Source organism: Schistosoma haematobium, chromosome 1, assembly GCF_000699445.3.
Source record: "Schistosoma haematobium chromosome 1, whole genome shotgun sequence".
Taxonomy (NCBI): Eukaryota; Metazoa; Platyhelminthes; class Trematoda; order Strigeidida; family Schistosomatidae; genus Schistosoma; species Schistosoma haematobium.
In genome coordinates, this window is record NC_067196.1 from 35,106,803 (window position 1) to 35,178,891 (window position 72,089).

At 38.2% G+C, this 72,089-nt stretch overlaps 1 protein-coding gene across 1 annotated transcript; it reads right to left on the bottom strand.

The window, feature by feature from the left end:
• Positions 1–357: 357 nt before the first annotated feature.
• Positions 358–39,783, bottom strand: MS3_00008556 (uncharacterized protein). The gene is made up of 17 exons (XM_051216889.1): positions 39,708–39,783; positions 34,109–34,305; positions 32,535–33,394; positions 31,410–31,622; positions 25,090–25,227; positions 19,493–19,705; positions 18,243–18,446; positions 17,356–17,496; positions 17,009–17,158; positions 14,931–15,128; positions 14,529–14,801; positions 14,055–14,258; positions 5,101–5,298; positions 4,702–4,971; positions 4,228–4,431; positions 2,614–2,840; positions 358–2,323 (listed from the first exon to the last, which is right to left on the bottom strand). The coding sequence occupies exons 2-17, from the start codon at positions 34,122–34,124 to the stop codon at positions 1,594–1,596; spliced, it is 4,239 nt and encodes a 1,412-aa protein (XP_051073852.1). The 5' UTR covers positions 34,125–34,305; positions 39,708–39,783; the 3' UTR covers positions 358–1,593.
• Positions 39,784–72,089: the final 32,306 nt, after the last annotated feature.

The following is a 72,089-nucleotide window of genomic DNA, read 5'->3' on the forward strand; positions in this document are numbered from 1 at the left end:
TGGTAACAAATAACATATCTAAACAATTGTTGACCTAATTTCGCATGTATTTTGCAAAACATAATATACCTTTAACGATGCACAATAAAACTTAGTTAATTGATACGAATGACTTAAACAATTAACACAATAGAAATTCATTAAATTACATATAACGCTAAAAATCCCCCACCCCAACACTCCTCCATTCAATAATATTACGACTTAAGCGTTGCTTTATGATCAATAAATTTTACCAACCACACATAAGATACATGTACACAATTCATTATTCTATATTTATAAATACATAACCTCAATTTTGTTCTATGATGATTATTTTTCTTAAACTTAATTATAACTTAATTTGGATACCAGTAGTTTTTGTCATTAAAAAAAAATTTATTCTCCTTTAACACATACAAAAAGAGAAAATGATACACATTGTAAAATAAGTAAATAAAAAATACAGAGTAGACGAGTGAGAAGAGAGAGGGAATAATTGAAACACAAACCTAGAAGTGTTTGCATTAAAATATATCCACTAGAAATGGTACAGCTATAACCGCCACCACCACCACAACAACAACAATGATAAAAAGCAAACGAATAAATTTATTATTTTCATACAAAAGAACGATTCATTAAAAAATCCTAAGCAGAAAAAAAAGAAACTCTTTTCTCTTTATTCCGCCATCTCTCACTATTCATTGCCACAGTTACAATTTTCTCGTGGTTTTCTAAGAGAACAGAAGAAATACGCTGGGAGGGAGAAAACACAACAAAATAACAAATACTAAAGATGCAAAACAATTTTCACACTATAAACTGTACATAATAGAATTATAATTAATGATAACAGTACTAGTTAAAAAGCATAATAATCTTATAAACTGAAAAACATACATCTGATTTGTTTATGATAAAAAAGATTTTTTTACTTCTGAAAGATGTTAATGATGTGATAGTAAGGTTACAGAGATAAGATGGAATGAGTCACAAATAATTAAGTAGAGTGAGTGAGTGAATGAGTGAGCAGAGGAATACAAAGGCAAAGTGGTGAAAACTGAGTTTAAACTTAAAAAAAAAGTTTAGGAGTTAACGAAGTAAACATGAAAAATTTGCTGAGTATTTTTCTTTTAATATACATTCATTATTTTTAAAATTAATCCTACTCAGTAGTATATCTAACACAGAAAATATGTTTGTTTTTTTTTAAAAAAATAAGGTTAAATAAAAATTTTAATTAAAAAAAGCCTAGAAACAGTACACACAAAAATACATGAATGAATGCATAAATAAGTACTAATTACAAATATTCATATCGTCTTGATCCATTATCATTCGACTAATCATTGTAATTTATCTCATCACTAATCATCATCATCATGTTATTATTACGTAATAATAGAGAAAAAGTTTTGAAAGAGAAAGAATTAAGAAGAGATTAATATACACATTATCGTTATTACACAAATTTACAGATAGTTGACTACTTACAAAAACGATAACTATGTCTGATAAAATACTAATAATGTTTTTAAAACAAGAAAAAGGAAAGAGAAAATGAAGACATTCAACTATAACAATCACGTAATATAAATACAAATATATTTATGAAGTAGTAGATAGTTTTTTACTTGGACTAATATTTTGTTGTTCTTGAAAAAGCCATACTTCATGAACAGCTTTTTTATGTTTATCTAAACGTGATTCTGAAGCAAGTAACATTCCACATATATGACAACCATAACCTAAATTAGGCACTGATAATACAGTAGGCCAATACTGACTACGATTTGTATGATGATGATGATGATGATGATTAGTATTAGTAGTAGTATTTGTTGATTTTAATGTTAGTAAATGTTTTAATAATTTTTCAGTTGATTCAAATAATGGTGAATCATGTGAACAGCCTGGACAAGCGATAGATTGTGATAATAAGTTATTAGATAATTCATTTTTATGAATGAATGATTTATTATTATGATGAGACATTAAAGTTTGATGAACTTTTAAGCCAGTTCCAGATCGAAATTCTCGATTGCACTGTTCACAAATTACAGAAGTTTTAACTTGTGACATATTGTTCGTCGATAAAATAGATTTTTGTTTATTGGATCGATTTGGATGAGATGAACATCGTGCACGATGTATTTGAAGGTAACGCCAACACTTAAATCCAGAACGATTACACCAAGAACAAGTAAATAATGATGATGATTCATTGATTTTTAAATTACAATCAGATGCTGGGACAGTTGTTGCATTTGAGATGATAGATCTGACATCGTCAATTAAATTATCACTTAAAGATTGTGTAGACACCGATGATCGACGACTACTATAGGGTAGACAAAAAGGGTTAACAGAAAATTGTATTGACCATTTCAAATTTTACAAAATTGGCCTCTGATTACCGTTACAAAAACATTTTAATCATCTTGCTTTATTCACATTATAATCTGTTGGTTTAACAAAACTTTATATTTGCACATACAATCTTTTTATTGTTGTCGCTCGTATTATGCAAACTAGTATTATAATCTCTTCAATGCATCATCACGTTTATTCCTTGTTCATATGACCTCATAGAACTAATACCTCAACAAAAAATATATATAAGCTTACCATTTAGATATTTCTTCTTCGATACGTGGATGACGAAGTGAATATGGAGAAACTGATCTATTTTTTCTTCTATTTAACTTTGATATAATAGATGGAGTTTCTATATTCCGGATACTTTGATTAGATTGTAATGATAGTCTGCGACTTCGTAAACCAAGAGAATAAGTCTTTCCAGTTAGGATACATGAATTATTGGATGATGAATGAGTTTCAGATATTTGTTTCATCTGTATATTTTTTTTAATATAAAAATAAAAGATGTAGATGAATTAATGAATATATTTGATGATATAGTTACAAGAAACCGGTGACTTGTTAAGTAACACTTCCACAATAAATCGAGGAACGACGTTATGTTCAATGGAAATAGTTCTTTATTTCATGTAGTTGGAAAGTAAAATACAAAAATCACACTACCTATGATAGTTTACAATTTGAAAAAGAATTTCAAATTCCACTGATAGGCAACAATTTTGGACGACTCTGTGTGATATATTATAACAATGGCTTTATTTAATGCAAAAGATTTAGCTACAACAAAGAATTCTCAGAGCAAAACACTCAAGGTTGTAATGAATACCACCCGCCCTCTACTGGTAACCATATACTTGTGAATATTCAAATGAACAGATCAAAAACCTTTTAACTCCCCATCAAAATCTTTCATCATACAATATATTTAATGTATAAACTACAATGTGGTAGTCTGAAGTCTCTTTAAAGAACAAACAAGAAGGTAAAAATACTAACTCTACAATAGGATTGCAGAACTTTCAGAAGAATATATGAGTACATTCGATGGGACCGAATGGAAAACATTGTTTAAGATTAGCAGAATCTTTACTAAAGTAAAGAATGACTTATTATAATAACAACACGAACATGTGTATGAATAGGATAACGCTTATTTCAATAATTTGTGCTAGTAATCGCAATACTGTAAGTTCAAAAAATAAGGAAGGCAAGATAATTGAACAATTAACTACAAAAAAGCTAATCTATCACAAAATTATTTTCATCGATACACATCACAAGATTCAGCAAATAAATTAACACAATAATATCAGTATATAGAAAAAACGAAATAACTAAGTGAAAGAAAACATCAATCAAAAAGTAAAAAGAAGCTAAAATACATAAATCAAGTAAATCTCTTGACGGACAATCTTTGAAATCTGAGGCTTGTATCAGTTCACCCTCAGAATGACAAATGTCATGATCAAACTTCAAAAGCTCTTGATTAGGATGATTAGTGGATACACAACTTTGACGAATTTCAGATAACTCGGTAGTGATTTAGTCTGCCGAACAACACCTTACAACAAGACACAAATAAATGTACAAAATTTGGAAGACTTTAGACAATATATAAAACGATAGAAAAGGTACAGTAAATAAAAAACAAGTATCCTTATACGTAAATTTGACTGAAGCCTTGTCAAAAAACATAGCAAAAGATTGCGAATAGAATTTTTGTGACCAACAAATACTGAAAAAAAGACAAAATATTTACATGTTTGTTTAAATGGACGATCATCAAAATTCACAACAATAAATTAAATCATATAGTCAACTAAATATGAAACATTCAAACAATAATAACAACTACCTCACCTCACCAACTACCTGCCCGATATTCTCATTCTCAACAACTTTGGAATCCAATGTCACCGACTCTGAACATTCTTTCCATGTCAAATTCGATATCATCTCATTATCCATGCATCCACCACCATTCAAACACTCCCCTGATTTCCTTATACCAGAGTTATAATTCTCCACAGAGTCTCTTCTCTTACGAGTCCTAATCAGATCCACCTAAAAACATTCAACAATAAAAAAATTTTACCCTTACAAACAATTTAATCACGAACATATTCACAAAATACTCATGTTGAACATTCCAAAACACAAAACTCTTCGTCACTTACTACTTCCTCTCCTCCAAACTCCCTCCCTCACACACTCTCCCATACACTCACCACGATCAAACAACAATGCTACTACAACCATTTCATGATCATCACCGAACATGAACAACATCAAACTCATTCAATCTAACCACTCCTCACCTACCTACCTACTTACCTTGTGGTTCGATTGACGTGCATGACGTAAAAGTGACGTTCTATGGCGATAACTCAATGAACACATGTTACATTTGAAGGGAGTAGCAGTTAAATTTTCATTCGAAACATCATGTTCACTCGATGTTCCTGTTGTTGTTGTCGTCGTCGTCATTGTTGTTGTTGCTGTTGTTGTTGTTGTTGTTGGTGGTGGTGGTGGTGGTGGTGTTGTTGTTCCCTCTGATGTCTCCAGTCCACTCGTCGATGGAGACAACCGATTCTTCTGTTCATCCTACACAAGTGAGGGATAGTTAGAACGGAATAACAGCCGTCATTACAAAAAAACTTTACACACTTTTCATACTGTATCTATTTCCCTAATAAACAAACAAACACACACAAACTCAAAATAAGTACTTACTTCAGTGGGGTTGTCCTGATGACATCCAGTCGAAAACAGATGTTCATCGGTACAATCATGTTGTGAGTCTTCTGAATTTACTAAAGCAGTCACATTCTTGTCTAACGTAGAAAGACCACGAGGATCCAGTGATTTGTCACCTGAATTCATTGCAATTTCATTATTGTCTGTATCGCCATTTGAATGTCGGTGATCAACCTGAATATGTGTTGAATAGATTGTAAAAATTAAAATAAATTAAATTATCACAACCATAGATGATTAGTTTAGAAGTACGGAACATTTAGTGCCACATAACGGAGACAAATGTTCAACACCGTATTTGACTATTTTATTGATAAGTTGAAACATAATCAGTAGATTTAGGATGTATGTTAATTACGCTAGCCTGGAAGAATAAAAAAGGTGAAACTGAATTTTAAAAAATAAACTCACTACTGATTATTACTATGTTTTCACAAAATTTCAATATAAGAATGGAGTTCAAAATCAATAATTTTGGTATATTGGAAAATGGTCATCATTGGAAAAAAAAGGGGGTATTTGACATTGTTTATACGCAGAACAACCGTTTATTACTAGGCGTTTAATAAACATAGCGGAACCAAGAACATTTGACAAAAGCTAACGGTGTCTAATTATTTATTTATGATGTAGTGAACGAGAACTCAGGTGGGGAAGACCAATTTATTGTTTAATACAAAATTACAGAGTACGTTCGAAAAATATGAAAACCATACGTTAAATACATAATTTGCACATCTTCCATCAGTTGTCGTTTACATACTTCCTTATTCTTTCAATTCTCTTGTTATTACAATTAATTTCTGTTTCCCTTTCTGTTCATCTCAACTGGACCTTCTCAATCTTTTGTTGGCATGCATTCCACTTCCGATTGGTGCTACATACTAGTTATATCTGTCAATATAAGTAGCATACACCACAATGAAAGAATGCTTTTTGTAAGTAAAAAAGAATAAATCCATCACACAAAGTGAAGTGACAGTGCATCGCAGAAAACCAAAGTGGGGTCATATGAGAATAAAGAGACCAAGAATTAAAGTGTATAGATCAACGAAAGATATAATTACAGTTTACTGTTTATGATAAACTCAAAAAGAGTAACGTCACATAGAGTGGTACACATTATTGCTGTGAGTCATGTCTCACAAATCCCCAAATCACTTACTTCGAATCCATGTTAAAAGTTGTGTTACATCAATTATGCTTAATCTATTACGTTTATCATTAATTCATTATCATTATAATGTTGGCTAACTTTCTGTTTTCTTTAACAAGTGTAAGCTCCAGTACATAAAACTCCATATAGAAACCACAAGGACATGTATAATACGTGTTCACATCAGGAAAACTAGTGTTTATAAATGGCGTCACTGAATGAACGATGATTTCCGTTAAGAATAAACTCATGTTATGAAAATAGAGAAAATGATGAAATGTATGTAATAAAAAAGTAGGCCAGCTTAAATGCCCACTTACAAATCAACTTAACCTAATGGAGATTCTTGTAACTTCATGAACTTCGTGAACAGCATCCACCAGCTCTACAACTAACAATATGGTTAACAGTATTGGTCAATTGACATTTGACTTATTTGCAAACATCATCACGACGGTGTAGTTATGAAGACCAGTTTGAAACTGATTTCAACAACCAAAAAAAGGTTGGATTTCTGCTTTACTTTCATGTGAACTGGACCCAGCATAGCGCAACAAGTACAATAAACTCATAATGAAACCCATACAATTTCTACTTCTTGCACACACACAAAAATCAGTCAGTCAGTCAGTAACAACGTAGAACGTCGTACGTACGTAAATCAGTTCGAGTTGCCACACCACATTAGCACAGAGATTCAATGATCGACTCAAATCCCATAGTGATAGAGGTAATAAGAGTATAAGCGGTAATCGGGAAAATTAGTGTTTGGAGATGTTATTTAAAGAGTATAATACAGCGAAATAAATTTGGGAAGGGAAAAAAAGAGACAAGGAGGGATAAGATCAAAATTTGAGAGAACACAAATAGTGTATGCACCTGCACCATTGCAAACGATTTTGAGCCATGTCATTCAGGGTCTCTAAACATCGGTTGCTATCATCTCGCGGTCCCCAACCAGGTAGTCTACACCTACCAACATGACTCAGTCCACTTGTCAGTGACTTCATGGACTTGTGCCATGTTTTGGTCTGGCCGCCCCTAGCTTTCTTCCAACCTACTCCTATACCACTGAACATCGCACGTCGAGGCAGTCGGTCGTTGGGCATACGTAACACGTGTCCCAGCCATCCCAACTAATGAAGTTTCACTACGTCATCAGTTGATTTGCCATCCTTACCTAGTACCCGTTTCCTAACAACTGCATTACTTACTCGATAGTCCCAGGATATACGAGCAATATTTCGAAGACACCTATGATCAAATACTAGTAACCTACGAATATCCTCTACTCTTACCGGCCATGTTTCACTGCCATAAAGTAGGACGGAACGAACTGCTGTGCAGTAAACCCGTCCTTTCACAATTGATTGATCACTGGGTGGTGATCAATGTCATGCTTGTCTAGTCCTTATTAGTGCAGATCGAATGCTATCGATCATGTTGCAATGTGGCCACCAGTCTAGGTGACTCAACACTGCGGGCACTATATATTGAGATTTAGATGGTGGTTGGAGGTAGTCAACAGGAAACCCGTCCTTTGGTTGATAGACGGATATCTCGCCTACGCCATAAATGACGCAAGTTGGTAAAAGCTAGTCGAGCCTTCTGTATCCGTGCTGAGATTTCGTCACACACCAGACCACAAGGGCTGATGAGACTTCCAAGATAAGTGAAGCGATCGACAAGCTCAATTACTTCACTCCCTATCATTAGTTCGGGTGTCAATGCAACCCAATCCTGAAGCAACATTTTGCATTTCGAGCAGGAGAATCGCATCCCGAACATGCTTGCATTGTTGCTTAGAGTGGTCATAAGACTGCATTTTGTCAGCGTCTTCACCAAATAAAACTATGTCATCAGCATATTCTAAGTCAACAAGTGAACCTACCGGTAGAAGTTCAACCCCTGGAAATTTAGACGAGGAAAGTGTTATCTCTAAAAGTACGTCAACGACAAAGTTGAACAAAAATGGAGAGAGTGGACAGCCCTGACGAACACCAATCCTGATGACAGTTCGCCATAAGCTCTCACTCTACCAGTTGTGTTCGAGTAGAGAGCCTTTACAAGGTTAATGCACTTCTTTGGTACTCCTTTCAGTGACAAACACTGCCATAGAACCTTACGATCGACAGAGTCGAATGCTGCTTTAAGGTCGAGAAATACTACGATTCGCGGGCGTCTGAACGTGTGTCTGTGTTCTAGAACCTGACGTAGTGTGAATATGTGGTCTATACAACCACGTCCAGGTCGAAAACCAGCCTGATTTTCTCTAGTCTGCTCTTCACGAGCTTTAGTTGGGCGTCGAAGTATTATTGAAGCTAATATTTTAGACACTATATTAGTCAAACTGATTCCTCTGTGATTGTCACAAGAGGACTTTTGTCCTTTTTTATAGACTGGCACAATCAGTGATTGAGACCAGTGAGATGGGATTACATCCAGTTCCCAAATTCTACCTAAGACCTCAGTCAATCTCACTGCTAATACTGGGCCGCTATCCTTAAAAATCTCAGTGGTAAACCTGTCAGGGCCTACTGCTTTCCCACGCTTCAAATTTCCGACAGCTTTTTCAACTTCGTCAAGAGTCGGAGGACTTACATTAACTTGCCATTCAGGTTGACTGGAGATCGTTGGAAACCGAAGTGTGGCTGAAGGCCAGTTGAACTGATCCCTAAAGTGTTCTACCCATCGATCCAATCTCCTGGATTGAGAATGTATAATATGTCCATCTTTCTCTGAGAGTGTTTCGCTAACAGTCGGTTTCCTAATGCCGGTTTCCTTAACAAGTCTGAACAATTGTCTGCTATTACCTATTGCTGCTGTCTTTTCCATCTCTCTTGCTTTCGCTACCCACCACTGTTCACGATCATTGCGTAGACTTCTTGTCAGCTTGCGCTTAAGCTGACTCCGCTCTTCACTATGTTCAGAGTCAGGTGGAATGAGTTTCCGAGCATCTATCAGTGCGATAGATGCTGCTGAGATCCAGTGTTGCCCCCTAACCTTAGGGGTTACCGTACTAGCAGATATCACTGCTGTTTCCACAGCTTTTCGGATATCATTACATGCTGCATCGGGGTGGGCATCACATACATGGCTGCCTAACTGTTTTCCTAGTTGTTCCTGAAATATACTCTTAGCTTGACTATCGTTGAGTAGGCCCCTAGGAGGTTTCCTTGCAGCGTCTTTCCTACGTCCAGTAAGACGCAGACAGATACGCGCTCGCACTAGAGCATGATCTGAGTCTAAGCATGTGCTCCAGAATGAGCGACAGTCTTCTATCGAGCCCCTCCATCGGTGGCTGATAGCGATGTGATCTATTTGGGTCCAACGTTGGGACGAATTAGGGGGTCGCCATGTTAAAAGATGTTTTTCCTTATGCTTAAAGTTAGTATTCACAAGAAAAAGGCGGTTATCTCAGCATAGCTGCAACAGACGGTCGCCATTATCTGTTCTTTGAGCCAAGATGCTATAAGATCCACCCAGATGTCTTTCCCTATCGCCTAGTTTACCTACTTGAGCATTAAAGTCACCGGCCACTATTACTACATCAGAGCGCCTAGCTTTTCTGAGAAGGTCGGGAAGCTTTCTGTAAAATTCATCTTTTACATCGTCTGAGCTGCAGTCAGTGGGAGAGTAGGCAGAGACGACGAGTGTGCCTATATTTCCGAGACCTTATTGTTCCGTTTAGTCGGACAGCGCACAAACGACTGTCTACTGGGATCCACTCTAAGAAAGCTAGTTCTGCCCTAGGACTCAATGCTATACCTACGCCGGCGAGGCCACGGGAAGCAGAATCAGGGCTTCCAGATACACGAAGCGTAAATCGAGTCGGTTCTTTATTTTGGCATGGTGAGGTCAAATGAATGACGCTACTTGGATCCTGTATGCGCGTTTCGGAGACGCAGCACACATCGATGCCGCGGGATTCTAAGGTCTTAGCTAAGGAAGCCTGCTGTCCTATTTGGCACAGTGTTCGGACGTTAAAAGCTCCTACGTGTAGTTTAGAGCGTGGTTTCAGGAGACCAGGAATAGCGTTCCACGTACTCGAATCGTTTGCCCTAGCGGTGCGAGGTGATAAAGAGACGTGAGGAGGATTAGTCATGGAGATAAGAGAGGTATTAGGAGGTGTAGGAAGGATTTGAATGTGACCAACTTGGTCTCGTGTGCCGTTACGGGTATGAGGGCTGGTGTCACTTCCCGGCTGCCCACACCGTGGAAGGGTATTTCTTGAGGAACCTGAAAAGAAATCGGATTAGTGTTGGTCTTGACGACCTGGGAGCGTGACCGCAGAACCCAAGGGACAACTGCTTGAGGCCGGTCGCGCACGGCCTTTTCGTGGAAGGCTTTTAATGTGTTAGCTCCGTTCTTCAAAGGGTCTTACCGCCGGAGACGGAAATCCATGAGGTAAGGTGAGGTGTGACATTTTTAGGGTCGACCTTTTCTAACCCCGCCCCTCCTTGTGGGAAGGCAGCATCGCTGTTATGCTGGTTGTCCGATGGAAACACCTTACTGCTGTCACACCCTCTACAGTCAGCAGTACGACTTCGCCCTCAGACCTTGAGTTGCTGCTTTTAGTCTTACCGTTCTCCAATCGACCTGCCTGGCATGGTAGAATCTACAGGAACATATGTTCCAGCCAATATAGCTCGGTTGGGTCATCACGATAAGCAAGCCCGACCACCGCGTCAAGGTAGCAGCTTCGGTCAGGCCTACACAACTATGCTGAACAACGATTACTGGAGAACCGATGATACTGCTGCCTAAAGCTAGTAATGAAAGAGGATGATTTTACGATATGTTGAAGTATTATTGAGTTTGAACAACATGCCTTATATGTAACCTCTAATGTGCTAGGTTCATTGACGCAAGTAAGCGCTGGATACATTGTTTGAACCAAAACTATAAATTTACTAGCAATGATACAATAAGTTATCAGGTCACAAACATAATCATTTAAGTACACAGGCCAAAACTATAAATTTATTTGATCGGTTTTTTAAGCCAATATTTCAGACTCGTGTTTCATCCTATATAAATGTAGAATTTGTCCACAAAAGTCTTGAAACATATTGGTGGCATGCGTAAAGCTCCTGTATATTGCACATATATAGTAGCCAATTTTCGCCAACTACAGAGTATTATCAAGATGTTTCATCCGAAAAGACTTGTTTCTTACACTTACGATCAAGAAATTAACATCAAGCCCCAAAAACAACAACTACATTATCCAAATGTCAGTATCATTGCGTCCCACTCGAACTTGGCTGATCCAGTTTTTATAATTATAAAGCCGAACGAACTGATAGGTATTTGTTCCAACTTCATTACCAGTCTGATAGGACGACTTAAACAACGGCGCCGATTGACAATCATTTGTCCACTAGTCTAAATGGCAGTAGTTGCTTAGTGAAATTCAATGTAGCTAATGTTTAATAACATATAATGATTTGGAGAATTTAGTAACATCCTCTGGAATTAACTCCATTTTATCCAAATATTCTTGGCGGTCAAGTAGTACTACACCAGCTTCTTTGTCAGGTTTACTAAGGAATAAATCTTTATTTCTTTTCAGGAGTATTAGCTGCAGCCATGGATAAGTTAATGCACAGTGTAGTAAGAATAACCTATTAACTAAGAACCACTTGGATCAGCTAATACTCCTGAAAAGAAACAAGGATTTAATCCTTAGTAACCCTGACAAAGAAGCTGGTGTAGTACTACTTGACCGCCAAGAATATTTGGATAAAATGGAGTTAATTCCAGAGGATGTTACTAAATTCTCCAAACCTAAAGAAGTTGATAAAATATAATCATTTATTTCTACACCGATAGCTATCGGTTACAAACAAACATTATGGGTTAGTACAGTACAACAGGTTACTTTACCCTATTAGAAAATTCCTCAGAGGATTTTAACAGTTGATGAAAGCAATTTTAGCAGATACACCGAATGCTTCCACCTAAATCTATGATACCTTCATTGTCGCAAGTTCACCAGAAGAACTATGTACCCAAGATCAGTTTATTCCACAACATATGCAAACCCATAAATTACACGGATTAAAAATATGTCCACTCTGTTTATGCTTAATTAGATACCTAGGCTTTTGCCACCGATCTGAACCGAAGAACATTAAAGTCATGGAAAAATGAAGATATTTCAAAAAAATATCTTACGCTCGTTCTTGAGTCTATTTAGTAACTACTTTGTATTTTCAAAATTTATGAATAAATGCATTGTTAAACCAACATCTATTGGAACTGATCAACATATTGGTACAATGTTTTACAGAATTGAAAGCTATTTTGAAGTATATTGACAAAATACAATCCAAATGATCTCAACAATTGCTTAAAGTAATGCATTTATTTATGGTGTAGAGGCAGCGATCCTACTTAAACTCTGAAGTGACACAGAAAGGCAGCAACACACGCAAGCAGACCATAAACTTTAATGGAAATGATGAGCAGAAATCGGAGAAGCACTACCACTGTTTATCACACCAGAATGCTTTAACAAATTAATTTATGAGAAACACTTCACTTTGTTATCGAAGCGAAAACCACTCAGTGCAGTATTCAGGTTGAATTTCGAAAACTTGGTACATTTGGCCAAATATCTACACTAACATGGAACAGCCATTACGGAGCACGACTGAAAAGACAATATGTACCATAAACTCTGTTAGTTCCAAGAAAATTTCCAGTAGTAACTACCTTATAACAAACGAAGGCAGTTATTCCCAACGTCTCCGAAGACCGTGCAAACCACAGCTCCGACAATGCAGTGTAGAGCGCTCCGACTAGCAAAAGAATGAGAACGCTATATACAAAGGCAAGTGACTACGAGTTATGCACTAAATACAGTAAAATAGTTATTAGTTCTTCAAGATGATCCACAATAGCTATTTGAATAGCAGTTTCTTTACACCATATAACTAGGAATGACAAGTCGTAATGTTGCCAAAACAGCAAGAACAATCACTACTCCAATTTTATTCAGGACGTACATTTCTGGTATGGTATTTAGTGTGTACTATTCACACCCAAAGATAGATTCGATTACACTGATAATAATATCAAGACCGTTGGATGATTATTTCGCCCTCCTCTTCTGAAAACAGTTGTGTCCGGCAAGGAGACACAAGTTCACAATACGATTACTATCCAAATTCGATGTCGAAAAGTCGATAACCAGATTCATTCATCAGCAAAGTCCAGTGGATAAATCAAAAAATCCCTAGACGCATTTACACTGACACATTCTATTAGTCTCACCTAATTTATCAGAGTCATTTCAACCGACAAGAACACTCACCACAAGGGACTGTATACCAAATTAGACTTTGAGTTTACATACGGAACTACAAATCGGAAAACGAGAAATGAGGAGGTCAAATTGAAAGACAAACAAAAACATTTCACTTTAATACACGTTTTACTCACAAACCAGGAAGGCTTTCAAGATAAGCGATGAATATCGCATTAAGCATATTTACGACAATGATAGTTTCATTAAAAAACTTTGAAGAATAGAGAATATAAAATACATGAATTATGTTAGGTTTGTAAACATTTAACTATACCGAAAACAACATGAAGTATTATTTACGAAATTCAATACTTATAAAATTGCGAAATATGAGTAAACTCACAAAACAATTCACCACCTGATTGTTAAAATGGACGATCATCAAAATTCACAACAAAAAATTAAATCATATAGTCAACTAAATATGAAACATTCAAACAATAATAACAACTACCTCACCTCACCAACTACCTGCCCGATATTCTCATTCTCAACAACTTTGGAATCCAACGTCACCGACTCTGAACATTCTTTCCATGTCAAATTCGATATCATCTCATTATCCATGCATCCACCACCATTCAAACACTCCCCTGATTTCCTTATACCAGAGTTATAATTCTCCACAGAGTCTCTTCTCTTACGAGTCCTAATCAGATCCACCTAAAAACATTCAACAATAAAAAAATTTTACCCTTACAAACAATTTAATCACGAACATATTTACAAAATACTCATGTTGAACATTCCAAAACACAAAACTCTTCGTCACTTACTACTTCCTCTCCTCCAAACTCCCTCCCTCACACACTCTCCCATACACTCACCACGATCAAACAACAATGCTACTACAACCATTTCATGATCATCACCGAACATGAACAACATCAAACTCATTCAATCTAACCACTCCTCACCTACCTACCTACTTACCTTGTGGTTCGATTGACGTGCATGACGTAAAAGTGACGTTCTATGGCGATAACTCAATGAACACATGTTACATTTGAAGGGAGTAGCAGTTAAATTTTCATTCGAAACATCATGTTCACTCGATGTTCCTGTTGTTGTTGTCGTCGTCGTCATTGTTGTTGTTGCTGTTGTTGTTGTTGTTGTTGTTGTTGGTGGTGGTGGTGGTGGTGTTGTTGTTCCCTCTGATGTCTCCAGTCCACTCGTCGATGGAGACAACCGATTCTTCTGTTCATCCTACACAAGTGAGGGATAGTTAGAACGGAATAACAGCCGTCATTACAAAAAAACTTTACACACTTTTCATACTGTATCTATTTCCCTAATAAACAAACAAACACACACAAATTCAAAATAAGTACTTACTTCAGTGGGGTTGTCCTGATGACATCCAGTCGAAAACAGATGTTCATCGGTACAATCATGTTGTGAGTCTTCTGAATTTACTAAAGCAGTCACATTCTTGTCTAACGTAGCAAGACCACGAAAATTCAGTGATTTATCACCTGAATTCATTGCAATTTCATTATTGTCTGTATCGCCATTTGAATGTCGGTGATCAACCTGAATATGTGTTGAATAAATTGTAAAAACAGCATTCATTAAGTGGAATTTAAAGATAGCTTATAAATTTTTATTCTCAGAAATTATCATGGATTTAAGCAAATCCATATTTGAACGTTTCATTTTGGTTAAGTTGTTATAAAAAATGGTAAATACTCATGTTCATTATTTTTTTACGTTATTTCTAAAAATCGTTCCTTTCGAAGACTTATTTTAAAAGAGAATAACGAGTTTTTTTTATAGAAGATAAATAAATACCTTTACGAACGCAATCATTTCAGAAATGTAACACGGCTGACGATTTTGCAGAGAATACTGTTACTTAGATAACTTTTTTTGCTTTAAATTTTGATTATGTATATATGAATACAGAATTTCGATGGAAAGCCAAAACCGGGTTGAAGTACACGTCCTAGTTACTTTCTCTAAAATATACAGGAACATCCACCTCATTACATTTTACGTAACATCGATTCCTTTTACATGCCAGCAAAGAAATCAACAAACTTGTAGACTTAGTTTAGACAGTCCTAAAGTTGTATGTAAACTGTCTTTTGGTTTTAATGGGTAGTGAAACTGTTCAAATATATCTAAGAATTGTAGCCCCACTCCTATTTTGTGATTCATAGGTTTATGGTTTACCTCTTATTCACCAGACTTTAATGTGAAAAAAATATATTAATAATCTGATGAGATTATATGTTAAATTTAAAATTTGTTAACGATTTTAACGGTTGGATGAATAAAGTTTCTTATGAGCAGCGATTATAAGCACGAAGAATGTACATAATTTATAGTAGACTCGAAGAATTTCGCAGCCTACTATGACAAAGTGAAGGTACAGTGAATGTATTACAGAAGAAAATCACCTTAACTTTATACAATTGTCCATACTTCAAAAAGTTAGCATTAAATGAGTACATAACCTCAATACAGTTCTCTAACAATAAGTCAAAGTCTCACAACTGTATCGACAAGGTAATAGAATGATAAACCCGGGACTGTTATTTTTCTGCTTGTAACAACAGATCATAACAATAAAATAATTGACTTGGAGATGAATTCTCGTGAAAATCTCTTACCTTGTGGTTATATTTATGCCGCTGAAGTGATTTTCGGAACCGAAAAACTTTATGACAATGAGAACATTCGTGGCATGACTGAATAACAGTCGGGCTCGACACTGGAATTTGAACTTCATTTTAGTTACACAATTATCAACATTTTGATGATGAGATATTAGAGGGGAAGAGATCTTTTTATCAATCTTAGGTAATGAAAGGAACGGAAATACATGGGAAACACAACTTTAGTGAAGGATGCTGAGATACAATCATGAGCACTTTAATGCCAGGATGAGTTTGAAAAATTCCAGCACAAGTTACATATATAGTGATATTTAAAAATAACTGCAGTAAGTAGATAGGAGTTAAAAACATATCAAGCGTCCAGATTAAATGACATTGTAAATAATTGAATAAGCATATCTACTAAATAGTAAATCAAGATTAACCAATCTTGTATTATGTACTTCTTAGTGATGACTCAAATTTAGTGATTACGTTTATAAATAAAAACTTCATCCAACTCTGGAAAAAATTTACCACAGTCCAAATGGCATACTTTGAATAGTTCTGAAGGATAAGGTAAGTGGTGTAAGTTTCAAACTCAAATAGAGCATTGTCGCTTTTGAATTAGCATATTCGTCTAGCTCAGAAGTCCCACCTGCGAAGACGACCAATCACAAACAAGATTGTCAGCATGAACTGATTTTTGTATTTGAGAGAGGGAGAAATCTGTCCCATACATTTACCAATATTGAAGCATATAAATATATAAATACGATAGCAAAAAAGAGATAAACGGTCAAAACTGCATACCTTATTAAGCTCAGTATTCGAAATCCCACCCTTGAATAACTCTTTTCTTAAATCCTTCAACTGTGGTGTCACCTTGTGAGTAGGCGTAAACACAAAATGAAATTTGCGTTTATTTCTCCGTACAGCAGGCTTTGGTTTTGGGGTACTGCGCTGTAAAATAAAAAATAATATACCCTTCGTTTTCATTACGAATTATAACTGATCAAAAGAATCTATTGAGAGCAAAACGCCTATAAAATTTCAACGGATATTGAACAACGTTATTACACAAATTCCACAATCATAGACACACTAAATGATGATAAAGTAGGTTATGTACGTGGGTCATAGATATTCCAACGACTTACCGTACTTAGTGAAATCCTAGCCTTACAAGAGGCTATATGTCTAGAAAAGTTTGAACGATTATGGATCACACGATAGCAAAATGAACATGTATAAGGTCCACCGTAAGAGGGTCTGTAATTTTGCCAAATATCTTCATCGGACTATAATAAAGAGACATAGGTACTATAAAATAAAGTTATCAAGTATGAACCAGGTAAAAGCATTAAAAAGGCAAATAACTTTACCCCTAAGTCTAAAACAAAAGTCCTCCCCCTAAAACACATCTCTACATCAAAACAGAAACTTAAACGATAATTTCCTAAGAACGATTCTTTGATAAAAACTATCAAGAAGTTAGAACGATTTCAAAATGCCTATTGGTGAATGAGTATGGCAATACCACTGAGAAAATTACATGTAGGGGGTTAAATAAACTATATAAGGTACATATTTATCCGAGGGGATTAATGACAAAATCACGTTATTGAAAGCATATTAAGCGAGACATTCGAATTCGTGACATAGCGGGTGATGGAGAAATACTTAAAATTACTTTGCCATAATTAATCTGATTAAAAACAACTATACTTGGAAAAGGATAAATATGTTATACTAACTACTTAACATCAGTTGATTAAATATTCCCAGTTGATATCAGTCTGACAATAACCTGTCCACTAAAATTGTCGCCTCAATCTATTAATAGCATAATGACATATGCTATTCAATAATTTTCAAAAATAGAAGCAAACACCTATTTAGTGCCCAACTTCTAATAATATTTTTTGCATAATTCTAATTAGTGAGAAACACTTAGATAAATCTTGATTTCCAAATCTAACATTTTAACTCATACTAGAAATAATATATCGTCATAAGGGAAATAAAATGCACATTATAAACATACTTCATATGGTTCATTATTATTAGAAGATAAATTATTTTCTGAACGTTTTGTGACTAAGTGAGAATCAAATGTATTAGTAGTTAAGGTATTACGATCTGTTTTTAATGAATCATCAGAATTAATAAATGGATTAGTAGTGGTAGACAGAAAAGGAGTGATTGGATTTGATTTTGAGTCAACATCATGATTCATCTTTGGATTATTCTATAAATAAAAAACGGAAAATAGGTTTGAGAAAATAAATAAATGACATATTTGTTAAAAACAAATTCTACCAGATCAAAAATGTTTTCTTGAAAACCTTGATGGTTAAGACAAAATAACTAATAAGCACGATACCTAAGTAGTATGACTTGCCTCCACCTATCATCTGAAACCTTCTACACCTAATGTGAGGACGGTTAATCCAATGATCAACTAACTCCTGGCAATATAACTAATACACATCACAAAGAATGATGCATTAGATGTATATTAGTTACGAGCATCCTCTCCTAACGACATGGTACGGCTTAGGGTAAAAAGTTCACTCTTCCTCACCCGCTCTCATACCCCGACGTGTTTATAGCCTCTGCCAGAGAAGTTTTAGTCAGACCTCCACGCAGTGAGACTGTCTACTTTATGTCATATTTAGACAACTATCCCAATAGTAAAAACCATTTTTACATGATTGAAATTATTATTATTATATATATTATATTCTTATTATAACTCAACTACAAATAAGACTTTTTTCGTATCAATGTACAAATGATCATGTGTTTATAGTTCCCAACAAAGAAGCCTTTCTCAGTACCTGCACTAGGCGGCATCTTTTATGAGAAATAGAAAGCGAAAAGACAACGTTCGGCGATTAAGTCTAATTAATAGATACAGAAGATTTACCTAGAAGTTGAAAAACTATGATTGCAAAACGGTGGTGTATATGAGCTCTAGAATCCTGACGAAACGAATGGGGTATGAACTTATTTTTGGTTAACGACTGCCATGGGGATGCATCTGATGAAGTTGTCCGACTGCCTTGTGGACTAGATCTTGAAGCTAAAGGTTTGACGAATGTCTCTAACCGCGAGAAAACTAACTGCTTCACTTTGAGCTTCAGAGTAATATCTCAGTTCACATAGAAATTTTATGTGTAGCGCACATTATTTTTAGTGTTCAGTTATACCAAATTTTATGTGAGGTATATCAAGAATTCAACGAAATATAATACAATTTTTACTGAAAAGAAGAAGGGATAAAACACTAACTTGATATGAATTTTCAGGGGAGTTTTTATCCTTTTTTATAGTATTTTCTATTTCGTCTGAATGTCCGTTTTGAAGAGTCTGATTTGCTTGACAAATAACTCCATTACTTATTGATATCTCTTCATCGACATTATTAACTAGATTAGGGCTTCCCGATGAAATCGATGAAGACTCATACATTCGACCAATTTCGTGTAATTTTTTCTTTGTTAACTAAAGTTTCATTAGCGAAAAAAAGATAGGTCATATTTGCATGTTTTAAGAAATGGAAGAACAAGTTGTATATTGACAATCGAAATCAGACCATAAATCTGAAATGAACAAAATACCAATGCAACTTCAACACTGACTTAGACACACAGTTATTTCCTTTGCTTCCCTGACCCTAGGAATTTAGTTGTGTTTTTTTCAATTTTACAATTTATTTAGTGCATTAAAAATATATCATGAACCTAGAAACCATATGCCCTGTAACAACTTTTCTTTATTCGCTATCTAGATTGTAATAGGGTTCTAAACTTTGTTAGGTTAGCACTCTATTCTTACATTATTAAGTGCAGAACATACTACAGTAAAAATAAACTATAACAAGTGAAATCTCTGCAACCAATTTTCAAATCCCAACATATACTACGTAGATAAGCAATCGCAAACGAAAGTTTAACGTACAAAAAACTTTTTTTTCTATCTTAAAAGCAGATGTGATGGGTTTAAACTAATAAATAATCCAATCACTTGTTGAGTTGACTGTGAGAATTGAATTTAGAAATTCTGTGTTCTAAAAACACTAAACCACTACCAACAGGAAAAAAATAGCTTTATACATCGGAATCGAGTTAAAACATCAAACCAGTTATCTAAATGGATCAAATATAAAAAATGATAAGGAAAACACTTTAAAACATTACATAAAAGTTTAACAGTCCATATGGTTACACATTAAAACAAAAAAGAAAATCATAGTTTTAAGATATATAGAAAAATTTGAGTTCAAGGAGAACAGTGATAAAACATTTAAGATCTGAAGGAAGATAAAGTGTTAATTTATTTGTATTATAGTGATTGATTTTGAAAGATGACAAGCAATATTTTCAGTCACTGAATTATTTAGCATTCATGAAGATAGTGATGATACAACATAAACGAAAACCATCAGACGAAATTAGACCATTCGTTAGCAAAGCAAAACATTCAAAGAAAAGTTAAGTTAAGCTTAACAAAAACACTCAGTAGTTACCCCTACATTTTCTACTATTCATCAATGTAATGAATAAGGTGCTTCTTTAACAACCCTAGAACTACTAAGCACATGATATTATGTACCGCCCTACAGTAAAGACTGTTGAACAATAAGCTTGGTAAATGGTTCTTTGAAGAATAATTCATTTACGATTATAGTTACCTTATAAGCACAAATGTCTCGTAATAAAACAAAAAGGGAACGTTTTATAGGCTGACCATCACTAGTGATTACATCACATTATATATAACAACCCAAGAATACAAAGGCGGTGTCAAACAAAATCAATGTTACCAATGACAAAAGAAATTTCCACATATAAAAGCAGCTAATAAGATCTGTTTAGTTAGCCCCCAAATGCCCTGGTATGGCCGAGAGCGGGGTGGGCCCGCCCTCCCTCTCCAAATGCTCTAACATGGCCGCGCGTATACAGCACCTGTCAGGGAAGTCCTACTCACTGCCTTCTCGTGGCGGGGTGTTGTTCACGAAAATAAGAGGACGAAAAGCGAATGTCCGGCGCTTTAACCGGATCCCAAACCAATGGTGCACATGGGCTCCAGCATCCTGAGGGAACAAATGGCGTATGACCCAATCGTTGGTTACCGGCTACCATGGGACTGCATCTCCTCACAATGCTCTACTGCCTTGTGGGTCAAACCTTTAGGTCAAAGGCTCGGGGTGTGACCCCCTAAGAAAACCACCTGCTTCGGTCTGGGCACCCGGGTAGTGTCACAGCCCACATACAAATATGATGAAATGTCGATATTTGTGGAAAGTACTTGTCTTGCTTCGATTAACAATCAAACGATTCACATTATTATTTTTTTACGTCATTTATTCACTCCCTTTTATTCTCACTTTGTGTATCCTTATTTTTCCACTTATACAGCAGCTCGCCTATGGTGGAAACTCGGTTTTATCTAAACGTTCCCAAGTCACTGTCCGGTTGAAAATTGTATGCCACCACCAAATACGAATACTGAAGTAGTTTTTCTGAAACCACGTGCACCATTCAAACTGGTTGCCTTCAACGTTCGCACACTTATGCAGGTTGGACAACAGATAGGGCTGGCTATGTCTTTGGAAAGTCTTCATATCGATGTCTGCTGTCTATCCGAGACCCGTATTCAAGACTCTGGTGGAGTACTACAAATTCGCTCTACATCTGTCACTTCAAAAAGCTTGTTTTACGTGCGCTTATCCGGAGACCCTGTGGCATCTTCGTCTGGTCTTGCTGGCGTTGGTGTCGCACTAAGCGCTAGAGCTGAGGCAGCACTAGTCGATTGGATCCCCATTAACAGTCGGCTATGTGCTGTTAGATTAGAAAGTTCCATCAAAGTGAGAAGAAATCGGCGTGAGAAACGATGTCTTTTCATCATCTCCGCCTATGCCACGACAGATTGCAGCCCGGATGCAATCAAGGATGAGTTTTACCACCAGTTATCTGTTCTTCTCCAGAAAGTGCGTTCGACAGATATTGTAGTACTAGCCGGAGACTTAGATGCTCAGGTCGGGCGTCTAGGCACAGAAGAGAGTCGTTTAGGTGGCCGATGGGGACTCGTTGGTCGCAGGTCAGATAACGGGGATTGTCTACTGAAACTGTGCACAGACTAGCACTAACTTTTGGCACAGTCATCGCCGATGTGCCACCTGGCGTCCTCCCTCTACATCTCAAGCCTGGACTCAGATTGATCACATCGCGATCAGCTACCGCTGGAGTGGTTGTGTACAAGACTGCCGCTCCTTTTGGAGTACCTATCTGGACTCTGACCATGCCTTGATCTGCGCCAATCTTGCCTTACTTTTCAGTGGCCAACGAAGTGACCACCACCAAAGGATTGATGTTAGCAAGCTGGTTGCAACTTCTGTTGCAAGTAAGTATCGAACCGAGCTAGTTTCTAGGCTAGCTACCATTCCACCGAAAAGTATAGATGAGCATTGGCTGCAATTGCATGACGCCATGAAAATGGCGGGAACAGTCAGTTGTGGGTTCGCGAAACGTCCCACTTATAAGCACTAGGTTTCTCGTTGCTCCTTACAACTCAATGAAGCCCGTCGGTCTACTCCGCGTGACCGTGAGTTTGATCACAAACGAGGGCTGTTACGCAAGGAATTGGGCAAAGCTTGCGTAAGGACCGAGAAGCCTGGTGGTCGAAGCGTGCTAATGCGTTGGGAGTAGCAGCTGCATCTGGTAACTGCCGGCAGCTCTTTCAACACATCCGAGCCACTGGCAGGAAGAAGTCTGGTGTGGGCGAAACAATCTGTGAGGATGATGGGATGCCAATCACTAGCATCCATCGACGTCTTGGACGATGGGCAGAATTTTTCGAAGGGCAGTTCAACTGGCCTGCTGCTCCGTGAACATCGGTCAGGCTGTCCTGCCCTCCATGGCCTGTGACGACTGATCCATCAAATGAGGCGGAAGTCCGCAGGGAACTCTAACTCTCGAAGCGCTACAAATCACCAGGCCCAGATGACTTACCTCCGGCCCTTTTTAAAGATGGTGATGACTTTCTGACTAAGGAATTGACGACGTTGTTTACAAAGGTCTGGAAGCTAGAGAGCGTACCAACGTCATGGAATAAGTCGATAGTTGTCCCCATCTTTAAAAGGGTTCACGTCGTTTCTGTAACAACTATCGGGAGATAAGTCTACTTCCGATTGCGTCCAAGCTATTGGCTTCCGTTATACTTCATAGGTTGTTCAAAGCCCGAGAAACACTGACTCCCGAGGAGCAGGCTGGGTTTCGTTCTGGTCGAGGATGTATTGATCATATATTCACCCTCCGCCAAATGTTAGAACACCGCCATACTTATCAAAGCCCAACAATCGTAGTGTTTCTTGACATCAGGGCTGCCTTCGACTCGTTGGATAGGACTGTTCTCTGGGATTGTCTATTGAAAAAGGGTGTGCCTGAGAAGTTTATTAACATCCTAAAGGTCCTATATACAAACACCTCAAGCAGAGTGAGGGCATACAACCACCTTTCTCCATTGTTCCATTCAAACAGTAGGGTTAGACAGGGTTGCCCAATCTCACCATTCCTCTTCAACTTTGCCATCAATGACATTCTGGAAACAGCTCTGATGGATGTAAGTACTGGCGGTGTGGATCTCTTGCCTAGAGAAAGACTTCTCGACCTTGAGTATGCGGATGATATTGTCTTACTGTACGATAACGCCCAAGTCATCCAATCCGCACTTAATCAGTTGGCAATCAGTGTCCGTAGGTATGGTATGTGCTTTGCACATTCGAAGTGCAAAGTACTTCTACAAGACTGGCAGGATTCTAATCATGTACTCACCCTGGATGGTGAGCAGATAGAAGTAGTCGAGAAGTTCGTGTATCTAGGTAGCTGCATAAGTGCTGGTGGTGGTGTGAGTGATGAGATCGATTCACGTATAGTGAAAGCCAGAGCGGCTTATACCAATCTGGGCCACCTTTGGCGCCTTCGTGATGTTAGTCTGGCTGTATAAGGTCGGATCTACAACACGTCGGTGAGAGCAGTTCTGCTCCATGCCTGTGAAACCTGGCCTCCGAGTTGAGGACGTTAGACGACTCTGTGTTCGATCATCGCTGTCTCCGAAGGATTGCTGACATCCAGTGGCAACACCATGTTAGGAATGCAGAGGTTCGGCATCGTGTGTTCGGTCACAGAGACGATAATGCAATTGGTGTCACCATCTTGAAACACCGACTTCGGTGGCTTGGACATGTTCTCCGAATGTCGTCCCAGAGAATTCCACGTCGTGCACTATTTGCCGATTCTGAGACTGGTTGGAAAAAGCGGAGAGGTGGTCAGTGTATGACATGGTGTCAGGGTATGAAAGAAAGCTGCAAAGGGCTGGTTTGTGTTAGTCCTTCACGGCTCCCTGGTTGGGTTCCGAGAGATGGTGCAACATAGTGGCTAGAGACGTTATCAGATATGGTTCAGAATAGAAGCCAGTGGCGATCCTGCTGTAACCTTCTTTTACTTTCTTCATAAAAAATGGTTGTTTCTTCCTTAACTGAAAGATTTCTTCTGATTGTACCATACCGTTTCCCCCGGTATTACTATTGCACTACCTTACACCAATCTCTTCGTTATTGTTCTTTTTTACGCTCTTTACCTTTTTTTCTCTTCGAATACTCACTGTTTTGTGTGGCGAATATATATTTGGTGCCGCCTTGTACCAATATTTATATGTTCAAATAAAGAAATGATAATAATAAGTCAACAGGTTGAACAGTTCATACTACTTTGTCTCATATACTACCCATGACTAGAAAAGCAAAGCTTACGAACCTTATTCTTTAACAAAAATAAAGCATTGTAAGCAATGATAAAAATCAGTGATTTACTTCTGGTGATACTTACGTTTTTTGGAGCCAACCGACAAGCAATCATGTGCTTTAGTCGATATCGTTTTTCTGAGAATGGGCGCGTGCAGTACAAACATTGAAAAACGGACTTGTTAGCCAAATTACTTTGATTTTGAGTTGAGATAAGCTCCTCCTTTGTGGGTAGATAAGATGAAAGTGATAAATAATATTAATATAACTAAGTTTAAAACAAAACAAAGTGCACTTATTCAAAAACATAACCGACCGTATTCACCATTAGGGTTTGTCTATTGTGACGAACCAGTCGACCTATATTTGTTGAAACACTCGTTTGTTTTAGGTCCTACCGAGCCATGTAGGTTTGTTGAGAAGCAGTAAGATAAAAGGCAGCAATTTAAACTACTAGGGTGGAACAGCACTGTTGAGTGTATTGAGGTATGAGGGCGGTAAGGCATTTTCGTCAGTCAACATATAGAACGATGTCCCCTGGGTTACCAGATGGTCAAGTTCGCTACTAATTCAGTCCCTGAAGACGTATTCTTCCACAGTATAGGTAACTGAAAAGTGATGACCACCTACGTATCTCTAACAGAACCTGATATTACATTGTTAGCGATCAAATCCCGTTCCAGCTATCGACCCTTCTGTGTCTCTGGAAACCCTTCTGTTGATTACGGTTCAAACGACGCAGCAGATTAATCTTAGATGAAACCCCTTGGTCTTAGGAATGTTGGAAGCTGAAGTGAAGTAATCGTACCATATGATTCGATTGCTAGTTCTAGTGAACTGGCGATGTAGACATAGCACTAAGTACGAGGGCAGGACAGGCACTATAAGAATGGATACCCGTTAACAGTCGCATATGTGCTGTTTGGCTAGACGGCTCCGTAAAATTTCGAAAGGATAGGCGCACACGTCGTTGCCTTTCGTCGTTTCTGCCTACGCTCCCACCGACTGCAGCTCAGATGAAGTGAAAGATGAATTTTGCAGGAAGCTATCTGAACTTCTTCAGAAAGCTAAACGTCCAGACATAGTACTCGTAGCAGGTGACTTTAGTGTTCAAGTAGGTAGCTGAAACCAAACAGAAAGACATTTAGGTGGGTATTTTAGTATTCCGACACAGCGAACAGATGATAGTGATCGTCTGCTGCAACCGTGCTCAGACAATCGTTTATTTTTAGCAAACACTAATTTTAAGCATAAAGAGAAACATCGTCTCTAACATGGCGACCCCTGCATCAAACTAATGATAAACTCAAATAGACCATATTTCCATCAGTCATCGTTGGAGAGGGTCGGTAGAAGATTGCCGCTCATTCTGGAGTACCTGCTTGGACTCCGACCAAGCCCTAATACAGGCACGCAAAAAGCCACAGTAAAAAGACCCATTAGAACTGAATTGAGTAGCGAGAAAACCAAAAGTAGGTTCCAGGAACAACTGAGGTCACAATGAGGTAGTTCTGAAAACGAGGCTGACCCAGATGTTTTTTTGGAAAGATATACAAACAGCAATGACATCTGTTAGTGATTTAAACCAAGAGGTTACAAAGAACCAGTGGATTTCTTCTAAGTCTATTGCACTGACGGATTCTCGTAAATTCATCCCATCAGGCTCTGAACACGATGAAGAGCGAAAACGAATGAAATCTAGGTTAAGCAAAAATCTAACGAACGGCCGTGAGCATTTGTGGGCAACGAAAGTAAAAGAGATGGAAAAAACAGCGACTACAGGGAACACAAGACAACCCAACAGACTAATAAAGGAAACTGGAATTAATAAGTCAAGTGTAAGTCAGACTATTTCGGCAAAAGGCGACACTCTTATCTACTCCCAGTCTAGACGTTTAGAACGATGGGCGGAACATTCCAGAGAACAGTTCAGCTGGCCTTCAGCTACTCTACAACTACCCACAATTCCCAGACACCGTGAATGAAACATTGAAGTAGGTCCCCCAACTCTAGCTGAAGTTCAAAAGCCTATAGTTAGTCTGAAAAGAGGAGGGGTGGCTGGTCCAGATGGATTGGCGCCAGAGGTCTTTAAGGATGGTGGTCCAATTTTGGCGATTAGTTTGACTAATATTTTAGCCAAAATCTGGGAGTTGGAAGTATTTCCATCTGACTGGTCACAATCACTGATCGTCCCAATATATCACAGAGGGTCGAAATCATCATGAGACAACCATAGAGGGATTAGTTTAACTAATATAATGTCTAAAATACCAGCCTCGATAATTGTCGGACGCAACCTCAAGTGGTGTCCGTCTAGGCTGTCCACTTTATCCATTTTTGTTTAACTTCATCATAGACCTATTGATAGAAATAACATTCTCGTTGACTGAATTCTCGGATATTGATATCCTTCCAGGAGGTCCACTTATCGACTTAGAATACGCAGATGACATAGTCCTGTTTGGTGAAGACGTTGATAAAATGCAGTCTTCTGGTAGCACTAAGCAGAAAATGCCAGAATGTTTGGAATGCGCTTCTCTCCCTCGAAATGCAAGTTGTTGCTTCAGGACTGGTCTGCGTCAACACCTGAACTAAGGATAGGGAGTGAAGTATTCGAACATGTTGACAAATTCACTTATGTTGGAAGTCTGATCAGCCCTAATGGTTTGGTGTCTGACCAAATCTCAGCACGGATTCAAAAAGCTCGTTTGGCTTTTGCCAACTTACGTCACCTACGGAGAAGGCGAGATATCCGTCTATCAATAAAAGGACGAGTATACTGCACGGAAGTTCGTTCCGTTCTACTTCACGGCTGCAAAACATGGCCATTAAGAGTAGAAGGCACTCGTAAGCTACAAGTATCTGACCACAGATGCCTTAGAAATATTGCTGGCGTCTGCTGGGATCACCGGGTAAGTAATAGTGAGGTTAAACACAGGGTATTAGGGAATGATGGTAAATCAGTTGATGAGGTTGTGAATCTTCATCAACTGAGAAAGTTGGGCCGCGTGTTACGTATGCGTGAACACTGATTATCACGATGCGCAATGCTAACCAGTGTTCGGGATGGTTGGAAGAAAGTTAGGGGCGGCCAAACCAAAACGTGGCATCATTGCTTGAAGTCACTAACTTGTAGTCTGAGCCATGTTGGTAGATGCAGACTACTTGGTTGTGTTCGCGTGACTATTGTAACCAATTGTTGGAGACTCTGGGTGACATGGCTCAGAATCGATCACAATGGCGTCGGTGTATACACTCCCTGTCTTCCCTTAAACTAAGAGATTAAAATCGCTTCATATCTTTCTATCTACGTACTAAATCATTCTTCCTGTACTATATCCTTATATGCAATCTTTCTTTTATATATTACCACCTCTGAATTAACTACTTTTATGAATCCGGTGTCCATCTTGTTGTGTTAATGAACTATGGCAACTTGGACCGATGCATATGTGCCTGGTCCTACGTTGTAGCTGATTGACTGACGTAGCTGTCTGCTGTAACTATCTTCAGACAATCATTTACTTCTAGTAAGCACCAACTTAACATATACGGAGAGACAATACCTAACATGGTGATCCCAAAATTTGATTCAACGATGGACTCAAACAGACTATTACCACCGGCCACTGTTGGAGAAGCCTAAGAGAAGATTACCTCTTCCTTTCGATCACATGTTCAAACTTTCATCGTGAGTTATTGTGAGCACACATTCGAATGACTTCTTCTAGGTGGAGAAAAGCTACAACAATAATAGTTCGGCTCAACAATGCAAAAGTTGGGTTTATGTATGAGGAACCAGAGAAGCATTTATCACTTTTAAAAGTGATGTTCGCCCCGATGGGATATGACATGAAAGCTAAACAGTTGTACATCAGTGAACTAAACTAAAAGGTTCGAAAAGTAAATCAATTTCGATGGTGTCTACTGCGTTGGCACACGATGAGAAACTCATCTTAATAAGCTCCGAACAGGATCGAGAGTAAAGACAACTTAAATGTAGATTGATGGAGAGTTTATGTAATGATAGTGAGCAGTGGTGGGCAACGAAAGCGAAAGACACGGAAAAGACAAAAGGTAATTGTTAAAACAATACAGTTGTTCAGTAACCAATTGCAGAGATGTTTAATGATGGTGATTCAGTTTTAACACTTAAGTTAACTGAGAGAGATAAGCTGATGTTAGACGCACAGTACTAGCTAAGGATGGCAAAGCAATTGATAAGGTAATGAATCTTTATCAACTGGGGTGGTTGAGAAATGTTTTATTTATTTATTTATTTATTTTTTTATTTATTTATTTGAACACATGGATATTGGAAAAAGAGAGCGCCAATATATATGCGCCACACAAAACAATGAGAAATCGAAAGGAAAAAAAGGTAAGGAGCTCAAGAAAAAAGAGAGAACAATAACGAAGAGATTGGTGTAAGGTAGTGCAATAGTAATACCGGGGGAAACGGTATGGTACAATCAGAAGAAATCTTTCAGTTAAGGAAGAAACAACCATTTTTTATGAAGAAAGTAAAAGAAGGTTACAGCAGGATCGCCACTGGCTTCTATTCTGAACCATATCTGATAACGTCTCTAGCCACTATGTTGCACCATCTCTCGGAACCCAACCAGGGAGCCGTGAAGGACTAACACAAACCAGCCCTTTGCAGCTTTCTTTCATACCCTGACACCATGTCATACACTGACCACCTCTCCGCTTTTTCCAACCAGTCTCAGAATCGGCAAATAGTGCACGACGTGGAATTCTCTGGGACGACATTCGGAGAACATGTCCAAGCCACCGAAGTCGGTGTTTCAAGATGGTGACACCAATTGCATTATCGTCTCTGTGACCGAACACACGATGCCGAACCTCTGCATTCCTAACATGGTGTTGCCACTGGATGTCAGCAATCCTTCGGAGACAGCGATGATCGAACACAGAGTCGTCTAACGTCCTCAACTCGGAGGCCAGGTTTCACAGGCATGGAGCAGAACTGCTCTCACCGACGTGTTGTAGATCCGACCTTATACAGCCAGACTAACATCACGAAGGCGCCAAAGGTGGCCCAGATTGGTATAAGCCGCTATGGCTTATTATCGCCTACCTAAAGGAGCGATGTTTGACAGTGTAGGAATAGGATTGAAACTAGGGGCAGGTAAACGAGAACGTCCATGAGCTGTGTTGGTAGGTGCAGACAACTTGGTTAGGGTCAGGGGGATTTCCATAACGACTGGTCGTAGACATTGGGTAACACAGTGCAGAACTGGTCATAATGGTACATCTATGATCACTTCGTTTCCACTTAGACAAAGTTTTTTAAAAATTATCTCATACATTTCTATTCCACGAATTTATCCATTGTTCTCGAATGTTGCTGCTCATGCTTAAATCTTCTCCATAACCATTGGTACCGTTACTAATTCTATTAGTCTGGCATTTATTTTGATTTCATCTTGTGCTGATCTGGTGCGGTGACTTGAGAAGACCCATATTTGCGCCCGTTTCTACGTTAATGACTGGCTCAAAATCAATATGTGGATTATTTTCACGTATGTTTCTGTATATAAATGCACAGCTTCCCATAAAATAATACGAGGAATAGTACGGTTACTATAACAACCTATAACACATGTTTCAAATTTATTGTGAAATGGAGTACTGCGCCAAAGGTGCAGATAAGTGACCACTAAAAAGTTTAAAAAACATAAATCACCCGAAATAATAGTTCCGGCTTTACGTAAATTATAGGAGATAAATGGGTTTGTTTACTTGGTTATTAGGCCAATTTATGCTATGAACGTCAATAAAATGGCTTGGAGGTTAAAGATACTGTATGTGGTGAGAGGTGAAAACATTAATAATAATAATAATAATAATAATAATAATAATAATAATAATAATGATAATAATAATAATAATAATAATAATAATAATAATAACAATAATAACAATAATAATAATAATAATAAAAGAAGAAGAAGAAGAAGAACACAACCCCGTCCATCAGGTTCTTGGATGTGAGCTGTACTCTAAATGCAAACTCTAATGATAATATCCGGTTGCGCAAATCGGATTAGGTGGAGCGGGGTTCGAACCTGGTACGTAGTAGCCATATAACCCGCTGGGATCAATAATCAATAAATACTAAAATACATGTGACATTATCTAGAAAGGAATTCTATTTAGCTTCCGAGTTTAATTTATTTTACTCAAACGAAATTTGTGCTTTAACTACTAATCTAATTGGAATCCACAACTGCAGGTGAACAGTTGTATTCATTGATCAAGCACATGAACAAAACGCTTCAAAAATCTTAAAAACGATAGGTCTTCACTAACGAAATTTTCTTCATAATGGTCCAAAATACATAAATATATAATTTAATGTTTTTGAAACATTGTAAATACCTTTGGAAGTTTGGATGACTTTTTCAATCTTAAAGATGGTCGTTGTGTTGCCACATGAGTAATCGTGAGTGAATTGTTGGCCAATGAATGATTTTGCTGAGATGCAATACTTCCGCTGAGTTCTCTTAAGTTTAATTCATTAGATATATGATTATCATGATCACAGGCACCACATAGAGAGCGACATGACACCTTTTGACAATGTATTGAATTCTACAATTATAAAGGTCGGTAACAAATTTTTGAAATATATACCAAATACATAACATGAAAAATCCCCATAATACAAGGAATTTATAGTACGACTAACTATCCCGTTTAATTACGTGAGATCGTTCGCTACTTTTACTAAAATATAACATACTTCGGCCCCTAATTATTAAAAATGCATACAGAGATAATTCTGTGCTTTTCTCAAAGTGAATTATCGTTTTCTGGCAGGAGTATTGTCGGTTAAGATTAGATAATGTACCACGAACAAAGTTTCGTAGCGAAGAAAGATAAATATTATTTTATAATAAGACGGGGTTTAGTAAAGTCAAAATCATTGTTTTGTTCACCAAAGGAGCTAAATTGTTAGTTTTACGTTAAGAAAATGAGGCAAATATCACATGTTAGCTAAAAACAGCCAATAACTGAGACGTGAAACAATACATACTCTTAAAAATATATTAACATGATAATTGTTTCGCGGGTAAAGTGCTTAGTGCTTTCTCGTCATTTACTGAAAAGTGTTCTCTGTATTTTTGAGTGAAGCACGACCAGACATTTGTATAGTGTATAGAGATTACGACAGTTAGGTATAAAACAAATTGTGATATAAAACATAGATTATTTAAGCAACCTTTTTAAAATATTCACTTATTTGTGTAGTATGCAGTTGGTAAGTCATCAAATTAATAAGATACAGGACAAAAATTATTGTGAAGAGGTAGCATGTAACTTGACAGATTTCCAATTAGGATTTTTACGTTCCCTAGAGAACAAAATAACCCAGGTGAGGTAATTTGCCCAGCTAAAATTAAATTTTCTATCCCTGCCAGCTACTAGAAATGCCCATCCAGAAACTCCATCGTAGTGAAGTTTAAAAGCCCCTTACTAGGCTTTAATTTTTTAAAAACTTACACCGGTATCAAAATCAAAATCAGGCGATTGCACACCGTTGTGCAAATTTTCCTTTGCTATGCATGTAAAAGTGTCTTTTGTTCTGCGAATTCGAACTGAAGGTGACAACTTTCTTTTTTTACTGTTATGATTGCCAATGAGAATTTTTTTTTGGTTTTGCCTTTGAGAGTGTATGTCTAGCTGGTCTGAAGATACTTCGGAGTCATTGTAGGCAGTGGCAAAATGGGACGATCTTCGTTTTCTCGTTTCAGCACGGTTTTTAACTGGGATACTTGATAAAGTGAAATCAGGACTGCTGAAATCGGATGATTCGCCTCCCCTTGCAGGGACACTTTTACTGTGTTCTTCGGAAGACGAATAGCCACTATTAGTTAATAACTTGTCATGTTCTGTACTACACCGAAGAGGTGCTAACTTTACATTTCCAACAAAGTCGTTTGCTTTTATAGGAGATAAGCAAGGGGATGCACGACTATCACCTTCTTGTTTTGATTTAATTGGAGATCTTGAATCTGTCGTTTTTGTAACTAACGTTCGAGATAAATCATCAGTTTTTAACGACAGATTTCGAGGCTTTTTAGGTAGATTTATAAAACTGTCCCAGTCTAAAAGCGACCGTCTTGCTTTCTGTGGATATTCACTTGAACTGTGTAAATTTGAGTGGTTTGAATGTGAACCAGCTGAAGTAAACGTCATCTGTCTATCACTTGAGCTTTCTTTGGATTCATTAATATTTTTCTGACTTACAACAACGTCACATACATCTCCAACGGATGAATGCTTTATGCCAACCTTTTGGCAATCATATTCCTTGACTGTTTTATTCGAAGTCGAATTTAAATGAAGCACTCCACTTGAATCTGAAACATAACAAGTGACCTTTTTAAATATCTGGTTAACATTCGTAGACAGGAGAGTAAACTTTATCTATTGGATATGGAATAGGTTGTCAATTACCGAAAAAAAGCGTTTAATGTAATTTAGTTAACCTGGTAATCAGATATAACTTTTACATGACGAAACCATAATTATTTTTTGTAGACAGACAATACTAGCTTGTGGTTCAAGCGGAAATAGGGTGAAAACTAATGGTTCGGGGGTTACAAAATGATTAGAACTCCACAGTAATTTTGAGCACTGTTTCTAAATAACAGGATGCCGGTTCAAACCCTAATTCAATTATAGTAGTTTGGGCAGTCGGAAAGTAACAACATCATGGAGTGCTGCCTAAAGCTGAATAAACAAAACTGCTCTCAAAAATGAGAACTCCAAGCCGAAATTTCAGTTACGATGTAAAGAAACTGTTACTGTGTAATCACCACTAACACTACTAAATAAATTCAATAACATACAAGTAAGTCATATTCTTAAGAAATTAGTCGTGATAAATGTTAAAACTAATTCACAAAACCAGGTATTAGGATTATAAATATAAGCTTATCATAAATTGCTTCGAATCCTCACTAAAATAGGCCAAAAATAAGGGATTCAGTAAGATATTCATGAATCACGGACCCCGTATCGTTTGTGTAAATAAGCTAGAAAAAAACACCGAAGATAATTATGCTACGTACCTTCAGAGAACTTCATGATGTACTGCCCTAATTATTCTGTAGCTTTTGAAATCTGTTTTTGATCATATGTATCACAAGTAGAATTTGCTGGGATCCTCCTTCAGATGACAAAATTTGAAACAGAACCAACTTATTCATATTTTTAAAAATACATTTGTGTTTGTGTTTTCACTGGGAAGATTATCGGAGCAATTACACTGTATGCAGCAAAATAAAGACAGATGACTTTATAAAAAGTTGAAAGCAAAGAGAAAGACAAATGGCATATTAACAAAAGTAGCGACAAATTTGTGATAGAAGGGAAAAGAACTCGCACATAAAATAAGTCATTGAATATTCTCAAGAAATCAGACGACACAATGTTTTCTATTATAAAATATCAGAGATAAATAATCAAGTCCCATACTAGTCATGATCTTCCTTATCGTTCACATAAACTAGTCTCTATCAACCGCGTGTTATTTCGGTATGCTGGACAGGCTCATCAATTGTGACAACCTAAGCGAGTTTTATACGTGAGTGCTTGCAGTCTTAGAAGAAATTCCAGTAACCAAGAAGTCTTGGAGAAAGAAGTATGTGTCACTGAGTTACTTTATTCGTAATATGCGGGTAGTCAGTCAGTCAGCTACAACGTAGGACCAGGCACATATGCATCGGTCCAAGTTGCCATAGTTCATTAACACAACAAGATGGACACCGGATTCATAAAAGTAGTTAATTCAGAGGTGGTAATATATAAAAGAAAGATTGCATATAAGGATATAGTACAGGAAGAATGATTTAGTACGTAGATAGAAAGATATGAAGCGATTTTAATCTCTTAGTTTAAGGGAAGACAGGGAGTGTATACACCGACGCCATTGTGATCGATTCTGAGCCATGTCACCCAGAGTCTCCAACAATTGGTTACGATAGTCACGGGAACCCAACCAAGTAGTCTGCATCTACCAACATGGCTCAGACTACAAGTTAGTGACTTCAAGCACTGATGCCACGTTTTGGTTTGGCCGCCCCTAACTTTCTTCCAACCATCCCGAACACTGGTTAGCATTGCACGTCGTGGTAATCAGTGTTCACGCATACGTAACACAACCTCATCAACTGATTTACCATCATTTCTTAATTGGTTACTATATTCAATCTAATTGATTGTTCGAATTTTCTTTGTAGTCTACTGACTGATTTTGTTCACATAAATGCTACTTATGTTAACAACTCGTATCAATCGGACTACTGGTAAAAGGAATAAAATCTTTTAATTGTGTAGATCTCTTGTATTTACTTAAACTAACTCATACGTTGATCTAAATCAGGACTTGAGCAAAGATTATGTTGCGAAACAATAACTTTGTACTGATCTTTTTGAATAGTGGGTAGTTTTGATAAGATTTGCCCGTGTCCACTGACAAATTAATGTTAATATTCACTAATTGAAGACAAACAATGAGGCAGATTTTATCTAGAGACAGTTTATTTTTATTTGTACATTTAGTTAAATAAGAATAAATATTCACTCATTAGCAGAACACGATCTGATTGGCTTAACAAACATGGATCTACCATCCTGTCACTTAATTACACAAACTCGTGTAATCGTTTACTTATTCTGACATGACTCAGAAAAAGATGGACATATTATACATTGCCAATCCAGGAGAATGGATCGATGGGCAGAACACTTTAAGGATCAGTTCAACTGGCCTTCAGCCACACCTTGGTTTTCCATGATCTCCAGTCTGCCTGAACGGCAAGTTAATGTAAGTCCTCCGACTCTTGACGAAGTTGAAAAAGCTGTCGGAAATTTGAAGCGTGGGAAAGCAGTAGGCCCTGACAGGTTTACCACTGAGATTTTTAAGGATAGCGGCCCAGTATTAGCAGTGAGATTGACTGAGGTCTTAGGTAGAATTTGGGAACTGGATGTAATCCCATCTCACTGGTCTCAATCACTGATTGTGCCAGTCTATAAAAAAGGACAAAAGTCCTCTTGTGACAATCACAGAGGAATCAGTTTGACTAATATAGTGTCTAAAATATTAGCTTCAATAATACTTCGACGCCCAACTAAAGCTCGTGAAGAGCAGACTAGAGAAAATCAGGCTGGTTTTCGACCTGGACGTGGTTGTATAGACCACATATTCACACTACGTCAGGTTCTAGAACACAGACACACGTTCAGACGCCCGCGAATCGTAGTATTTCTCGACCTTAAAGCAGCATTCGACTCTGTCGATCGTAAGGTTCTATGGCAGTGTTTGTCACTGAAAGGAGTACCAAAGAAGTGCATTAACCTTGTAAAGGCTCTCTACTCGAACACAACTGGTAGAGTGAGAGCTTATGGCGAACTGTCATCAGGATTGGTGTTCGTCAGGGCTGTCCACTCTCTCCATTTTTGTTCAACTTTGTCGTTGACGTACTTTTAGAGATAACACTTTCCTCGTCTAAATTTCCAGGGGTTGAACTTCTACCGGTAGGTTCACTTGTTGACTTAGAATATGCTGATGACATAGTTTTATTTGGTGAAGACGCTGACAAAATGCAGTCTTATGACCACTCTAAGCAACAATGCAAGCATGTTCGGGATGCGATTCTCCTGCTCGAAATGCAAAATGTTGCTTCAGGATTGGGTTGCATTGACACCCGAACTAATGATAGGGAGTGAAGTAATTGAGCTTGTCGATCGCTTCACTTATCTTGGAAGTCTCATCAGCCCTTGTGGTCTGGTGTGTGACGAAATCTCAGCACGGATACAGAAGGCTCGACTAGCTTTTACCAACTTGCGTCATTTATGGCGTAGGCGAGATATCCGTCTATCAACCAAAGGACGGGTTTCCTGTTGACTACCTCCAACCACCATCTAAATCTCAATATATAGTGCCCGCAGTGTTGAGTCACCTAGACTGGTGGCCACATTGCAACATGATCGATAGCATTCGATCTGCACTAATAAGGACTAGACAAGCATGACATTGATCACCACCCAGTGATCAATCAATTGTGAAAGGACGGGTTTACTGCACAGCAGTTCGTTCCGTCCTACTTTATGGCAGTGAAACATGGCCGGTAAGAGTAGAGGATATTCGTAGGTTACTAGTATTTGATCATAGGTGTCTTCGAAATATTGCTCGTATATCCTGGGACTATCGAGTAAGTAATGCAGTTGTTAGGAAACGGGTACTAGGTAAGGATGGCAAATCAACTGATGACGTAGTGAAACTTCATTAGTTGGGATGGCTGGGACACGTGTTACGTATGCCCAACGACCGACTGCCTCGACGTGCGATGTTCAGTGGTATAGGAGTAGGTTGGAAGAAAGCTAGGGGCGGCCAGACCAAAACATGGCACAAGTCCATGAAGTCACTGACAAGTGGACTGAGTCATGTTGGTAGGTGTAGACTACCTGGTTGGGGACCGCGAGATGATAGCAACCGATGTTTAGAGACCCTGAATGGCATGGTTCAAAATCGTTTGCAATGGCGCAGGTGCATACACTTTGTGTTCTCTCAAATTTTGATCTTATCCCTCCTTGTCTCTTTTTTTCCCTTCCCAAATTTATTTCGCTGTATTATACTCTTTAAATAACATCTCCAAACACTAATTTTCCCGATTACCGCTTATACTCTTATTACCTCTATCACTATGGGATTTGAGTCGATCATTGAATCTCTGTGCTAATGTGGTGTGGCAACTCGAACTGATTTACGTACGTACGACGTTCTACGTTGTTACTGACTGACTGACTGTCTTCTACTTTTAATGGCCATGTTTCGCTGCCGAATGTGGTTACTTCGTTACCGGAAATATGGGGGTAAGACTATCTGTAAATATACTGTGTATTTTACGAAGACAGACCTTTAGGATCACAGGTTATAAAGTCGTTTACACGGGTATATACTTGCAATCAGTGTTAGCTATTCCACCCAATTCGGTCGACCGAAGGTTTAATGCTAGAAAAAATTGAAGCGAAATATAATGCATTATAGGTTAACAAGATGAAAATTCTTTCAAAAGAATTCATCGAAAAAGTTTACAGGTTACCCAACTTGAATGAAGAATGATAGGGTCTTTGATACTAAAGTGGTTACTCGCGGATGAGAACAATGATGTTTAGTCATAATATTCACACTCTACTCATGAAATAACTGCCTAACAGCTTCTATAGTTTAAATATGTTGGATCGATCTATCCAAACAACCTTATTTGAATGTATGGACGGCATGGTGGAGAAGATTTGTAGCTCAGGTGGATGATTTTGGTTGAGTTTTGTTCTCTGGGCTGGATGGTTTGGTCGTGGAGCTTTCATCGTTCTTCTGAACAAAAATCAAACCAATGGGAGACAAAACCAAAACAAAGAAGTAAACAATGACAAATTTAAGGTCAATAAGGACCAATCAACACCGAGGTGCACAGAACAAGCTGTGAAACACATATGGAGAAATTCGAACACTTCACTTCTATCTGAAGTTTGTGCTGATGATGTCGTTGAGAAGAACGATGAAAGCTCCACGACCAAACCATCCAGCTCAGAGAACAAAACTCCACCAAAAGTATGGACGGTATAAATAATGGCCAATAGGTGCATGACATCGTCAGTCGATACCAACCCTACTACTAGCGGCAAAAGATAGTTTTGTATCCTGACCAAACAAGTTGGTCCGAAAACAACGAATGGATGATTAAACAAGTAACCACTGGAAACGAATATCAGCAGATGTCATGAAACAAACGGATAACGACAATACTCACTAGTTTGTAATTAATGAAGTACTGTCCAGTTTAAGCCTGAAAATAGCTGTAAAAGGGGAAATTCAGTGCAGAATGCATGAAGACAGAGACTAGTGTCTACCGGATACCGTAATCACTTTTGTAAAGCCTTCCAAATAACAGGTGAAAACGTGTCATACTTTCCAACCGGTACCCTAGATGTAATCAGGAACATGCAGTTTCAACACCACTTTCCATAATTCATGGTCTTGGTCCCGCGCTTAACTGTAGGCTAAAGAATGATTTTGCTACAATATCATGTATACCAAACGATTTGTATGATTTAGTTGTGCCGTTCAAAATAGAGGCCATTAGATAAATCAAATATGGTAATAAGGCTTGTTTTCATCATAAAATCTTAAATTATTTAGACTACTTATCGTAAAACATGGCCCAGACACACTTAGACATTTTGAAGGAAGGCAAAGATCTTATTAGTACTCCAAACAAAGTATAATGCAATTAATAGACTCCCTCTATGTAGCTCTCAGATCCACTTGGTGTAGTGATGGCTCTATTGAATGAATCAATCGAAAGAGGTTATGCACAGACACAGAACTAATAGGTCCGACAAGTAAACACTTTACTTCTCTGAGTTACCCACTAAGTCATTAAAATAGCAATTTCGTAAGCACCATAGGGATATCAGTGAGATAAATATGAGTGAGGTTCTCTTTAACGCCCCAGAATCAGTTTCAGAAGTATACACGCTGAAGCGTTATAACGTCTCACGGAGAACAGCTATCCAAAAATGTAGGCTATAGTGAACAGTGCGTAGAATTACGAAGGAAATACGATTAGATTTTATTTAACACTACATTTTGTCCGGGTCACAAACCTTTTATTGCGTTCTCGAAACTAACTAACAGAGTAAAGACAAGGTCAAATTTCGCAAAATCCCCTTTACCGCGCACAACTACAAATTGAAATGGGACCACTGAAATGGGTTCAAATAAATCCCATTTGTAACTCATAGATTTTACAAACTAATATGTACCACTTTATCAAGCATCTTTCATTGCATGATACTAAATTATTTCCATGGGCCTCGTTTTCGGTTCTAAAGGGTCATTCTTTGGTTATGTAGAGCCAGTGAAATAACACGGCCCTTGCCAAATCATCCAGGATACAGGTCACTGAATATCAAACAGTTTACCAATCCTTTTCAACGTCAAGGACAACCAACACGCACTAGTTAATTACATGCCTTGTACTAGCCTATGCGGCAGTGGTCGCACTCTGTATCTTGTACCAGTGCCTACCGACACATCTCTGTATAATCGTTATTTCCTTTCTACAGTCATCAAAGTAGCCACACTAACTTCAACGTAGGCTGGATGGTCACACCATATCCGTCCAACTCGAGTAGGCCCCAATCAACGACTTAGGTCACCTACGTTGGTAATCTATAGTTGTCGAGCTCGAGCTTATATGAGTATAATGTTCCAAACGACGTCGCTAAATATGAAGGCATTTGCCTTCCTATCATGTCAACGGAACCTTTGTTCGACTTCAACTTTAATAACTTCAGTTAAAGTTGTGTCATTTTATTACGTTCATACCTAAAAAATCGACACTTTAAGGTTAGGGTTAATTTCACTTTATCTCAGGCTATGGAATGTCCTAGTGGGGTCCCCCAGGGCTCAGTACTAGGGCCTCTTCTCTTCTTGATCTACATAAATGATCTTCCTCAACAGGTAACGTCAGACTTATTACTTTTTGCCGACGACGTGAAACTTTGAGAGAGATACGCAACCAAGACGATACATAGGCACTTCAAGAGGATCTAACTCGACTTCAAAGTTGGGCAGACGATAACGGACTTACCTTTGACACTTCAAAGTGTAAAGTAGTCCATCTGCGACATGTTGCAGACTACAGTTATAACTTAGGAAACTCCTCTCTAGTAGTATCCCAAGTCGAAAAAGATTTAGGAGTCCTGGTGCCCCACGACTTAAAGTCTTACGCTAACTGTGACAAAAATGCCTTCCGAGCAAACCTTGCACTGGTAACGTTGAGGCGCATTTTTGGCCAGCTTGACGGAAGAACTTTCCACACAATCTTCAATAGTTTCATCCGTCCCCATTTAGAGTACGGAAACATAGTACTCCCCCTCACTCCAAAAGGACAAGGTCACTTTGGAGAGTATCCAACGGCGAGCCACGAAATCAGTTCGAGGACTCAAATCTAAGCCTTACGAAGAACGCCTCCGTTCACTAGACCTTTACCCATTAGAATAAAGGTGTCTTAGAGGTGATTTATTAATGGCTTATAGTATTCTTAACACTTCTGGACATCCTCTTAAACACCTACTTAAGCTTAGTTCGAATAATAACCTAAGAGGTAACACCCAGAAACTGGAAACATAACATAGCAAGACGGAATGTAGACACAACTTCTACTCCTTAAGAGTTGTCAAAAGCTGGAATTCGCTGCCGGCCGAGCTAGTCCAAGCGACTTGTCAGGAGTCCTTCAAGAGGCAACTTGACATGTTCTTAAGGACCAAGGACAGCATCACACTATGATTTACCAATTTCTTTTCCTCTTTTATTGTTAACATACCTAGGTTCCTGCCTGGAGGATTTGGTGATCCCCTGCTACTAGACACGGAAGCCTGTTAAGCGAAAGCTTCTTCTATTCCTTCCACAACCATTTGAACCATTTGAATCACTTAAATTATATATATTGTTACTACCACTTTGGTGGTTCAGCTTCGACAGAGATTAACAACATTGGTACTAGTTTTTCAATACCTCGTACATCCATATACACTAGTACTTTCTTGACATTTTGGTACACTGACACGGTTTCAGGTTGTCACGCCTATACAATGTTTGGTTTTGCTCACCAGTATAGTCAATCCCATTTGTATATGTGACAGTAAAGAATCGCCAGGGTAAACAATTCAGTGATTACAATTGATTGATCACTGGGTGGTGATCAATGTCATGCTTGTCTAGCCCTTATTAGTGCAGATCGAATGCTATCGATCATGTTGCAATGTGGCCACCAGTCTAGGTGACTCAACACTGCGGGCACTATATATTGAGATTTAGATGGTGGTTGGAGGTAGTCAACAGGTAACCCTGGACCCGGGTTTCGTGCTACTCGGCACTCGTCAGCGTCTCAATATATAGTTGTCCTTCATGAACATCTTCAGGGTTGACTAAACTTGGGATCTTCGATAACGATGATTTTGCGAACGAGGTCGCCGTCAACCCTTAATGGTGACCTTGACGTGACTTCGTAAACGATAAACTGTGAGTTGTAACATTATTTGTATACTTTTTACGCATGTCGACATTAATTCTCTATATTCGGGTGTTTTTCGCACATTTTACTTTTTAAGCCTCGTGACACGCTCGAACTTCCAAGGATTAAGACACGTACACCCCCACCTTGCGACTCATGCCATTCTGGTCTGACAATATCGAATCCAGGCTGTGCTATGCAAATGATAACTTCCATGAGCATAGAGTGACAGACCACGTCGTCGCAGCAGTGAAGCAATAACCGTGCGACTTAGACCAGAACGTTACACCGAATATGTTTGTGTTTTGATGCATCCGAACTTTACGAAACTTTGAAAAGGGGCATCCCTAAGTGTTGAGATCCAGCCCATTGACAAAGGTAACGTCATCTACTTCACAGTATCGAGTTGTAGCATAGCTTGACAATGGAAATGTTGCTGCCTGTGTGAAAGGCCACTAGTGGACGAAATTTTTCAAGAAAATATTATCTAGGCTCCCCCAAAAGGTACAAGCGTCTCATTTCAATGTAACGCCGTAACCAAACTGGCCTCATCTGATAGCTGGACACTTAGGATAACTAGAACCCCCGATCACAACAAGAAAAGGCTTCGGCTAACTCTAAACGAAAACTCAGATCTCTACAGTACTCTCAGTCGTTTCCTGAACACTCATCATGATCTCAGATGCTCCGAAACCTGGTACAACACCATAATCTACTCCTCGATATATACAAACAGAGGTTAGTAGACGACAATATTAATTTACTGGTTTTTGGAACTACCATACGTAATCCGATGACAAACCATTAAAGATGCCACAGACATTTGGAGTTTGAAAATGATTTAACCAGTAACACTTTCTTATGTGAATCTTACCCACCAAGTGAAATCAAAAGACAGAAGCGAAGATATATTTGATAGGCTATCAATATACCGAGGATCGACTGATCTGACCTGGCTAGCGATTGCAAGGGACGTTCAGCACGGCCTTCCACTTGTGATCTGGTGCGGACGAGTGACGGAGCGCCCTCAGCTAGGTGAGTCCATCAAAACTAACGTGGTCAGTATCCAATGTCGAAGACTTACAGAGTTATTTATTTTGGGGATTTATTTACCGCCACAGATCTCCCCCTCTAGTGGGATAGTGACGACCCTAAGACGTGGCCAGTCAGAAGTTTAAACCCAACGAGATTGTCGTTGGCAGACACTCTTCTGATAGCTTGCAAGGTTTAGCATTTTCCTGCCATGTAATACATATGGTAGAAATTAGTAATAAATTTTCGACTCATCATAAACTTCGTCGTACTTTTTCTTCATTCCAACCGTCCTGGAAAATAAACTAATATGTAAAAGCATGTCGAAATACACTCTTACGTGCGATAAAACACAAAGCGGGCTAAAAAGAGGAAAATAAATTCACGTGATAGCTTAAAAAAGGATTTTTACAAAATGATTTTTTGGTTTTTTCGAAATAAAATTATGAATATATAAGCATAATAAAATTGGTTTTTTTACTTATATATATTACAAAGGAAAATCGATATGATATAAAATGTCAACTAGTAGCTTACGTGCAATAATCGTTCAAAGATTTTGGAAATCTTAGTCTTCTTGTAGAACGCGTTGTTTTAAGTTATTTTCTGATACTGCCGAAGTATCCTCGTGCGCATTGGTTGTCGAGTGAGGTATTGTAAGTTCAGGAGCCGTGTCGTTCGATTGTACCGGGGGAGAATCGACGTGAATAGAATTTCCATCTAAATACGCTGCTTTTGAGGCGATCGATGCTGATGCTATCGTTGGTAACGTTCTTATCGATTATACAACACTTAGGTTCGCGTTGAAGTACTTTGAAGGGGCTTTCGTATGCTGATTCAAAAGGTCGTCGATATGAGTCTCGACGAACGAAGACGTGTGTACTATATTGTAAGTCAGGCTGAACGAAAACATCAGTTGATTGTGGTCGAGTGGAAACAGGTTTAACTGAACGCATTGCGTTTGCAAGCCTGCTCATGTGGGAGTTTAGATCCATGTTCACTGAAAAAGATGAAGAACCCACGAATTCTCCTGGAAGTCGAAGTGTCGCTCCATAAACGAGTTGGGCTACAGTATATCCAGTGTCAGCTTTCACTGCATTGCGAACACCTAGTAAGATGAGTGGAAGAATGTCAGCCCACTGAGAAATGTTTGCAGCTGATAGTGAAGCTTTTAGTTGTCGGTGAAAGCGTTCTAGAAACGCGTTTGCTTGGGGTGGTAGGCGATCATTCGGAAGCAAGTGATTCCTAATAGTGTGGTCAGACAACGGAAAGGTCCAGATTCCAACTGGCGTCCGTGATCTGTAGTGATGGTTGAAGGGCAGCCGAAGTTTGCTACCCATCGTTCGACAAAATCGTGGGCCACTGTTTCAGCAGTGATGTTCTTGATAGGTACTTCTTCTAGCCATCGAGCGAAACAGTCTACGTAGGTTAAGAGATAAGAGTATCCATTTGAATCTGATAAAGGTCCTATCAAATTCAGATAAACATGGTCGAAACGAACGTCGGGAGTTTTAAATGAACCTAAGGGACATTTGTTGTGTCTAATAACCTCGGATTTCTGGCAGCTTACACAGAAGCGTGCCCACTCCCTCACGTCTTTATTCATTCCAGGCCAGCAAAATCGTTCTGCTATGACTTTGATTGTTGCACGAACACCTGGATGAGAAAGTTTGTGTAACGTATTGAAAATGTTGCGTCGATAATGTTTCGGCACGATTGGGCGATCCCTACCTGTAAATGTGTCACAAAGTAAGGTTTCCTTACCTGTTCCCATCTGTTTGATGCGCAGTTTAAGTGTTGTTAAGAATAACTTGTGCTGAAGATCAGTGTCTTCTTTTTGACTCTGGGCGAGTTTAAAAGATCGATTCCTTGGCAATTGTTCAAGGAAGTTCTACGAGACAAGGCTCCCGCAACTACATTGTTTGCTCCAGAAATGTTTTGTATATCTGAAGCAAACTGCGAAATATAGTCCAGTTGACGAGACTCACGAGGTGAGTACCTATCTGAGGAAAAGGTTAAAGAGAAGGTAAGCGGTTTATGGTCAGTGAAAAGGATAAATTCACGGCCTTTGATATAGTGTTGAAAATGCCGTACAGCACAATACATAGCCAGGAGTTCCCTACAAAAAGCGCTATACCTCAATTCAGTGTCTAGCAACCGTCTAGAGAAAAACGTCAAAAGTTGCGAGGAGTGGTTAATCCATTGTTGTAAGATTCCTCCGATTGCTGAGTCGGATGCGCCTAGTGCGATACTAATGGGTGCTGATGTGCAGGCATTGTTGTTTGAGCGATAAGTTCCTTAACTGTGGAAAATGCTTTTCGCGCGAAATCGTCCGAATCAATGGATTTTGCATCTCCATGAAGTTGGTCAATTGGAGCTTATATAAGGGATGAGCAGTTTGGTATATACGTCTATAGAAACTTACAAAGCCGTTAAATGTGCGTAGTTGCTTAATGGTGGTCGGTTCTGGATAATCCAGAATGGCCGCCACCTCGCCTCTTAGAGGTCGGATGCCTTGCGCAACCATAGTGTGTCCTAGGAAATCTAAGGAGCTGGTTCCGACTTGGCATTTCTGAATATTTACAGTAATGCTATGCTTTTGAAGCCGTTCGAAAAGAAGACCCAGATGCTGGAGATGCGATACTCTGTCCAGACCTGCTATCAAGAAGTCATTAACATACGGATGAACGAAGTTGAGACCTTGATAAACGTCATCTATGAACATTTGGAATGATTGGGCAGCATTTTTTAGGCCGAACGCATACGCAAAAATTCGTAAACACCAAAAGGAGTAATGATAGCGGTTTTGGAATGTCGTCAGTGGCCATGGGAATTTGGTTATCGAGATAACCATCTGCTGGAAAAGTAAACCAAGAATGCGAACGATTTAAAATAAATGAAATTACAGCAGACCAATTTAAATGTTTTATTTCTATCTGTGGTTTAAATAATCCAGAAGATGCCGATATCCGTACCAGGGTTTAAGCACGTACTGACCAGGAACCGAATATGACCCTACAAATGGTCACAGCCAAGTGTCGGCCGTTGTTAAATCTCAAGAATCATAACGCTTTGGTGCAACAGAAGGCTGAAATTTCTGATTTCGGTTCAAAAATGCGATCAGGTCCTCTATATCGCTCAAGCAAAGCAAAACAAGCGCAAAGCAACCTTCAGTCAAACAGCAATCACCATGTTGGTTTTGCGGAGCATGGCTTTTCGTGAACTTATGTCCGTTCAATAAGCAAAAATGCCACCAATATTATCACATTGGTAATAAATGATAGGTATTGTCGATTGAAAGCTATACTCGTTCCTAAGCTATTCTGATAACCCGCAAGCTAGAACTACACAGCGACTTGAACACCAGAGAGAAGACGCAAAGTGTGAGAGAAATACTTTACTCCAAGGTTTGTTTTTGTACAGAAAATCATGGGTATTTATAGATGTTAGCGTTTGTTAAATCAACATCATATTTCAGCCAACCCGTTAGCGACATATTATGCTACTGACTAATAGTAGCACGCCACGTTGGACTTCTAGAATGCTCCATCGTGCTGTGATTGGCTAGGACTTTTCGGCTTCTTTTGGGCCTCTGGAGGCTCCGTTGAGGTTCTCCGAAAGCCGACTCAACAATAAAGATCACTGCTCGTCGAATAAGTGCAAGTCTAAATGTCGTAGTGGAAATGCGAAGCAACAACCGCATTGTCAAATTAAAAGCATGTTCGCAACTTTCAAAGTTGGATTTCAAAGTAAGCGGAAGTATGTAAACATATTAATGAATGAGAAACCTATACGTCTTCAATTGGATGCGCCTCTCGATGTTACATTGATTTCCAAGAACACGTGCCATAAGCTAGGGTGTCCACTTATCCGACCGACAGAACATGTTGCTCGAAATGCTTCAGGAGATATAGTGAAGCTAATAGGAGAAGTCACGTGCAACGTGCACTTCAACGGACATAAGTTTACCGATGTTTGTTATCCTACTAATCGGCACGATTTTGATCTATTAGGATTAGACTGCATTGAGAAGATTGTAACCTTGAACAAATTATTAAATTAGGCATGTTCTCACTATGCTTCCTCTGAGTCTATCCAAATTTCTGATGATATTTCTGAATCAAATGCCTCCGATGCATCATGCTCCCCTGATATTCATGAATTAAATGCTTCTGATGTAACATGTTCTCGTAATCTTTCTGAATCATATGCTTCCAATGTAATGTGTTCTCATAATGACTGTAAATCAAATACCTCCGATACAACGTGTCCTCACAATCATTCTCAATCAAATGCCTCAAACAAAATATGCTCTCGTAAGACTTCAGAATCTCATATATTTTATTCTAATGTTATGTCCTTACCAAAGTCTTCTGTTTCTTTCCAAAAACCGATGACATTTCCAAAAGAACCTTGGTCGTGCGTAAATATTGATTTTGCCGGCCCATTCCAGGGTACATATTTCCTCGTTTATGTGGATGCCTACTCAGAATGGCCGGAGATCCTCCCTATGCACCAAGTCACTTCTAAAGAAACTATAATTAAGTTACAGCAACTATTCTCCCGTTTTGGAGTCCCAGATGTTCTTGTGTCGGATAACTGCACTCAGTTTACTTCTTCCATTTTCCCAGATTTTTGCAACAGATTTGGAGTCAAACATGTTCGTCCACCTCCATATCATCCACAACCGAATGGTCAAGCCGAAAGGTATGTGGATTTCTTCAGAAGAGCTTTACTGAAGGCAAAATGGGAGGGAAAGATAAAATAAATTCTTGATGATTTTCTGTTGGCCCACAGAACAACTCCAAATCCACCAGCACCAAATCAAATGTCTCCAGCAGAAATTATGTTTGATAGAAAAGTTAAAACTGCTCTCGATGCTACAAAACCAAATCCAAATAACATAGGAAGAAGAAACCGAAAGATAGAAACCCAAATTAACCTCCATCATGGGGCGAAACGTAGAATCTTCCGAAATAATCAAAATGTATTCGTCCGTAATTTCCGATACTCACCTCTGCAACGGATCTGTGGACTCATGCTTGGGAGACGAGCAAATATAATGCATGTTGTGGAAGTTGAAGGTCAAAAGTGGATACTTCACGCTAAACACATACTAGAAAATGCTGGAAGTTCACAGAAAACCGAAAAACTTGGCTCAATGTGGAAAATACTCTTAGTTTTGATTTGGGAAGTTCAGCGACTCAGAAGACTGTGCATCCTGAACAAAATCCTATTAGGAGATCATTACGAAAAGGCAGAAGATCAGATATGCTGCAGGTGAACACAATTAGAAGAGCATATGTTTCTGAAAGGAGATATCAATCATGATATCTTAGGTATTAATTGTAACTACTGATTAACCATTTTTCTGTTTTTATTTATTACAGTTACCTGAATTGGTCACGCTTTACAAGGACCACAACGCCATCCAGTTTCGCTTATTTATGCACTCAGTTGAATGACAGTTATCACTTATTTTTTTCAAGGGGGAAGATGATGTGAACAGAGAAATAAGAAGCCTTGACAAATCACGGAAGCTGTTTTTCGTGACGTTATCTCAATTAACTCAAAGCTTGTAGAACCTTAACATTTATTTTTGTACCTAGTCTATTCTAAAGAACATAAGCCTTCGTATGATGCGTGACTCACAGTCATAGCCCCTTTTGTTCAAAGCTATTTTAATTTAAACGAATTATTTTGTACTCCATTTTTCTACGCTAATCCCCTGGTTTGGACATAATTGTATTTACCTAATTATTGTACGTTGTGGTCCGGTTAGTAAACTATTTATTCTGGAATAGATTGTGTAGTGTTCCAGTTGGCTTGTCTTCTCTCACTCTCGTGCTTTTCAGCCAATCCGGTGATAAAATATTTTTCTTCTCTCTACCCCACTTCGAACTCACGCATATTAGCCTCAAGGTTAAGCCGGTCAGCCTATCGCGTCAAGGTCTTAATGGAGATTAGACAAGTTATCCTCTGCACAAAAGTGGGTAGTGTTGAGGATGATGTCCTCAATATCTGACTCCAAATAATAATATCCCGTAACTGAGTATTTTAGGTAGGCTTAATCTCCTAGTAGAATTGCGAATTTACTCGAGATTATTAAAAAGCCTGAACACCAGTTATAGAGATAGTTTATTGATAATGAATAATAATAATCCACAAGCGTACAGTGAGCAAGCACACGATGAAACAGAGAGAGTGAGTGAGTCTGTTAAAAATCCATATATATTTGAGAGTTAATCGGGTGTGGATAGATTATCGATTATCTGAACATTGAGGCCAATAGGAAGATAGCTTAAGCGTTAATGTACAGACATACTTTCGATCATACACACCGAAATTAACATAGTGAATTGAGTCTGAGATACAATGACTAGATAAATGATACAGTAGTGAAATGGGCTTGCCACAGTAGACAGATCAAGGACGTAACAGTTATATGCTTTAACCAAATCGATTTTCGAAAAGACAGCTTTACCTTTCAAGGCAGCTGTCAAATCGTGAATGTGAGGCAACGAGTAACGATTGGGAACGGTTTTCGCATTCAATCGCCGATAGTCAACAGTTGGACGCCAATCGTTGCTGTCATTTTTAAGGACCATGTGCAACAGAGATGCCCATGGGCCGTTTAACGGTCGTATGATTCCTAGGTCTATCATGTGATCGAATTCGTTTTTGAACAGCCTTAGCTCTTAGGTAGCCTGTCGACGTGTTTTCGAGAATACAGGTGGTCCTGTGGTCGTGATGTGATGTGTAACATTGCTGGTCACACACGGCAATTCCTGCTGTGGTTTGTATATTTCAGAATACTTAACGAGTAGTTGTTGATAGAATGGGTCTATCATGTGTTCAATTGTGACTGGAGATAATCTGTAACCCGAAAAATAAGTCACGCAAACAGATGAATTAGTGTTTCTGCTTACTACCCTCTGTTTGCGCGCATCGATGAGTAGATTGTGGTGTTGTAGGAGGTCTATAGCAATGATTGGCATAGAAACATTCGCAACAACGAAGCTCCAGTGAATGGGTTTGCGTAAATCCACGTTAAGGTAAACGTACCTTTTATCGTATGTAGCGATAGGCTTTCCGTTTGCAGCCCGTAGGTTTAAAACCGATTCGTGAAGTCGATCGCTAGAATTCGTCGATTTTTGGAAAGAAACAGAAGACTTTGGTAAGGACATAACATTAGAATAAAATATATGAGATTCTGAAGTCTTACGAGAGCATATTTTGTTTGAGGCATTTGATTGAGAATGATTGTGAGGACACGTTGTATCGGAGGTATTTGATTTACAGTCATTATGAGAACACATTACATTGGAAGCATATGATTCAGAAAGATTACGAGAACATGTTACATCAGAAGCATTTAATTCATGAATATCAGGGAGCATGATGCATCGGAGGCATTTGATTCAGAAATATCATCAGAAATTTGGATAGACTCAGAGGAAGCATAGTGAGAACATGCCTAATTTAATAATTTGTTCAAGGTTACAATCTTCTCAATGCAGTCTAATCCTAATAGATCAAAATCGTGCCGATTAGTAGGATAACAAACATCGGTAAACTTATGTCCGTTGAAGTGCACGTTGCACGTGACTTCTCCTATTAGCTTCACTATATCTCCTGAAGCATTTCGAGCAACATGTTCTGTCGGTCGGATAAGTGGACACCCTAGCTTATGGCACGTGTTCTTGGAAATCAATGTAACATCGAGAGGCGCATCCAATTGAAGACGTATAGGTTTCTCATTCATTAATATGTTTACATACTTCCGCTTACTTTGAAATCCAACTTTGAAAGTTGCGAACATGCTTTTAATTTGACAATGCGGTTGTTGCTTCGCATTTCCACTACGACATTTAGACTTGCACTTATTCGACGAGCAGTGATCTTTATTGTTGAGTCGGCTTTCGGAGAACCTCAACGGAGCCTCCAGAGGCCCAAAAGAAGCCGAAAAGTCCTAGCCAATCACAGCACGATGGAGCATTCTAGAAGTCCAACGTGGCGTGCTACTATTAGTCAGTAGCATAATATGTCGCTAACGGGTTGGCTGAAATATGATGTTGATTTAACAAACGCTAACATCTATAAATACCCATGATTTTCTGTACAAAAACAAACCTTGGAGTAAAGTATTTCTCTCACACTTTGCGTCTTCTCTCTGGTGTTCAAGTCGCTGTGTAGTTCTAGCTTGCGGGTTATCAGAATAGCTTAGGAACGAATATAGAATTCAGTAGACAAGACTTATCAGTGGCGACGGGAAACTACAGTGAATATTTCGTTGGAGCAATTAGAAGCCTATATGGTGCGTCAAGAAAAACGGTTTGAAGCGTCCCAAATTGGAATCATGGAAACCCTGATGCAGAAATTCTGCCTGTCCCAGAGAAACCCTGCTTCTAGTGAATCATAAGTATCACATACTGATTCAGTCATTAACGCCATCCATGAATTTAATTTTGATAGTGTAGCAGATGTAACTTTCGAGTCGTGGTTTAGGAAGTATGAAGATTTGTTTTATATTGATCTTTGCAAACTGGATGACACTTCAAAAGTCAGAATACTTCTTAAAAAACTTGGGACTACGGAACATGAACGCTATAGCAACTTCATTCTTCCGAAGAATCCACGAGATTTTAGTTTTCACGAAACAGTTAGAACCCTTTCCCAAATCTTCGGAGAACAATCATCTCTATTTAATATCCTTTATCAGTGCTTAAAGTTAACGAAAGAACCAGGAGATGACTGGGTGAAACATGTAGGAACGGTGAGCCGAGAATGTGAGGGGTTCAAATTGTCGTCCATGTCTGAAGATCAGTTTAAATGCTTAGTATTTATCTGTAGCCTGCGCTCACCCGAGGATGCTGATATCCGAACCAGAATCCTAAGCAAACTCGAACACTGCTCTAATATGACCCTGCAGGAGGCAACTACCGAGTGCCAAAGGTTAGTGAACTTGAAGCATGATACCTCAATGGCAGAAAACGGTAACTGCTTCCATAACGTCAATTCAGTCAAGCGAAAAGTCTTTCAAGGTTCTAGTACGCATAATTATCGTAATAACAGCGACAAACCATCATCTCCATGCTGGGCATGTGGAGGCTGGCACTATAAAAGGTTCTGCCCGTATAAAGAACATTGTTGTAGCAGATGTCATCGGAAGGGACATAAAGAAAACTTCTGCAGCAAAAGAACCCATAAACGACATTCTTTAAAACCCTACTCGAAGAAATACAGATATAGTGCTCGAACTAACAAAATATTGGTATCATATAACCGAGCACAAATTCACCGCCAACGAAAGTATATTAACTTAAATATAAATAAAAAGCGCGCACGCCTGCAGCTCGACATTGCTTCTGATATCACACTTATTAGTCTAAGAACCTGGAATCTTATCGGAAAACCACAGGTGCTCCCAACAACCCAGTTAGCTCATAGTGCATCTGGAGGGAAATTAAATATTTTTGGAGAGATTTGTTGTACAGTTTCGAAAGGGAACGCAAAGACGAATGCAACTTTATTACCTCACAGAGAAACCAGTACTAGATTTACTTGGTCTAGACTTAATAGAAACACTGCAATTAGCAAATCACCCTACTAACCACATATACAGCGCAGTGAGAACCAATAAACCAGCGGAAAAAGATCTGAAGGGTGTTGTTTTAGAAAGACATAGTCAAGTGTTTAAAGAAGGATTGGGAGAATGCACGAAGGTCAAAGCATTGTTAACTCTAAAGCCTGCAGCTACTCCCGTTTTTCGACATAGAAGACCCGTACCATATGCTGCTCTCCCAGTGGTTGAACAAGAACTAGAACGACTTCAGAAACTAGGTGTCATTGAACCAGTGAATTTCTCAGAATGGGCCGCACCGATACTAGTAGTAAACAAGACTAATGATAGCGTTCGTTTATGTGCCGATTACTCAGCCGGGTTGAATGAAGCCTTAGAAACTCATCAGTATCCATTACCCTTACCTGAGGATCTTTTTGCTAAACTGAACGGAGGTAAGCTTTTTGCAAAGTTGGATTTATCCTAAGCTTATTTACAAATCCCTGTTGCTGAAGAGTCTAAAACTTTACTCACCATAAACACACACAAGGGTCTATTCCGGTATAATCGACTACTCTTCGGAGTCAAGACGGCCCCATCCATATTTCGGTAAATAATGGATACTATACTACAAGATGTTCCAGGTGCTGCAGCTTATCTAGATGATATAATAATTATGGGAGTAGATAGAATAGACTTAGAAAAGAAGCTCGACCAGGTGCTGACGCGAATAGCCGAATATGGACTTCGACTTCGTCCGGAGAAATGTGACTTCTGTATGCAAAAGGTACGCTACCTTGGGTTTATAATCGACAAAGATGGAAGAAGACCAGATCCGGAGAATACCCAGGCAGTGAAAACTATGCCCAGACCGACGGACGTCCCCACACTACGATCTTTTTTGGGACCAGTTAGTCATTATGGAGCTTTTATTCCGAACCTTCATCAATTACGCGCCCCTTGAATAACCTTCTGTCGAAGAATGTAAAATGGAATTGGTCTGCAACTTGCCAAGCTGCTTTCGATGAAATCAAGAAAGTACTAGTCTCGGATCTGCTGCTCAAACATTACGATCCATCTTTACCCATTGTAGTGGCATCAGACGCTTCAAACTACGGTATTGGAGCAATTATATCTCACATCATGTCAGATGGGTCTGAGAAGGCGATATCACATGCAGCTAGATCGTTAACGTCAGTAGAACGAGAAGAAAGCATTGTCGATTATCTTCGCTGTAAAGAAGTTTCACAAGATGATATTTGGACGTCAGTTCACACTACTAACTGACCACAAACCGTTACTAGCCATTTTTGGGTCAAGGAAAGGAATCCCTGTTCATACAGCTAACCGACTCCAACGATGGGTAACCACACTTCTGGGTTACGACTTCAAGATGAAGTATCAGTCTACTACCGCCTTCGGGGCAAGCTGACGCATTGTCAAGATTAATAGGCTCCCAATCAAAAACCCCAAAGGAGACTCTTGTAGCAAATATAAAAGCCGAGGAAGAAATTCATCGAGTATTGGATGACGCAATCAATGGACTCCCAGTAACCTTTGAAACTATCAAGAAGATCGCTGAAAGTGATAAGTTACTGAGCACAGTTAAATGCTATCTCTCGACCAAATCGCCAAACAATCGCCCTGACGGAGAACTTTTGCAATATTTTTGTCGACGGGACTCACTAATGGTTGTTGACTCGTGTATTATGTTGGGTGATCGGATTGTTATTCCGAAGCTATTACGTCACAAGGTTCTCAAGCAGTTTCACAGTGGTCATCCTGGAATCAATAAAATGAAATCGTTGGCTCGTAGTTATGCTTATTGGCCGTCGATGGAAAAAGATATCGAGAATAAATGCCGTAACTGTCCATCATGCATTCAAGCCGCGAAAAACCCTTTGAAATGCGAACCTCAGTATTGGCCTACGCCTGCCGGACCCTGGGTAAGACTTTGCGCAGACTTTGCTGGTCCAATCCAAGGGAAAATGTTTCTAATTATCGTAGATGCATTTACTAAATGGCCGGAAGTATATACCATGCCAAATTGCACAACATCAGAAACAATCCACAAGTTGTCTACCCTGTCTAGCTGTTTCGGAGTACCAGAGACCTTAGTAACGGATAACGGCTCGCAATTCGCCGCAGAATCGTTTAAGCATTTCTGTAGAGCAAACGGAATAAATCATCTTCGTTCTCCACCCTATCATCCACAATCAAATGGACAAGCAGAACGCTTTGTAGACACCTTCAAACGAGCATTACTGAAAGGGGGAGGCGAATGGACGACTGGGCAGGTGATCACAAAATTTTTAACATCCTACAGATCCACCCCGAACCCGAATGTTCCAGACGGCAAGTCTCCAGCGGAAACCATGTTCGGAAGGCGTATTCGAACCATCTTCAATGCCATGTTGCCATCCAAATTAGTGGATGAGCGCAGTCACAATCCAAGTATCCGGAACTTTAATGTTGGCGACAAAGTTTACATTAAATCCTACATCGGGAAGAACCGATGGGAGCCGGGAGAAGTTGTACAAAAATTGGGAAGCGTTCTGTACAGAGTTCGATGAACTTTTGGGACATGTATACGACACACAAATCAAATCCGTAAGGACAAAAGAACGATGCTGACTCGAAGTAACCGGCCGATTTTCCCGTTAGATTTAATCTTAGATGCACCAATGCCACAAATGCCCAAGAACACTGAAAAGAAGCCTTGGACAAGGAAGACGACAAGAATAATGGGACGCCGTCGCAACCCAGTTGTCAAACTACAAGTTGATCTTAGAAATATATCTTATTCGGGGAGGTGTTGAGTCGGCTTTCGGAGAACCTCAACGGAGCCTCCAGAGGCCCAAAAGAAGCCGAAAAGTCCTAGCCAATCACAGCACGATGGAGCATTCTAGAAGTCCAACGTGGCGTGCTACTATTAGTCAGTAGCATAATATGTCGCTAACGGGTTGGCTGAAATATGATGTTGATTTAACAAACGCTAACATCTATAAATACCCATGATTTTCTGTACAAAAACAAACCTTGGAGTAAAGTATTTCTCTCACACTTTGCGTCTTCTCTCTGGTGTTCAAGTCGCTGTGTAGTTCTAGCTTGCGGGTTATCAGAATAGCTTAGGAACGAGTATAGCTTTCAATCGACAAGACCTATCAGTATGACATAAACCTTGAATGTCATTCTGGGTCTTTTGAGGCTTTTCTTTTACTGAAAACCTCGGCATTAGATTTGGCGATTTCGAAGATGCGGTCGATAGATGCAGCCAGCTCGTTTAATGTGCTGTTTTGAAACGATAACAGACCAGCTTGCACCTGCTTAGGAAGTTTAGATAAGGAAAGTTGGATGAATAAGACAACATAGAAAGTTTTTTGGCCGATAACGTCTCTCGTTCTTTGCAGCAGAACTGTGTTGCATGTCGATATTATTAAGGAGTTGGTCCAACCTTTGTCTGTTGGTTAGATATCCGCGTTTCTGAATCATCACTATTGAACATACTAGGTGGTACGTACCTATTGCATTCGCGCGGTAATGCCTTAGCTACTGCGAGGAATTGTGCACGAGCGTCGTTCGCGTCGTGCTCGCAGAAGTTGGCCTCTGCATAACAGAACTAGACTTCGATGTTGTCCGGCCAGAAGGGCAGTAGTTGAAACGAAGGTGAGGAGATAGTCTTTGACTTAAGTAACTTGGGTGTCTGTTCTGTCATGGTGAAATATCAAGTACGAGAATGAACGAGTGAGAAAAAATTATATTTATATATATCCCAAAAACACGAAAAGATTAAAATAAAGCAATAATTTACAGAACTCCAAAAAGGAAGAAACCCACAGTTTGCAATTTGGTGTACCAGATCACGTTAGGCTCACCAATGAAGGTGCCACAGACATTTGGAGTTTGAAAATGATTTAACCAGTAACACTTTCTTATGTGAATCTTACCCACCAAGTGAAATCAAAAGACAGAAGCGAAGATATATTTGATAGGCTATCAATATACCGAGGATCGACTGATCTGACCTGGCTAGCGATTGCAAGGGACGTTCAGCACGGCCTTCCACTTGTGATCTGGTGCGGACAAGTGACGGAGCGCCCTCAGCTAGGTGAGTCCATCAAAACTAACGTGGTCAGTATCCAATGTCGAAGACTTACAGAGTTATTTATTTTGGGGATTTATTTACCACTACATCATTACGAAAACTAATTTTGCAATCGTAGTAAAGCTTTCTACCATCTAATTCATTTAGTTCTCACCTCATTTTGCTCTCTAGGCAGTAGCCACCATTTTCTGGACATGTGTCCGGTAGAAAAAGTGGTTGAGAATAGTTTGAGAAAAACCTGCTAAACAGCATTGCTTACTTGCTTACTTACGCCTGTTACTCCTCGTGAAGGAGCATAGGCCACTCACCAGCATTCGCCATCCAGCCCTGTCCTGGGCAATCCTTTCCAGATCCTTACAGTTGTTATTCATCCTTTCCATATCTGCTTTTATTTCCCGACGTAATGGCCTTCCTCTTTTCCGCCTTCCTTCAGGATTCCAAGTTAGGGCTTGCCTTGTGATGCAGTTTGATGATTTGCGTAATATATATCCTATCCATTTCCATCGTCTTTTCCTAATTTCCTCTTCAGCTGGAAGCTGGTTTGTTCTCTCCCACAAAAGGCTGTTGCTGATGGTATCCGGCCAATGGATGTTGAGTATCTTGCGAAGACAGCTATTTATAAATACTTGTACCTTGTTGATGGTGGTTGTTGTAGTTCTTCAAGTTTCAGCTCCGTACAGTAGAACTGCCTTGACGTTGGTACTGAAGATTCTCACTTTGATATTGGTTGACCGTTGTTTTGATGTCTGATTTCAGTGCTTCAGCTGATATGTTGTCGGGTCCTGCTGCTTTCCCGTTCTTGATTTGTCTGACGGCCATTCTAATTTCTTCCGTAGTTGGTGGATTGACATCTATAGGAAGATCTATGTGTGCTGCTTCGATGTCCGGTGGATTCATTGGAGCCGGCCTATTCAGGAGTTCCTCGAAGTATTCTACCCATCTGTTACGCTGTTGTTGAATTTCGGTGATTGGCTTTCCTTCTTTGTCTTTGACCGGCCTCTCTGGTTTACTGTATTTCCCTGATAGTTTCTTCGTTGTATCGTGAAGCTGTTTCATATTTCCTTCTCTATCAGCTTTTTCTGCCGTCGTTGCTAGTTCTTCCACGTATTTCTTCTTGTTGGCTCTAATGCTCCTCTTCACTTGTTTGTTTCTTCTATGTATTCAGCTTGTGCTTGGACTTTTTCTGCTCGTGTTCGGCTGTTATTTATTGCTGCCTTCTTGTTCTTCCTTTCTTTGATCTTGTCCAGTGTTTCTATAGAGATCCATTCCTTATAATGGTGTTTCTTTAGGCCCAGAACCTCTTGACACGTTGAAGTCAATGCTTCTTTGATACCTTTCCAGTTGTCCTTCATAGTAGTTTCTTCTTCGTTCAGTAGATTTTGTAGGGCTTGGAACCCGTTGTTAAGAGCTATCTTGAATTCATTGAGTCTGTTAGTATCTCGAAGGAAGGCTGTATTGAACCTTTGTAGCGCTGTTTGTCCACTTGTCCAGTTCTTTTTAGCTTCAGTTTTAAATTGGCTACAACTAGGTGGTGATCTGAAGCTACGTCAGCACCTCTCCTGGTTCTCACATCTTCCATTGTCCTTCGGAACTTTTTATTGACGAAAATATGATCTATCTGGTTCTCTGTAGTGTGGTCCGGTGAGATCCATGTAGCTTTGTGTATACGTTTGTGTGGAAATATTGTGCCTCCTATGACCAATTTGTTGAATGCACATAGATTTGCAAATCTTCCTCCATTTTCGTTTCTCTCACCCAGTCCATATCGTTACATGATATCTTCATATCCGGTGTTGTCTATTCCAACTTTGGCATTTAGATCTTCCATCAGAATGGTGAGGTCCTTTCTTGGGCACTTCTCTATGATTGACTGCAGACGCTCGTAGAATTGATCTTTAATGTCGTCGTTGCTATCATTGGTGGATGCATAACATTGGATAATATTCATTGTGATCCCCTCCTTTGTTTTGAATGATGTTTTGATGATTCTGAATCCGTGAGATTTCCATCCTACAAGTGCATTTCGTGCTACTTTGCACAGCATTAGAGCAACTCCCTGAGTGTGCGGAGTATAGTAGTATATCTCCCGTAGCTAGCCTTTTCTGTCCAGCTTGGGTCCAAAGGGTTTCGTTGTTTCCCCGTACTGCCAAGTTGTATCTCCTCATTTCCGTTGTTGTTTGACTGGTCTACCCGGTTTCCCACATTGTTCGGACGTTCCGTGTACCCATAAAAATGTTTGCTTCGATTTTTAGAAGGGGCATCGGCCACGTGGCTTCCGAAGGAACTCGGCTTTCACCATGAAGCGTCATAATTCTTCTAAATGAAGACCTAACTTTCGGGGCAGAGTTTAAATGGATTGAATTATTTTTTCTGATAAGCGTTTTTTAGCGAGTTAGTTTTCTACAGGATGGGGACGCCAAGTCTATGCCCAACCCTCCTACTTCACCCGAGCTTGGGACCGGCAGTAACTCTGGAAGAGCTACAGGCTGAGTTTAACAGCATTGAGACAACGCAATTCAAGTTTGCATATCGGAAAAAAAATTAGTAATAAGCCTTTAGCTGGTGACTGATATGACTAAAAGTTTTATTGCCAAACTGTTTAAATATACAGTTAGACAGATTTGTTTTAGTAAGTGCACAGTTCCGGAAGTGGTGGTCGGTTTCCGCTTCTGGGCAGACAGCATCCATAGAAGTCGCATACACTGTAGCTAATGCAATTCTCTCAATGCCAGGTGAGTATTAAATATTACATTTACTATATTGTCAGTAACAGTTATATTACTTAAATTAGGAATTCCAAAACCACAAACCGTAAATGGAATACATGATTAAGTAAGTACTTAGAATAACTTATTGAGATGTGGATATTTTATGAATAATTATTTGTGGTTTTCTTAAACACACAATGTTGTAATTCAGCTGAAAGCTCCTATCATCCAGATTAGAGAACTCCCAACGTGTACTATTAATCAGTACTACAGGAGATGTAGTGAGGAAATCGTTTACACTGTAAGTGTTCTGTTTTGTTTTGTTAATGTGACTTGATTTGACTTGATAATAAATTTGTTATACCTAAGTTAATTGATTACAGGCGTGTGATCCATATGCTAGTTAGTGGTAAATGTATCTGGTTGGCTCGTAGTGAGTGAATAAGAGTGGTGAAATTAATGATATGTAAGTTAGCGCTGGTAGGTAATGGTAGAGGTAGTCGAGTAGTTTTTATGATTTATCATTGACTTTGTTTTTATGCCTGTTAACTTTAATGGTATTGGTAACAATGATAATGTGATATACTATGAATTGAAGACTAGTTGTGTTTGAGTCATATAGTTAGCTGGTAATTTGTAACTGCAAACGATGACTTATTGAAAAGAGGGTATTTTACATTTATTTATGTGTTGATTTGCTTAAACGTACACGCAATGTTGTTGTTCAGGTGTAAGCGACTGTCATCCAGACACTTGAGTATTTGCAACATGCTGCCCTGCTCTCGGCATATTTCCATGACTGTGATATGTGCAAGTGGATGTGACAGGGTTACTTAGGATGATGTTTTTGTGGTAATGTTGTATTTTGGCGCTGGTGCAGTTGGTCGTAGGTGTTGTTATTGTTATTGTTGTTGTTGGTGTTGGTGTTTGGTAAGCAAGAAATAGGCAGTGGGGTGAGGTAGCCGTAAAGTGTGGTGATAGGTCTGCGACATAGTGGTGTTCGTCGGTGATGTCAAAGGAGGGGGCGTCGTGGGTTTGTGGTTGAGGGTGTTGTGTTGATCCGGCTGGGTGGGAGTGGGTGGGAGATGAGGGTGGGGGTGGGCGGCGACTGTTTTCACCGGTCGTTTTTGGTGTCGCATTCTAGGGAAGAACGCGCCTTGTGACTGTTGGGTAAAACTAATCGACCTCGAGAATTTGTGACTGGTAGTGGTATGTGTAGTGGTGGTGTTTTAATGTGGTTTTTAATGTGATCTTTGCTTACTAGTTGATAATTTTGTGTGTTTTACTTCTTCTTCTTCTTCTTCTTCTTCTTCTTCTTACTTCTTCCTCTATCTATCTGTGTTACTCGCTATCTACCTATAGATGATAATATGGGGCAGGTTGAGTGATCGTCATCTGCTGCTACTACTTCTGTTAATTCTACTATCGCACTTACCATCACTAGCTGTAAGCGGATTGCCGAACTGTTGAATGACTCAAGTTTCTATTATCCAACGTGAACAGTCTTCTATTACGTTTGGTTTATAGTGTTTGTTTTATTGGCAAGATGCATGTTTTTGTGCAAATTCTAGCGTTTTTTCCACCTTAACAATTGTTGGTCAACGCAATAATAACGATATAATAGAAACTGTAATAGTCAGAAATGAAGACTGATCTGATCTAATTTTGTTGTTTCGGTAAGAGAAGAGTAGTGAAGACAGAAGATAGTTTGTGTTTTGCAGGTGTGGTAGTGTGACAATTGTTGGAAATGGTGAAATATTTTGCACACAATACTTGTTATTGCTATTGTTTGAAGGTGACAAATAAATGGGAATCTGGTTAACTAACTGTTGACTTCAATGAGAGAAAACTTATGATCATTTCAATTGTCTGGTACAATATAATTATTGGAATGAAGCAGTTTGGTAAATGAATGTTATACTGGTATAGCGATTTTGTCCACTGGTATCTTTGGTTATCCGACTGATAGGTCTTGTTATTTCAACGGAATGCATTGTGACCAGGATAAGCAGGACGTCCTAATGATGTGTAAAATCCATGTTAAATGACTTTTGCAATTGGACGCTTTTTATTAATCTATCTATGAACATACTACTTACTTAATTACCTATAAGACATGTACATATAGAAATAACTTGAGTTGACACAATCGGTTGTACTTGACAGACAAACTAACTAACTGCATAGTTTTCTACATTTTTTTTTTCTTACATGTTTTTGACTGTTTCTTTAATATGAACGAATTGATGCTTAGACTGTTGGATAAACACCAAGTATGATGATACATTGTGAGAGTACTTTTATCACCTTGTTTTATGACTAAATTAATTTTATCAATGAGTGAAAGAGATGGAGTGATTGAGACCGAAGACGCTATTGTTGTTTATAGTCAATGAAATACTGATCATAATAATGAAATTAATGATGGTGACATTAAGAAAAGTGGGATGAAAACTATCGGCAGATATTGGTTGGCTAACTAACTGTACATGTTTCGAGAATGAGTTTGTTTTTCTATTTATTTGACTTAATTAATTAATTGATACGGTCTATTTTCCTATTTCCTTGTTTCTTATTATTAATTGTGTACATGAAAAACAGATAAGCATAGCAGTGACTTTTGAAGTAACTACTTGATTGACTAATAGTGAGCAAAATGTTTTCTGAGAGATTGAGAGTTGTTTAGTTTTGTTTTCTGAGGTAAATTGCTTACTGGTATTGTAATTGCAGTTTTGTAAACCAACTGATCATTACTATTATTTTCGATGATAAAAAGCTTTTCTAATTTTAATGATTATGTTCTTGATTTTATAAATATGGTGGGGTAAGCTAGTGGATCGGTTAGCTTTAAAATGGCAGTGTACAGTAGTAGTAGTAATAGTAGTAATAGTAATAATAATGATAATAATAATAATAATGGGTAGTCAATATGATAATACTGATAGTTGCAATGATAATGATATAGGTACTACTGACAAATATTATTGATAAGGATGAGGTAATAGGCGTGTGGTGATGTGTATAAAATTTGAATGTGCATACACGTATGTGTTGTATTGGTTTTTTGTTGAGACAGTGTTGCGTAACTTGTTTAGTTTAGTTGAGTAAATGACCGGAATGTGGCTTGAAGCAGCAGTAGTAACTGTGGTTGGGCAGATTTCTTTGTAAATGAAATAAACTGTACATCGTGATTAGGTAGGTTTGGTGTGAGTGAAATGTGCACTTTTATTTGTATTTATATAAATGTATATATATATATATATATATATATATAAATATAATAATATGTAGCTAATATGTGTGGGTATGTGACACAATTGCATTACTAATCAGTACTACAGGAGATGTAGTGAGGAAATCGTTTACACTGTAAGTGTTCTGTTTTGTTTTGTTAATGTGACTTGATTTGACTTGATAATAAATTTGTTATACCTAAGTTAATTGATTACAGGCGTGTGATCCATATGCTAGTTAGTGGTAAATGTATCTGGTTGGCTCGTAGTGAGTGAATAAGAGTGGTGAAATTAATGATATATAAGTTAGCGCTGGTAGGTAATGGTAGAGGTAGTCGAGTAGTTTTTATGATTTATCATTGACTTTGTTTTTATGCCTGTTAACTTTAATGGTATTGGTAACAATGATAATGTGATATACTATGAATTGAAGACTAGTTGTGTTTGAGTCATATAGTTAGCTGGTAATTTGTAACTGCAAACGATGACTTATTGAAAAGAGGGTATTTTACATTTATTTATGTGTTGATTTGCTTAAACGTACACGCAATGTTGTTGTTCAGGTGTAAGCGACTGTCATCCAGACACTTGAGTATTTGCAACATGCTGCCCTGCTCTCGGCATATTTCCATGACTGTGATATGTGCAAGTGGATGTGACAGGGTTACTTAGGATGATGTTTTTGTGGTAATGTTGTATTTTGGCGCTGGTGCAGTTGGTCGTAGGTGTTGTTATTGTTGTTGTTGTTGTTGTTGTTGGTTTTGGTGTTTGGTAAGCAAGAAATAGGCAGTGGGGTGAGGTAGCCGTAAAGTGTGGTGATAGGTCTTGCGACATAGTGGTGTTCGTCGGTGATGTCAAAGGAGGGGGCGTCGTGGGTTTGTGGTTGAGGGTGTTGTGTTGATCCGGCTGGGTGGGAGTGGGTGGGAGATGAGGGTGGGGGTGGGCGGCGACTGTTTTCACCGGTCGTTTTTGGTGTCGCATTCTAGGGAAGAACGCGCCTTGTGACTGTTGGGTAAAACTAATCGACCTCGAGAATTTGTGACTGGTAGTGGTATGTGTAGTGGTGGTGTTTTAATGTGGTTTTTAATGTGATCTTTGCTTACTAGTTGATAATTTTGTGTGTTTTACTTCTTCTTCTTCTTCTTCTACTTCTTCCTCTATCTATCTGTGTTACTCGCTATCTACCTATAGATGATAATATGGGGCAGGTTGAGTGATCGTCATCTGCTGCTACTACTTCTGTTAATTCTACTATCGCACTTACCATCACTAGCTGTAAGCGGATTGCCGAACTGTTGAATGACTCAAGTTTCTATTATCCAACGTGAACAGTCTTCTATTACGTTTGGTTTATAGTGTTTGTTTTATTGGCAAGATGCATGTTTTTGTGCAAATTCTAGCGTTTTTTCCACCTTAACAATTGTTGGTCAACGCAATAATAACGATATAATAGAAACTGTAATAGTCAGAAATGAAGACTGATCTGATCTAATTTTGTTGTTTCGGTAAGAGAAGAGTAGTGAAGACAGAAGATAGTTTGTGTTTTGCAGGTGTGGTAGTGTGACAATTGTTGGAAATGGTGAAATATTTTGCACACAATACTTGTTATTGCTATTGTTTGAAGGTGACAAATAAATGGGAATCTGGTTAACTAACTGTTGACTTCAATGAGAGAAAACTTATGATCATTTCAATTGTCTGGTACAATATAATTATTGGAATGAAGCAGTTTGGTAAATGAATGTTATACTGGTATAGCGATTTTGTCCACTGGTATCTTTGGTTATCCGACTGATAGGTCTTGTTATTTCAACGGAATGCATTGTGACCAGGATAAGCAGGACGTCCTAATGATGTGTAAAATCCATGTTAAATGACTTTTGCAATTGGACGCTTTTTATTAATCTATCTATGAACATACTACTTACTTAATTACCTATAAGACATGTACATATAGAAATAACTTGAGTTGACACAATCGGTTGTACTTGACAGACAAACTAACTAACTGCATAGTTTTCTACATTTTTTTTTTTACATGTTTTTGACTGTTTCTTTAATATGAACGAATTGATGCTTAGACTGTTGGATAAACACCAAGTATGATGATACATTGTGAGAGTACTTTTATCACCTTGTTTTATGACTAAATTAATTTTGTCAATGAGTGAAAGAGATGAAGTGATTGAGACCGAAGACGCTATTGTTGTTTATAGTCAATGAAATACTGATCATAATAATGAAATTAATGATGGTGACATTAAGAAAACTGGGATGAAAACTATCGGCAGATATTGGTTGGCTAACTAACTGTACATGTTTCGAGAATGAGTTTGTTTTTCTATTTATTTGACTTAATTAATTAATTGATACGGTCTATTTTCCTATTTCCTTGTTTCTTATTATTAATTGTGTACATGAAAAACAGATAAGCATAGCAGTGACTTTTGAAGTAACTACTTGATTGACTAATAGTGAGCAAAATGTTTTCTGAGAGATTGAGAGTTGTTTAGTTTTGTTTTCTGAGGTAAATTGCTTACTGGTATTGTAATTGCAGTTTTGTAAACCAACTGATCATTACTATTATTTTCGATGATAAAAAGCTTTTCTAATTTTAATGATTATGTTCTTGATTTTATAAATATGGTGGGGTAAGCTAGTGGATCGGTTAGCTTTAAAATGGCAGTGTACAGTAGTAGTAGTAATAGTAGTAATAGTAATAATAATGATAATAATAATAATAATGGGTAGTCAATATGATAATACTGATAGTTGCAATGATAATGATATAGGTACTACTGACAAATATTATTGATAAGGATGAGGTAATAGGCGTGTGGTGATGTGTATAAAATTTGAATGTGCATACACGTATGTGTTGTATTGGTTTTTTGTTGAGACAGTGTTGCGTAACTTGTTTAGTTTAGTTGAGTAAATGACCGGAATGTGGCTTGAAGCAGCAGTAGTAACTGTGGTTGGGCAGATTTCTTTGTAAATGAAATAAACTGTACATCGTGATTAGGTAGGTTTGGTGTGAGTGAAATGTGCACTTTTATTTGTATTTATATAAATGTATATGTATATATATATATATATATATATATAAATATAATAATATGTAGCTAATATGTGTGGGTATGTGACACAATTGCATTACTAATCAGTACTACAGGAGATGTAGTGAGGAAATCGTTTACACTGTAAGTGTTCTGTTTTGTTTTGTTAATGTGACTTGATTTGACTTGATAATAAATTTGTTATACCTAAGTTAATTGATTACAGGCGTGTGATCCATATGCTAGTTAGTGGTAAATGTATCTGGTTGGCTCGTAGTGAGTGAATAAGAGTGGTGAAATTAATGATATATAAGTTAGCGCTGGTAGGTAATGGTAGAGGTAGTCGAGTAGTTTTTATGATTTATCATTGACTTTGTTTTTATGCCTGTTAACTTTAATGGTATTGGTAACAATGATAATGTGATATACTATGAATTGAAGACTAGTTGTGTTTGAGTCATATAGTTAGCTGGTAATTTGTAACTGCAAACGATGACTTATTGAAAAGAGGGTATTTTACATTTATTTATGTGTTGATTTGCTTAAACGTACACGCAATGTTGTTGTTCAGGTGTAAGCGACTGTCATCCAGACACTTGAGTATTTGCAACATGCTGCCCTGCTCTCGGCATATTTCCATGACTGTGATATGTGCAAGTGGATGTGACAGGGTTACTTAGGATGATGTTTTTGTGGTAATGTTGTATTTTGGCGCTGGTGCAGTTGGTCGTAGGTGTTGTTATTGTTGTTGTTGTTGTTGTTGTTGGTTTTGGTGTTTGGTAAGCAAGAAATAGGCAGTGGGGTGAGGTAGCCGTAAAGTGTGGTGATAGGTCTGCGACATAGTGGTGTTCGTCGGTGATGTCAAAGGAGGGGGCGTCGTGGGTTTGTGGTTGAGGGTGTTGTGTTGATCCGGCTGGGTGGGAGTGGGTGGGAGATGAGGGTGGGGGTGGGCGGCGACTGTTTTCACCGGTCGTTTTTGGTGTCGCATTCTAGGGAAGAACGCGCCTTGTGACTGTTGGGTAAAACTAATCGACCTCGAGAATTTGTGACTGGTAGTGGTATGTGTAGTGGTGGTGTTTTAATGTGGTTTTTAATGTGATCTTTGCTTACTAGTTGATAATTTTGTGTGTTTTACTTCTTCTTCTTCTTCTTCTTCTACTTCTTCCTCTATCTATCTGTGTTACTCGCTATCTACCTATAGATGATAATATGGGGCAGGTTGAGTGATCGTCATCTGCTGCTACTACTTCTGTTAATTCTACTATCGCACTTACCATCACTAGCTGTAAGCGGATTGCCGAACTGTTGAATGACTCAAGTTTCTATTATCCAACGTGAACAGTCTTCTATTACGTTTGGTTTATAGTGTTTGTTTTATTGGCAAGATGCATGTTTTTGTGCAAATTCTAGCGTTTTTTCCACCTTAACAATTGTTGGTCAACGCAATAATAACGATATAATAGAAACTGTAATAGTCAGAAATGAAGACTGATCTGATCTAATTTTGTTGTTTCGGTAAGAGAAGAGTAGTGAAGACAGAAGATAGTTTGTGTTTTGCAGGTGTGGTAGTGTGACAATTGTTGGAAATGGTGAAATATTTTGCACACAATACTTGTTATTGCTATTGTTTGAAGGTGACAAATAAATGGGAATCTGGTTAACTAACTGTTGACTTCAATGAGAGAAAACTTATGATCATTTCAATTGTCTGGTACAATATAATTATTGGAATGAAGCAGTTTGGTAAATGAATGTTATACTGGTATAGCGATTTTGTCCACTGGTATCTTTGGTTATCCGACTGATAGGTCTTGTTATTTCAACGGAATGCATTGTGACCAGGATAAGCAGGACGTCCTAATGATGTGTAAAATCCATGTTAAATGACTTTTGCAATTGGACGCTTTTTATTAATCTATCTATGAACATACTACTTACTTAATTACCTATAAGACATGTACATATAGAAATAACTTGAGTTGACACAATCGGTTGTACTTGACAGACAAACTAACTAACTGCATAGTTTTCTACATTCTTTTTTTTTACATGTTTTTGACTGTTTCTTTAATATGAACGAATTGATGCTTAGACTGTTGGATAAACACCAAGTATGATGATACATTGTGAGAGTACTTTTATCACCTTGTTTTATGACTAAATTAATTTTGTCAATGAGTGAAAGAGATGAAGTGATTGAGACCGAAGACGCTATTGTTGTTTATAGTCAATGAAATACTGATCATAATAATGAAATTAATGATGGTGACATTAAGAAAACTGGGATGAAAACTATCGGCAGATATTGGTTGGCTAACTAACTGTACATGTTTCGAGAATGAGTTTGTTTTTCTATTTATTTGACTTAATTAATTAATTGATACGGTCTATTTTCCTATTTCCTTGTTTCTTATTATTAATTGTGTACATGAAAAACAGATAAGCATAGCAGTGACTTTTGAAGTAACTACTTGATTGACTAATAGTGAGCAAAATGTTTTCTGAGAGATTGAGAGTTGTTTAGTTTTGTTTTCTGAGGTAAATTGCTTACTGGTATTGTAATTGCAGTTTTGTAAACCAACTGATCATTACTATTATTTTCGATGATAAAAAGCTTTTCTAATTTTAATGATTATGTTCTTGATTTTATAAATATGGTGGGGTAAGCTAGTGGATCGGTTAGCTTTAAAATGGCAGTGTACAGTAGTAGTAGTAATAGTAGTAATAGTAATAATAATGATAATAATAATAATAATGGGTAGTCAATATGATAATACTGATAGTTGCAATGATAATGATATAGGTACTACTGACAAATATTATTGATAAGGATGAGGTAATAGGCGTGTGGTGATGTGTATAAAATTTGAATGTGCATACACGTATGTGTTGTATTGGTTTTTTGTTGAGACAGTGTTGCGTAACTTGTTTAGTTTAGTTGAGTAAATGACCGGAATGTGGCTTGAAGCAGCAGTAGTAACTGTGGTTGGGCAGATTTCTTTGTAAATGAAATAAACTGTACATCGTGATTAGGTAGGTTTGGTGTGAGTGAAATGTGCACTTTTATTTGTATTTATATAAATGTATATATATATATATATATATATATATAAATATAATAATATGTAGCTAATATGTGTGGGTATGTGACACAATTGCATTACTAATCAGTACTACAGGAGATGTAGTGAGGAAATCGTTTACACTGTAAGTGTTCTGTTTTGTTTTGTTAATGTGACTTGATTTGACTTGATAATAAATTTGTTATACCTAAGTTAATTGATTACAGGCGTGTGATCCATATGCTAGTTAGTGGTAAATGTATCTGGTTGGCTCGTAGTGAGTGAATAAGAGTGGTGAAATTAATGATATATAAGTTAGCGCTGGTAGGTAATGGTAGAGGTAGTCGAGTAGTTTTTATGATTTATCATTGACTTTGTTTTTATGCCTGTTAACTTTAATGGTATTGGTAACAATGATAATGTGATATACTATGAATTGAAGACTAGTTGTGTTTGAGTCATATAGTTAGCTGGTAATTTGTAACTGCAAACGATGACTTATTGAAAAGAGGGTATTTTACATTTATTTATGTGTTGATTTGCTTAAACGTACACGCAATGTTGTTGTTCAGGTGTAAGCGACTGTCATCCAGACACTTGAGTATTTGCAACATGCTGCCCTGCTCTCGGCATATTTCCATGACTGTGATATGTGCAAGTGGATGTGACAGGGTTACTTAGGATGATGTTTTTGTGGTAATGTTGTATTTTGGCGCTGGTGCAGTTGGTCGTAGGTGTTGTTATTGTTGTTGTTGTTGTTGTTGTTGTGTTGGTGTTTGGTAAGCAAGAAATAGGCAGTGGGGTGAGGTAGCCGTAAAGTGTGGTGATAGGTCTGCGACATAGTGGTGTTCGTCGGTGATGTCAAAGGAGGGGGCGTCGTGGGTTTGTGGTTGAGGGTGTTGTGTTGATCCGGCTGGGTGGGAGTGGGTGGGAGATGAGGGTGGGGGTGGGCGGCGACTGTTTTCACCGGTCGTTTTTGGTGTCGCATTCTAGGGAAGAACGCGCCTTGTGACTGTTGGGTAAAACTAATCGACCTCGAGAATTTGTGACTGGTAGTGGTATGTGTAGTGGTGGTGTTTTAATGTGGTTTTTAATGTGATCTTTGCTTACTAGTTGATAATTTTGTGTGTTTCTTCTTCTTCTTCTTCTTCTTCTTCTTCTTCCTCTATCTATCTGTGTTACTCGCTATCTACCTATAGATGATAATATGGGGCAGGTTGAGTGATCGTCATCTGCTGCTACTACTTCTGTTAATTCTACTATCGCACTTACCATCACTAGCTGTAAGCGGATTGCCGAACTGTTGAATGACTCAAGTTTCTATTATCCAACGTGAACAGTCTTCTATTACGTTTGGTTTATAGTGTTTGTTTTATTGGCAAGATGCATGTTTTTGTGCAAATTCTAGCGTTTTTTCCACCTTAACAATTGTTGGTCAACGCAATAATAACGATATAATAGAAACTGTAATAGTCAGAAATGAAGACTGATCTGATCTAATTTTGTTGTTTCGGTAAGAGAAGAGTAGTGAAGACAGAAGATAGTTTGTGTTTTGCAGGTGTGGTAGTGTGACAATTGTTGGAAATGGTGAAATATTTTGCACACAATACTTGTTATTGCTATTGTTTGAAGGTGACAAATAAATGGGAATCTGGTTAACTAACTGTTGACTTCAATGAGAGAAAACTTATGATCATTTCAATTGTCTGGTACAATATAATTATTGGAATGAAGCAGTTTGGTAAATGAATGTTATACTGGTATAGCGATTTTGTCCACTGGTATCTTTGGTTATCCGACTGATAGGTCTTGTTATTTCAACGGAATGCATTGTGACCAGGATAAGCAGGACGTCCTAATGATGTGTAAAATCCATGTTAAATGACTTTTGCAATTGGACGCTTTTTATTAATCTATCTATGAACATACTACTTACTTAATTACCTATAAGACATGTACATATAGAAATAACTTGAGTTGACACATAATCGGTTGTACTTGACAGACAAACTAACTAACTGCATAGTTTTCTACATTCTTTTTTTTTTACATGTTTTTGACTGTTTCTTTAATATGAACGAATTGATGCTTAGACTGTTGGATAAACACCAAGTATGATGATACATTGTGAGAGTACTTTTATCACCTTGTTTTATGACTAAATTAATTTTGTCAATGAGTGAAAGAGATGAAGTGATTGAGACCGAAGACGCTATTGTTGTTTATAGTCAATGAAATACTGATCATAATAATGAAATTAATGATGGTGACATTAAGAAAACTGGGATGAAAACTATCGGCAGATATTGGTTGGCTAACTAACTGTACATGTTTCGAGAATGAGTTTGTTTTTCTATTTATTTGACTTAATTAATTAATTGATACGGTCTATTTTCCTATTTCCTTGTTTCTTATTATTAATTGTGTACATGAAAAACAGATAAGCATAGCAGTGACTTTTGAAGTAACTACTTGATTGACTAATAGTGAGCAAAATGTTTTCTGAGAGATTGAGAGTTGTTTAGTTTTGTTTTCTGAGGTAAATTGCTTACTGGTATTGTAATTGCAGTTTTGTAAACCAACTGATCATTACTATTATTTTCGATGATAAAAAGCTTTTCTAATTTTAATGATTATGTTCTTGATTTTATAAATATGGTGGGGTAAGCTAGTGGATCGGTTAGCTTTAAAATGGCAGTGTACAGTAGTAGTAGTAATAGTAGTAATAGTAATAATAATGATAATAATAATAATAATGGGTAGTCAATATGATAATACTGATAGTTGCAATGATAATGATATAGGTACTACTGACAAATATTATTGATAAGGATGAGGTAATAGGCGTGTGGTGATGTGTATAAAATTTGAATGTGCATACACGTATGTGTTGTATTGGTTTTTTGTTGAGACAGTGTTGCGTAACTTGTTTAGTTTAGTTGAGTAAATGACCGGAATGTGGCTTGAAGCAGCAGTAGTAACTGTGGTTGGGCAGATTTCTTTGTAAATGAAATAAACTGTACATCGTGATTAGGTAGGTTTGGTGTGAGTGAAATGTGCACTTTTATTTGTATTTATATAAATGTATATATATATATATATATAATATATATATAATATAATAATATGTAGCTAATATGTGTGGGTATGTGACACAATTGCATTACTAATCAGTACTACAGGAGATGTAGTGAGGAAATCGTTTACACT

Coding starts and splice junctions, on each gene's coding strand:
- MS3_00008556 (XM_051216889.1), bottom strand. Junction 25,228..31,409: donor AGTCATCCAAACTTCCAAAG/GTATTTACAATG, acceptor CTACCCACAAAG/GAGGAGCTTATCTCAACTCA. Junction 19,706..25,089: donor GTCGGTTGGCTCCAAAAAAC/GTAAGTATCACC, acceptor ATGAAACTTTAG/TTAACAAAGAAAAAATTACA.